This window comes from Cajanus cajan, chromosome 11 (genome assembly GCF_000230855.2).
Source record: "Cajanus cajan strain Asha chromosome 11, NIPB_CcT2T_4, whole genome shotgun sequence".
NCBI classification, from domain to species: Eukaryota; Viridiplantae; Streptophyta; class Magnoliopsida; order Fabales; family Fabaceae; genus Cajanus; species Cajanus cajan.
This window is the reverse complement of record NC_138527.1, coordinates 21,971,232-22,043,320: the sequence shown is the minus strand read 5'-3', so window position 1 is coordinate 22,043,320 and position 72,089 is coordinate 21,971,232. Positions and strand designations below refer to the sequence as shown.

General features: G+C 34.2%; 3 protein-coding genes and 1 non-coding gene across 5 annotated transcripts; all 4 read left to right on the top strand.

Moving 5' to 3' along the window:
* Positions 1–16,344: 16,344 nt before the first annotated feature.
* LOC109813849 (transcription factor bHLH30) lies at positions 16,345–20,904 on the top strand. The gene is made up of 3 exons (XM_020378114.3): positions 16,345–16,766; positions 17,030–17,658; positions 19,999–20,904. Exons 2-3 carry the CDS (start codon positions 17,041–17,043, stop codon positions 20,497–20,499), a joined length of 1,119 nt encoding a protein of 372 aa, XP_020233703.2. The 5' UTR covers positions 16,345–16,766; positions 17,030–17,040; the 3' UTR covers positions 20,500–20,904.
* Positions 20,905–21,435: 531 nt separating this feature from the next.
* LOC145953086 (uncharacterized) lies at positions 21,436–24,799 on the top strand. Of its 2 annotated transcripts, XM_083066705.1 has the most exons (4): positions 21,436–23,936; positions 24,016–24,290; positions 24,363–24,464; positions 24,543–24,799. In XM_083066705.1, the coding sequence occupies exons 2-4, from the start codon at positions 24,021–24,023 to the stop codon at positions 24,690–24,692; spliced, it is 522 nt and encodes a 173-aa protein (XP_082922831.1). In that variant the 5' UTR covers positions 21,436–23,936; positions 24,016–24,020; the 3' UTR covers positions 24,693–24,799. The 2 variants fall into 2 exon arrangements, with proteins under 2 accessions (XP_082922831.1, XP_082922830.1); XM_083066704.1 differs by having other exon boundaries at positions 21,436–24,290.
* A 22,927-nt stretch (positions 24,800–47,726) lies between these two features.
* On the top strand, positions 47,727–47,833 carry LOC145953621 (small nucleolar RNA R71). Its single transcript, XR_014430904.1, has one exon. It is a non-coding gene; the product is annotated as a small nucleolar RNA R71 (small nucleolar RNA).
* A 2,269-nt stretch (positions 47,834–50,102) lies between these two features.
* LOC145953438 (uncharacterized) lies at positions 50,103–51,002 on the top strand. Its single transcript, XM_083067392.1, has 2 exons — positions 50,103–50,567; positions 50,667–51,002. Exons 1-2 carry the CDS (start codon positions 50,103–50,105, stop codon positions 51,000–51,002), a joined length of 801 nt encoding a protein of 266 aa, XP_082923518.1.
* The last annotated feature ends 21,087 nt before the right edge of the window (positions 51,003–72,089 follow it).

Sequence of the window (72,089 nt, the reverse complement as noted above, 5' to 3'; positions counted from 1 at the left end):
CGGGTTATCCATACCCACTTATACCTCCGGTTAACAAAGCATTTTAAAAACTAAAATGCTTGATTTCCGACGTAGCAAAGCAAAGCAAGGCGGAGAAAAATAAAGCCTGAGCGAACCATTAATACCGGTTTAATGACATTAGTAACGGGTCACTTGCATATCATATCGAACCGGTTACATGAGTGGTTCTCGACCGATCTAAACCTTGTTTTGAAACACTGCTTTGAAGTTTTCTGGTATATATATTTAAGTTTGTGGTTTGCAGCTGTATACTAGAACAAGAAAGATGAACTCACTCAATTAATTGCAAGATCTTGGATATTCCTTTCTTCTATTAAATTCTAGTTAAGCATTCCATTCATACGTGGAAGCACCCTTATCAAAATTCAGTAGTGGGGTAATTTAATTGTGCTGGCTCCCAAATGATTTGTTGATACTACCATATTATATATTCATTTTCTTAAACTAATATTTCTTAAGATCTATTTAGAAAGGTTGAGTTTTGGTTGAACCTATTTGGAAGAGCACAAAGTGAAAACGACTTCCGGGACATTATTTTTATTCCTTATCAAATTGGTTAGGAATTAAAAGGAAATATAAATACTATTAGAAAAATTAAGTTTTACTTATCCTAAATCATTTAAAAATAATTATTTACTATTTATTCACGTATTAATCTCAATAACATTAATTGTGAGAGAATATATTTATAAAAAAAATCAAGTATCAAATTAACTAGAGATAAAACAAAATAAAGTATATAAGTAAACTGATTCACAAGACTGAATTAAATTAGACATAAACCCACTTTCTTAAATAAGAAAATCACCATCCACAAATTAACTAATTTTGTAAGACTAGATTATGTTAGACATAAATTCTCTTATATTGTATCAAGGCTTTTGTGAGAAAGGAAAGTTTAATGTAAAGAAGTTTATTCTTATAAATATTGGTTAAAGACTTACCTAAACCTTATAAAATCAGGTTGTGAGATGATAATTACTTTCTATTTATAAACTATTTGATGGGAACAAAAAAAATTTCTTTTCTTTTATGCACAATAATGATGATGAGAAACATATTAAAACAACACCATAAAAAAATAAGAAAAGATCACACAAATTTATTTAACGTGGTTCAACCCCTCATGCCTACGTCTACAAGGATGTTCATTATTTATTTCAAAATTTGTTACATATATCTTGAAAATCTTCCCTTCAAGTTTTGTGGATTAAACTTGAAAACCCCTTCCTCACAAATTTTATGGGTGAAACTTGGAAACCCTTTCCTCACAAGTTTTCTAGCAAAACTTGAAAACCATCATTTACAAGTTTTTTGGCGAAACTTAAAAACCCTCTTTCATATGACCTCCTCTCTCATTTAAGGTGGTGACCCCCCTCTACAGGTCAGGTGATTCTTTTCATCTCAAGAGTTTTTATTTATTGACCTTACATCACTATTTAAATAAAAAAAAAGAAACACATTTCTAAAATAAATACAATATATTCAATTCTAAACAATATCTTAAAAGAATCAATTCTTCTCATCTCAAGAGTTTTTATTTATTGACCTTACATCACTATTTAAAAAAAAAAAAAAGAAACACATTTCTAAAATAAATACAATATATTCAATTCTAAACAATATCTTAAAAGAATCAATATCTTTTAAAATCTAAATAATATCTTAGAGATTTGAATTTAAAAATTTGAATTGTTTTCACAACACTATTATGATCATATTATTAGTTGATATGTGATCTTTAATATACTCTCTTACATCAATAATTAGACTCGAGGGAGCATGATATTCATAGGATTGGATATTTGTGAGTGTTTGATAAAGGTTCAATGACAAATGACTTAATAATTTCAATAACAATCAATAGTCACTCAAATTGAGGACTAAAAATCTCAAACGTAAAATTTGTAAGACTAAATATTTTCAAGTGTTTCAATAACAGCTCAACGACGGATGATCTGATAAACCAAAAGTCAATCAATAATAATTAGAATATACATCGATATCATCTTAGAATTGTAAGTTAAACACTTAATTCAATCTTATAAAATCAGTTTATAAGATAAGAATTATTCCCTTACAACTACATCAGTAAGCGATATGAAATATGAAACACAATTAAAATATATACACAAAGTGACGAACTGCGATCTGTATTATGTTCTTTATATACTACATGTGAATATCCATTTCAAGGGACCACGTGCATCTTCAATGGAAGATCCTTGGTAGCTCTATATTGACGAAGACTAAGAATTGGTAATCTTGACATTTTAATTACTTTCTTGTACACGATGAGCAATGTAAATATGTAGATACAAAGAGAGGACCATGAAATGAAAGACCCCAAAATCAAGAAGTGAAATCGCATGCCTATGGTTGCTCGCTTGGTGCATATAGAAGAACTCAGGAATCTTCAAACGGTTAATTACGTTGTTATAATATGTAATTAAGTGATTCATTAATATATATAATGTAAATAAATTCCACGAAATATTTATTTATCGTGAAGAATTTTACGGTTTCGAAGGCTCCAAAGTAACATATAGGTAGCATATAATTTCTGTCTGATTTGAGCGAAAATTTCTAGCACGAAAAATATTTGTAGTTTCTATCTTTTTCTTATTCGTTATAATGGATTTCAACATCAAAGAATTTACAAAATTTATGGCACCTGCTCAACCCAACTAAGCTATACTCTCTTGATATTTGTATTTTTTATTTAACATAAAAAATATGTTGGTAAGAAAATAATAATAATAATAATAATAATAAATAAATAAATAAATAAAATAATAATCTAGAATAGATATAGTAGCTATCATCAATTGATGTCCTATAAGAACGTAGAAATATAATTGAAGGGTTCTAGGGACAAACTGCATTCGGCCTGCTCTAAGGTATGATTATAGAACACATGCGTATCTAGGTAAAACACGCATGTATTAGAAAAACTTTTATTATTATTACTAGCCTAAAATATATTTTGGTATGTTGTTTTTATTTTAAGTTTCATTTAGATCTCTTAAATTTTAAAAAAAAAAAACTTTAATTTTTAAAATATTTATATTAAAACAAATTGATTCTTCTATCAATTTATCTAATCAATTATTAATAATTAAAAAATCCAACAAAACAATGAATTTGACTAACAAAAATATTTTGAGGGACCAAAATGAAATTTATTAAATTTTAAGTATCTAAATTGAAATATAAAATGAAAATAAAGGACTAAAATTTCATTTTTGCTTTATTATTATTGTGGGTGTGAAATATTTACTGGTTTTTTAAAAATGAATTTCTGCTAAATTATCTTTAATTGAGTTCTATTATTTTAATTTCAATCATATTTTTGCAATACTCAAACCGAAACTTAAAACGTAAGAGATAGAGTCTTTTACTTTCATAGAACTACATAATTTTTATATCTATCATTACCATTTTACTTCATTATTTCTTATCCTTGAATGAATTATATATGAGATCATTCCACTATCTCTATCACCTCAAATAATTAAAAACGACTTAGAAACACATCAAATCTTAGGGGAATATTAAACTTATATAAATTAATGCCAAATATGGGACGAACCTATACCATTGGAGGCTTTCTTTCATTCTCTTACTCTTCCTTTCCATCCCATTTTAACATAATAATAAAAAATAAAAAGGTGGTATTTTTGTTTAAGCTTATTATTATGGCCACAAACATATTTTATATATTGTGTCACATTACGGCAAGTATCTAAAGTGGGTACCCTGGATTCCCCTTTCTCTTTCATATGTTTTGTGATAGTGGCAACTGATTTATAAACTAAAAAGATTAGTCCACAAGGCAATATTGGGTTATAGGGCTACATATCTATCCTTGATACTCATGCATCTGTGTCCATAATATAAAATACCAAACAAGACAGAAAATGCGATTTGATATATTCATCCTTTCACACCACCTAATTTCAGATCATTCATCCATGTTGTCGTACGGAGGAGCTAAAGCACTCTCACCAATGAGTAGCCTAGCAGAAAATTTCTGCACTATTCTTACATTATCAATAATTCAAAATAATATAAAAATCTTGTTTTGAGCAAAGGTAGTAATTACACAAGTTGAAAGAATGTTTAAACGTGTTATATATATATATATATATATATATATATATATATATATATATATATATATATCACATTTATTCCGTATAGAAGATAATTATGTTTAAATGAAATATATATAATCTTTATGGAAAAAAAAAACTTTATCTAAGTATTTAACACGGTTGTGTATTTAATTAAGAGACTATTATTAATCTAAAATAATCTCGTATTAATTGTTTCACGTGTCTATGTTCAAAAGTGTCATATTACTAGATGTAATAATTTTTAGCTAATAAATTGAATTATATTTGCATTTTTGAAAAAGTGGAAAAATAATAAATGTAAAGCAAGGTTAGATCAAGATTACTCAATTTGAGCTCATAACAGATATATAATTCATTCAGAATTTAAGAATAAATAAATAAATTATTTATCGAACAAGTGTGAATGCATTCTGGACCTGTTTGTTTATACGGTCCTTTTGGTTATTATTATAAAAAAAAATGTCCTAGTTGCTTTAAGAAATTTAAAATTACAATGGATAAGAGATCATCATGTATTCACATGTGTTACTAATTTTCATGATTTAGCTGAAGCTTATATATATATATATATATATATATATATATACCTTAACGATAATTGCAGGAAAAATAAAGGCAGAAAAAAATATAAAATAAATTGACATATTAAAAAAGCCGAATGCTAAAGTGAATCATTAAAAAAAATGTTACATATATAATGACATACAAAAAGTGTCACTATAAGTATAATATGTGTAAGTATTTATCTATTTGACATATAATTACATAAAGTTTTAGTATTGATTTTGAATAAGATTTAACAAAATATTTTATATGTCATTATAGCTTATATTTACATTTTTTAACAATATATCAACATATATTATATTTATTGTATGGGTAAAAACAGTTTTAGTGATACGTATTGTGTCATTATAGGTTATGTGTCTTTTTCTTTCATTGCAAAATAAAAAAAATGGAAATGAAAGAAAAGTGTGGGGATAAATATAAATGACAAAAAGATATTGGAACATAATTTTGGAATTATATGATAATTTTCTTGTAGTGTATATTTGATTATGTAACATAAAAATGTGTATTTCATTTATAATTTTATAGAATTGATTTTAATTAAAAAAAATTAATATTGAATTTGATTGAAATGTGTGCTTAAATTATTTGATCTGTATATTTATATTAAATCATGTGATAATTTTAAAAAACAATTAATTAAGCATTAGATTTATATTAAAATAACTTTAATTGTTGAAAAGCTTAAGAAACTAGTTGTTAGTTAAGATATAATTAGGGATATTCATGAACGGATTTGGAATAAATTAAAGTTGAACCAATCAATTTTGATTAGTTTGGTATGGATTGAATTTATTAAAAAAAATTACAATATGAACCAAACATAACCGATCAATAATGGATTGATTTGGTTCAAATTAATCAATTTTCTTAAAAATAATGGTTGATGTTTATATTTTTAAAAACATAGAAATACATTATTTTATTCTAAAATTTAAATAAAAACTTATTATTAAAATAATGTAAATAACATTCAGATGTAAATAAAAAATTAATGTATAAATTATGAAATTAAAGTAATCAAACACAGTCTAACATTTAAAATTAAAGTATTCCAACATTTAAAACTAAGGTAATCCCTCAAATATAACTAAATATTCTAAATTATAATCATTATTCAAATAGTCTACATACTTACTAATAAAATTATTATGTATTACTAATGAAATCAATATATTATATAAAATAATATTAAGATAATAATTATAGTAATAAAATAATAATAATAATAATAATAATTTTAATTTTAATTGATTCAATTCTCGAATAATTTGACAATGACAAAGAGTTAGGGATAATAACAAAAGTGTTAGTGATATTGACAATAATGACACTGACAATGGAGATGGTTGTGGAAACGATTGGTGGTTGTGATAATGATGATGAAATAATAATAGTTGTGATAACAATGACAATGGTGATGATAATGTCAATAATTTAAGATGGTGATGATAATGTAAATAACTTTGACAATAATTTGGTGGCAATGGTGAAAATGGTGATTGCAATGATTGTAATGAGAATAGTAACAATAGTAATTATTATAATGATGGTGACAATAAGTTAACCTATAATTATAAAAAAAATTGAAAATGAAAGTTAAATTACGACTTGGAAAACAATTTTTTCATTAATCAAGTATTATTTTTTAACCATTAGAAATATATAGATAAAGAATGACAAATAAATTTGTATCTGTGAGTAATATATAAACTTATCTCGACTTAATTTGATGGAAATATTTGATTTGACTAAGTACGATATAGTATGGATAATACTCAATTTATTAAATTGAGTACAAGGATGGGTATATACATATCCGTCTTGTACTCGTATCTATACTTACTTTAAATTTTTAGAACCTTAATTTTTTTTTTGTAAAATTTACTTAACATTTATGTAATTCTTACTTTAAATTTATGTTACATAAAACTTAATTAATATAATTTTACAATTGTTACTATATGTTAAAATTATTATTTTTTAATATTTACTTTTTAAAAATTTATTAATTAATCTTTGAACAAATATACGACGGGTATGAATATATCTGATAACCGACAATAAAGATGGAGATGGATATACAATTCCATACGAAAATAGAAATAAAATACAAGAACGAGAATAAAAATAAGATAATAAAATTCATACCCACTTTTGTGATCCCAATAATCCCCATGTGATAAACTTTTTTTCCTCTCTAACATTTAATTTGGATTGGACTGGATTAATAAATATAAGAATTAGCGTCTCCAAAATATTAACAATCAATGAATATTAAAAATATCAATGAAATAATATGGCAAGCATCATCACACGTAACGTGCATGTCTCAAATAAATACATATTCACGCTCTTCTATCAGTATAATTTTTTGTACGATATAATCACGTATGTTGGTAGCAAACCTTCCTTAATCATTATTTGGTAGGATAGAGATTTTCACTTTAACAAAAAAATTAATATACAGGCTATCTGTCCAATATTGCGTCTCAGAAAGATAAAGATTCACACCTGTTGAAACACTTAATTATAAATTAGGTGTTATTTTAGTTGGTACATAAAAGCTTTCAAATACACTCAACATATGCAGAATCAGATCCAGTTGCATCATGATAATACAGAACAATAGAATGATTTAAATCTTTTTATATAATAAAAAATCTAATTAACATTTCCTTAGTAAATTAAACACAAGAGACTATCTTTCTAACTATCATGACACAAATATCAAAAATAAAATACTAGTACTTCATAATATCAAAATAAAATACTTCATTCGGTACCTTTTATAAGGATCGACTATACTAGTTCAGTAGAATTAAGAAAATTACTTAATTTATTTCATTAATTTTTTTCTAAAATTACCCTTAATATATATTAATGATATTTTTTTGACAGCAATATTAATGATATTTTTTACTTTATCAATTAAGAGAAATGCATTAGTTGAGGACTTTTTTTTAATAAAAAATTAATAATACAATAAACACTTTTAATTGATTGTTATTAAAAAAAAAAGAAAAAAGTAAGCAACTGTTCATATTTGATTCTTATAACTTGTAATTTATGTTGTTATCTTTCCTCTGAATTGTTTTGAGACGAAAACAAGAATGCATGATTTTATTATGAGTTATGAAACTTATGCACATTTAACTCGACAACTCATGAAGGAAAAAGCCAATATTTTTCATAAGTTGGTGGCGAATGATATGGCAAAATAATTGCAGAGAAACCATAGGCACTAAAATTGAAGATAGAGAGCAACGTCATGACAAGGTGGGATTGATGTCATCATGAACTCCACCAAAAGGGTCTCTCCTCGTGGGTTAAGGTATTGCTAGTGGTGGTGCAGCTATCATCAAATGTTTGAATAGGGTTCTTTGAAAATTAAATTATAAACCTAAAAAGATAAAACACATTTGAAGAAATTATATACAATACAAAAAAGTGTCATTATAGATATAATATATGTTAGTATATATTTATTTGATATATATAATTACACACAATTCTAGTACTAATTTGAATGAAATTTAACAATATATTTTGTACGTCAATATTATAACTTATATTTATATTTTTTAATAATATATCAACATATATTGTATATATATTACGTGAACAAATAATTTTTAATAATAATTTTTGTGTCACTATAAAATATGTATCATTATATAACAAATTTTTTTTAGCAACAAAAAAAAAATATACCTATGGAAGGAATATTATACAAAAATAAAAAAACAATAAAAAGCTAGGAATGGGACCAAAGCAGACATGCGTGTGACCACAATGTGCCCTAAAAAACAACCCCCTTTCTTTCTAACCTTCCATACCTCACAAGAAAGGGTATTATATTATACTACCTATATATGAAAAACTTAAAAGGTATAGTTCCATGATGAAGTATATGTTAAAGGGGTACGTACGTATGAAAAAACTTATTTGGAGCTGTTTTATATCTTTTTGCAAATTCTTGTTGATTTGTTTTAATAATAAGTTTAATTTCAAAGTTAATCTTAATTATAATTAAACTTCTCTATTAGTAAATTTTTTAGATATATAAGTGTGTATATAATTTAAATAAATTGCTATTGCATAAAAGTTTATTAGATATATAAGTGTTTAATTAAATTGTCTATCAGAATGCAATGTAAGAACATCTCAAGCTTGAGAGTTTAATTTTAGAAAAGCAATGTTTTCAGCAGTTTTTTCAAAATGTTTAAGAAAATAATAATTTTTTTTCTATGGAAAATATGAACATGTTAAAACCAGTACGTACTCCTAGTTTGCTAAATATTCTATAATGTTTCCAAATTACACGACGTTTTCAAGAATTAAGAGTTTTTCCTTTCATTTTCAATGGAAATATTTTCTTCTAATAACTATAACTATATGCTATTTTTACTGTCGTGTTTAAATACATAAAAAATAGATCCTTAATTAACAAGTAGCTAGAAATATTTCAGAAGGAAAAAATATGTATAGTTCTTAGTAAGTAGTAAAGAAAAAGATTAAAAACAAAAAAAAAATTCCTTATAGGAAGAAACAGTGAAAATGCTCAGAGGATACATTGTAATGAGCATGTGGGTACATGTAATTAAATGTTGGATCTCATCCCCTTCACGTTACTTATACTATGTGGTAATGTTGTTCCCATTATGTTGACAAATCTTGAAAGCTAGTGCACAAACGTCTAGTAGGTATATAAAATAGAGATACCAATCATACACTCTTCTGAGGTAATATTTTTTATGCTGGTAACTAATCAGATCTTTTAAATTATTTTATTTTATTTGATTAAATAATTAAATGACATGATATTATTAAAAGATCTGATTGATTGTTAGTGTAAAAAAATTTTATATTAATCGTGTATGGTTGATTAATTTTATAAAATATTAGTGAAAATTTTGGAAAATACACCCTTCAGTTTTGCTTTTATTTATTTATTTATTTATTTTTATCCTAGTAGCTAGGGAATTAAATATATTAGTTGATAGTTGACAAGTTTATAATTAAAATAAAACCAGCAAAAATGTCGGTAATACATTTTTTATATATACTTTTAAATATATTTTTTATTAGTTAAAATTTATTAAAAAAATATAATATTTGATATATCTCAAGTCATATTTAATGACTTTTTTTCTTCTTATTTTTATTATTTTTAATAAATTATAATTAATAAAAGTAAGTGTGTTAAGAGAACGTATTTATAAAAAGAAAAATAATGAGTGAAGATTAGATGTTGAACACTATACACATTACTACTATCCGTGTAAATTTATTTGGATTATTGAAAAAGTTATAACTACCGAACTAAGGATGACTTGAATAATTGTTAGAGATTTAATTAGTGTAAATACTCTTTTTAATCTTTAAATTTTATCATATTAGTTTTTGAAACTAAAAAATCATTAAATAAGTACTTACTAACTCAATTTATCATTTAATCTGTTATTTTAGTGAGTGGAATAAAGTTAAAAAGTGTAGTCCAATCTAACTTTCTTTCAACGAGTTATATGGGTCAATCATGAGTTGAAATTCATTTTGATATTTGATGGTCTCATAATTTTATGAATGTACATTTGGATCCTTTTTTTTTAAAAAAAAAAAAAGCAATATTAATTCATTATTAACTTGACATCCAAAATTAAACCAAAAATATTAACGTATAACATGATATGTAATAAAAAATTTTAATTTTAAGTTGTAATGGATTATTTTAATTGTTCATATATTTATAAAATCACCAATATATGTATGATTATTTCAAGGATAATAGATTATTTACAAGCAATATTTTGATTAAAGATATTTGTATGCTTCGTTTGGTTTATGCGGAATGGACGAAGAAATAGGATAGAGATATAAAATAATAAAGAAAAGAATTTCATAATGTTTGGTATAAAAAAATTTGTCAATACATGTCTTTTTATTTTTTTTGGCAAATCAACGCAAAAATTAACATTATATACTTAAAATCCATTTATTCAAATAAAATGTCACTCACATTAACACGTGTAAATCCATTCGTATTTGAATAAAACATTACTCATATTCGAATATAACACACTTAAGATCTATTTATATTTCAATAAAACGTTACTCACATTCGAATAACACGTTATTGAAAGCGGAACAAAACTTTTATTTGCAAAAATTTTTCTTTCAAAACGTAAACTTCTATTCAATAGAATTGTATTTATTTGAATGAAAGTTTATAATTTTATTTATTTATTTTAAATGTTTATCTCATTTATTTATTTTAAATTTATTGCGTTAATTAATTTTAAAATAAAAAATATTATTTTAAAACTATTTACTTACTTTTAATTAGTTATTTATTTTATTTTAAAATATTGTTTATTTAGTTATATAATTTTTATTTAAATGAATAAAATAATAATTAATAAATAAAAATCAATTAATAAAAATCAGATTTACCAATTTCACTTCATATGTTCAAAATAACAAAACTCCTCGACATAAAGTTCCATATCAATCATTGACACCTCCATGAATTTTTAGATGAATCCATGGACCATGAAATTCATGCATCACAATATAATCGGTGCATGTTTACATTCCATTTGTAACGTGAAAATTCACGTTTACTTGAATCAAAAAAATCTTGCTTCTACGTAAATATAACATTGGACGTGGAAAGAGAATGCATAATCCGCGTTTCAAAATGAAATCCAAACATGCACTCAAACAAACTAACTCCCTTTACCTTTAAATCTCAAGAATCAAAGAAACAAAAGAAAGAAAAAGATGGTTCTCAGCCAACTATGAACTTTTACAACTCCCGCGGGGAAATAGAAAAGAGAAGAATATCATAATTTTAAATTTCTTTCTCTATTATCTCTCTAAATTTTTTTAAAAAAATAAACTTATAAAGCTCAATTTTTAAAAGAAATCTTATATATTCTTCTAAGGTCAAATTAGGCCTCTATCCAAAGAAACTCCTAAATACTTAAAACTCAAGAGAATTCCTTAATTCACAAAGTTTCTTAACAATTTACCCCAAAATCACCACAACAAATTATTGGTAAAACCAATAATAATTAACAACAATGTACATTGTTATAGTAGTAGTACTACCTTACTAAAATAACCTACCTTCTTAATACATGGATTAATTTTAATTGTGACAATTAAATAATTTATGCATATATAAATTAGAAACAAGTATAGTACATTACTTGAAATTAAATATTCAAATAATTATATAGGTAGAAAAAAATTGGACCCCTTTATTAAATTCATAGATTCGTCCCTGTTGATCAATTAGAACATATTCTATTTTTCTAATGAGTAAATAGTTTATATATCATTATATTATAATTATACTTTTTTAACCATAATATTAATTAAAAGTATTCACCGTTAAAAATATTAACTAATCTTTACTAAAAACTACGAACGTCCATAAGGTATGAATAGCTTATATAAATTTTAAGTTACAACTTCACTTTACAAAGAAAATAAAAGTTTATATATTGATAATATAAAGATTGTAACTACTAATATTTAATTATAAATTACTGTCTCTAGTCATATTATATATATATATATATATATATATATATATATATATATATATATATATATATATATATATATATATATGAAAAATATTTAATTCATTAAAATCAATGAAATTAATTAGTTGTATCAAATTAAATAATGATAGGTGGTAGTTATATTTAATGATACTACGTACTCAAAAGTCAATTGATAATATTTTCATTTAACATTACTCATCCAATTGGTTACTTAATAACTGCATTCACTTTCATGAAAAATGAGTAGAAGACTCGTTAATAAACTCATAATAAATTAATTAAGGATATAAAAAATAATTATCAATTAATACATTTAAAATTAGATTCATGTGTCTTATAATTATTACTATAAAAAAATTGTTATATAGTGACACATATTCTATAATGATACAATACATGACATTAAAAACTATTTTTACCCACATAATAAATACAATATATGTTGATTATTATTAAAAACGGTGAGAATAAGTCATAATGAAACACAAAATATATTGTTAAATTTCATTCAATCAACATTAAAACTATGTGTAATTATATATTAAATAGATATAAACTTATATATATTATATTTATAGTAACACTTTTTATATGTCACTGTATGTAATATTTCTTGTAATATATGATCTAAATATTTATTTCTTATATATAAGAACGAAAATAGTATTATATAAAGGAAAAATATTTATGTTTATAATAATTACTTAAATAACAACATATTTTATAATAAATTGATAATATAATTTTGTACTTTATTTTTATTCATTAAAATTGGAAACTAACATTTAAATTTAGGATATATATTATTCGAATCCCACTGCTAGACCTTACATTAACTATACACAAACAATAATCTCTGAATTAAATAAATTGTCTTTCCATCTGAATATCTAAAGCCATGCACCAACCCTATAACGTTGAATAGGGAAACGTAACGTGTCTAGTGTAGGGCATAATGATTTAGGTTTTTACTTTTACTTTTGATGACCAAGGTGCTTATGGGAACCGTGTAATTAGGTTGCAGAGTTTGCCGGTGAAGAGCTATAAGACTTGCCTTTAAAGCCAGGGCTAATAAATTACCCTGCTTCCTTTTTTTGCCATGTTCAACTCCTAAAAGATACCAACTCAAAACACAAATGTGAACCCCTTTTGGACCAACCAGGGAGCAGCAAACAACAGCTACTGCCACACCATAAGGCAAACAGTGAGTAGTGTACGTAGGACGAGATCAAGAGAAGGTGTCACAAACAATAACAATAGCAAAAATATAAAATAAAGCAATAACTCCATTACACTTTCTTTTTAATTATAAAATTTGGGTACATTTCTTTTTTTTAGTATAATTTACGTAGTTATTTAATTAAAATTAAAGTTTTATTTAGATAATATGTATTTATATACATTTATACATATTATTGAGATAAAACTTTAATTTTGATTAAAAAATAGTAGTAATTGCACCTAAAGAAATATACTTAAGTCTTGTCCTTTTTCAATCATAGTATTACAAAGTATTTATTGTTAAAAATAGTGACTAATCTCTGTCAAAAATCATAAACACACAAGATAAATATTCTCCTTATTTTTATATTTAAGATTAGAATTTAAATTCTAAACAACCTAATTATGAAATAGACTACCACCCTATAATGTTGTATATAACACTACTATTGTTAAAATGGCGGATGCACAAGTGAACAACCTAAAACACTAAACAGATAAATTAGTAAAATTTCTCCAGGCATGTGATGACATTGACCTTAAAAACTCATCTGCAGTATACAATAGGATCGTCTTAGTGAAGTTGAGGAACACAATTGACAAGAGTTTAAAGCAAGCAGAACAACCAAGAGAAAAGAAAAAAAAAAAGAGATTTCAAGTATGAAAAGTGTGTAAAATAGTGAGATAGAGTCTCTATATATATATATAAGCATGAGGAGTTTGAGAGAAACCTATAGCTGATGAAAAAAAAAGGATAAAATCTGAATATATTGATAAAAAATAACTATTAGAATATAAAATATTTTATTTTGAAAGATTTAATCAACAATGAATAAGAATAACGAAAACAGATAGAATTTGAAAACTGACATAACACTTAAAAATATAATAGTAAAACAATTATATTTGGGATAAACCTCATTTAAATAATATAAATAAAATAATTTAATGTAACTAAAAATATAAATATTTTCAAATCCTATAATCATTATTAGTACAAGAGTCAAATTGATGGATTTACACTATAATAAACTCATAAGACCCATCCTCATGTATGAACTTATCACCTCTTATTTATCTCTTTAAAAATGTAAGATACACTTTGACATATACACGCTAAAGGTTTAGTAGATCCAAACAAGGTGAAAGAACTTATATGGAGAACTCCCATATAGCTATATTGATAGATATTGAGGAGCTTTGAAAACTGTGCCACTTGGCAAAAGTAATTGGAAACATCTATTATTTCCTTGTGTTGTGCGGCCTTTTCAAGTTCTAACATTTTAGTGGACATATCTTACCAACCATCCCAAAGTGACATTTTTTTATAAATATTCTTTTCATCACAATTTTAGATTATCTTTTGGCTCTTTCTAATAAATAAAATTAAATCCACATTAATTGTACTAGCTCCTAACTTTGAGTCATCAACGTCATTGTGGTATAAACACGGATAAATTAAAATACCAAGACAGGAAGTTGCCAAGAAATTAAAGTCATGTATGGTTATGGACCTGCACATTTTTTAATGCTTATTCTAAGAGAATATGCATTTTGCATCAGATTTGATATATATCCCACATCTACCTTTTGCACATAAGAACAAATATAGAAAAGTATGCATCAATTTTCCATATATCTAAAATAACGATTTTCTTTGTTGGTTTTCTCGTGAAGGAAAAATTACTAGAAAAGGTACTGCATTGTGGTGAATGGTTCGCAAGTTGATGATTATCAAATTGAGAAAATTGAAGGGTCAAGAATGCGAGTCAAAACAACACGAATAATTTCATGTTAGTTCATGACTTCATGTGCAAAATGATGACTTGCTATAATTATAATGGCGAGCCAAAACACTGATCCTAAACTCAATTTAGATTAAACTTGAAGTTTGGGTTATCGATGGATGTTGAAGACAGACATTACTGCATGCCCACGTAAAATGAAGGTAATGCTGATCCACTACTCACTTTGTCTCTCCTATTGCAATTTTCCACATCAAAAGGTAAAAGAAAATTCAAGCATTATTAATTAGCTAGTCTTTATTTTATGTTCCTGTGTTGTCCTTTGCTCGTGGACCACCTCCACTACTAGAAAAATATAGATCATGTATATGCACAAGTTTCCTATATACCCCCGAAAAGGATAGGGTAATGAGAACCACGAATATAATAAATATACACATAAACTAACATACACACTACACACCTAGTTCAACTGAAACCAAGACACTTATTAGGAGGAGCAAGGAGAGAGAAGAAGGGTAGAGAGAGGGGTGGAGTGTGTTCCAAGACACAATGATTACATGGTCTTGGGGAAGCAGAAAAGGGTGGCGTGGACATAGTCACATACATAGCCAAGAGTATGGAAGAACGTGGGGGCTTGACCGAGGAAGAATGAAACGCCAAAAGGGAAAGTGCAAAGTCTAAAAATTACCCCCCAAAAAAGGAAAAATGAAATAATAAGAATATATAAATGTTTAGTGTATTAAAATGAGGTACTAACATGAAAATTAAAAAAATGGAAAAAGAAAGAAAAGGTTAAGCTAAGCTTTTATATCATGATGATAGTATTCAGCCTTTTTGGTTCTTGGTCGGTCGACAATCTGTGTTGTGTTCACTCTGTTCTTGCTTGTGTTTCCCATCCCCATCTTTCTCTCTCACACACACAGAGCTAGTGTAATTATACACTTTGAACCAATCAAAATTCACAAGCAACCAAAAAATAGTGTTACTTTATGAGATTATACCATAGATTTTATGCTTATAAAATTGACATTATTCTTATGTTGTGTTAAAAAGATGCCACTCCACCACAGACAGCCCTGAAAGCTACATGGAATGATATAGATAAAGTTAATGCCGTAAGAAGAAAGGAAAGGGGAGTAGCAGTACTCAAACAAGCTCTATATATTTTAGAGGTTGAAGGGTGCAGAGTGCAGAGAGTAGAAGGGCAAAAATAAGTCCAAAAAGACACCAACAAAGCATAAAGGAAAAGGAAGGGTCTATTGAAGGCAAAGGATAAAAGGGGTCATTACCATACACACCCTCGTGGCAGAAATATAAACCTACCAAGTGAAAGAGATTTTGAGAGAGAGAAGGAATTAGAGATTCAAAACCCTTTGGCCTTTTTCTTTCACCACCCACCCCAACAAGAGAAAGTAACTGATTGATCCTCAGCATGTGATACAATTACAAGACAGAACTAGAAGAGACCACCTTGCATCAAATGAATTAAGGTTTGTGTCTTTTTATATACTTTAGTTTTCTTCTTATTTCTCCTTGTCAAAGCCTGTTTCACTTTTCAAATGTTAACAAGGCATGAAATATTCTTCTCGATACCCTTTTCCCTTTCAGCTCTTGCTCCTTTTTCTTATATCAGACAAAACAGAAAATACCCTCACCTTTCTGACATTTGAACCCTCAAATTTCCCTTCTTCTCTTCTCACTCTATGATCATATACAAACATACATATAAAGCTTTGCAATTTGGATTACACAGAATAGAGGGAGATGAAAAAGGAATTAGAAGATCAAGGCCAGTGTTCCTCTCAACCAATCAATAACACCACCAACACCAACACCATCAACAACAACATTCAAAGCTTCCAAGAGCAACTTCTCATACAACAACAGATGCATCATCACCAGCAGCAACAAAACAGTGACATCTTTGGAGGCTCAAGAGGGTTAATGTTCCCTGATCAAGTTCCTCCAATCTTGCAACCATGGTCCATGCCTCCGGTTCACTCGTTCAACTCCAACCCGGTTCACTCATTCAACCCCAACCCGGTTCGGGACCATGACCAAACTTTCCTTGTCCCTCCCACACCTTCACCCTATGCAAGCTTCTTCAGCAGAAGGGTCCCTTCTCTTCAGTTTGCATACGAGGGTCCCTCTTCTGATCACCATCATCTGAGGATCATATCTGACACACTTGGACCCATGGTTCAAACCGGTTCAGCACCCTTTGGACTCCAAGCCGAGTTGGGAAAAATGACTGCACAAGAAATCATGGAGGCTAAGGCTCTTGCTGCATCAAAGAGTCACAGTGAAGCTGAAAGAAGACGTAGAGAGAGAATCAACAACCACCTTGCCAAGCTTCGCAGCTTGTTGCCTAACACAACCAAAGTAAGCATATATAATTTCTTATTTAAGTGCGTGTTTGCTCCAGCATATTTTAAATATAAACATGCACTTGAATCCATCCAGACCCAAAATTTCAAATATTATGATTTTGTGATTAATCATGTCATATCTAACTAAATAAAAAGACAACAAAATTTGTCAAAACCTCGTATGAGATCACGCCAAACATGCACATGTGTCTTGAGAGTGTATAATAGGAGCATGCTCAAAGGGTACACTTTTATTTTGTGTTTTCTTTGATTGAGATTTTTGAATTAACAGAAAACTTGCAAGTTGCAAGTCCTGCCCAAGATTCTGAACATTAGTTTGGTCTGGTACAACGTAAACTAACCAGAATCTTAATTAGAAAATGGGGTGCATGCAAACGGTCCTGTTTCTTTCTTTTTCTATCCTTCCTTTTGTCAGTTCTTGTTTCTTTTACTACATTACTACATATACCCATTTTTTCTAACCCATTTCTTTTGAAGTAACACTTTGTTACTATTGTCTAAATTTGATTGAAAATCATAAACTAAGATTTATTAAACAAAATGCAAGACTTACATAATTATGTACTAATTTTAGTAATTTACAATAAAAGGTGTATTAAAAAGAATGCAAGCTGCTAACATTTACACATTGCTTTTTTTTCTTAACCTTACATTTTGTTTGACTGTTTATATATGTGTGTGGTAGTTCCGAGGAGGTTATAAGTAGAAAAAAGTTATTAAAGATGAAAGAAAGGTATTAGCGTTAACGTCGCTTGTTGATACGATAAAGAGGAACCAAAGAGCAGCTGAAAAGCTTACACATGGAAATTTCTTGCCGGATAATATTGATCAGTCAAACTCAGCTCGATAATGAAAAAGAAATAAAGCTAGAGAGACAAACTAGCACCCTTTTCAGTCACACACATGCACCCACGCACTATTCTATAGTATAGTAGTGTACCTATCTCATCTCATCTCATTTTATCTATCTATCTACACATGCTGCATGCCACTTCCACCGTTCAAAATACCCCCACTACTACCAATCCATAATCATACCCCTACCTACCTCAAACTTTCACACAATGCACAATTTCCAAGTTTTGTTTTTAATCACAAGAGAAGTAGCAAGTGTCTTTTAAACATTGATTAAGAAATTTAAAATAAAAAAAATTATAAAAAAAATAATACCAATGACTTTATCATAATTTTTAATTTTTAATATAGTACATTTTAACTGTGTTTTTCAATAAAATCTTTTATTTTGAACTAAATTTAAATATACTTTCTCTGATTTCAATTATAAGGAAAACTAATTAATTTGTTTTAATTAAAAAATTACTGTAGTTAACTTCTTTCAATTTTTTAATCTTATTTAAAAGAAAATCTTTTTTATATTATTTTTTCGTTGAAACTTGACATCAAAATTAAAAATGAAGTCATAATTAAATGAAAGATATTTTGAAAATAAATAAGATAAAAACTAATTAAAATTTATTTATATTTTAGTCCATTGTTTATATTTTGCTTATATTATATTTGTGTTTGTAGTAAGTAATTTTTTTTAAATACTTTTAATATTCTTTTAAAGTTTCACCTTGATTTTTTTTTTGGTACATTAATATTGATGTGTCAATCTTTGAATGAAAATTTTGATTATATAAATTACTGAGATGAAGTTTTAACTCTAAATAAAAATAATAACAGTATTGGTCAGTAACAACTCCCTAGATTGACTTAATGATGGGGAGTTTAAGTAATATTATGTTATAGGTTCTAACCTCGTGTCATAAATAAAATAAAATAAAAAAGTTGGCAAGACTTTAATACAATTCTATATAGTAGCATCAAGAATGCATTATACTGAAGTAAATTAATGAGTGTTTGAAGCATTTTTCCTTGTCAACAACACACATTTTAACATTTTTTACAACGTGAAGTCTGAAGTGTTCAAATAAAGAAATGATATCCTTGAAAATTTAAAGATTTTGATAATGTCAGGATTAAGAAATTCCCTTTTTTTTTTTTATTTGATGTCTCCAAATTCGTTCAACTATATTGATAAAAACAAAAAAGAAAAAATACTAAAACCCTTAAAGTTCTCTTGATACTGTAACAAAGAATGAGACTCAATAGCCCGCAACAAAAATAAATAAACAAAACTCAAGTGCAACTTCTTAAATATGATTGGTGCTGTTCTCATGAAGTTTTACTTTCGTAATATGCATTTCCATTTAATACAGATTATAGTAATATCCATCCATTGAATGTAAATACATGCATATTGTGCCATGCATTATGTTGTTTGCATATATCACAATTCAGTTTGACAATTCTTAAGTCATTTCTGTAGACAGATAAAGCTTCACTATTAGCAGAAGTGATTCAGCACGTGAAGGAGCTGAAGCGCCAAACCTCACTGATAGCAGAAACGAGTCCAGTTCCTACAGAATCCGACGAGTTAACTGTGGATGCAGCAGACGAGGACGGAAAGTTTGTGATCAAAGCGTCACTGTGCTGTGAAGATAGGTCAGATCTCTTACCTGACCTCATCAAAACGTTGAAAGCCTTGAGACTGAGAACCCTCAAAGCCGAAATCACGTCGCTTGGAGGACGTGTGAAGAATGTGTTAGTCATAACTGGTGATGATGATAATAATAATAATAACTCAAACACCAATGGAGAGCAAAGCATGCAGCAGCAACAACAACAATATTGTATTAGCTCAATACAAGAAGCACTCAAGGCAGTGATGGAGAAGAGTGGTGGTGATGAATCAGCTTCTGGGAATGTTAAGCGCCAAAGGACTAATACTAATAATAATATCAATATCCTTGAACAAAGGTCTTTATGATCCAATTCATATATATACTTTCTCTAATTATTTAAAGACCTAGCTACTTTATATTATATATTATTAGTAGTATTGGTTTTTATGATATGTTAGCAACTCTTGTTCTAACACTCTTTCTAATATTTTTTTTACTATTATCGATTGAAGATCATAACTTTTGGTGGGTTTTATTATTAAATGAAAGGTAAGACCTACAAAATTTATGATTTTTAATAACTTTCAACTAATGTTAAAAAGAGTGTTAGTAAATGAGGCTTAGAGAGAGTGTTGGAGGCATTATTCTTAGTATTATTTGCTTTTGGGTTTGGTTTTTGGTGTGTGAAAAATGTCATTGGTTATAATGTTGTATTGGGTCATCATCATGAAGCAATGAGGTAATGGTATAACGTGGTGTTTGTACATGTACTTGTTTGCTTGTGCTGAATCCAAAGAGAGAGAAGGAATAGAGTTGGTTAGGGAAAGGAGCAGAGGAGGATCTTTTTCGTGGGAAGAAAAACCTTATATGATGCCACTAACATGGAAAATGAGGCATTGATTGCTCTGTGAGGAGAGAAATGCCATATCTGCATTAAATTCAAACATATGTGATGGCTGCAGCAACTGCTAATAGGGGTTGTTTTGTTTTGAAGTTTTCTTCTTCTTGTATAATATGTTTGTTTGTTTGTTTTCTTCTCTTCACTCTATTCAGATTTTGAGAAAGTAGAGTGTACATTCGTGCATGGCATCATGATTATCACTTGGAATGGGATGGTGACGATTCAGTTATCGTCATGTGCTGCGTCCCCACATAACCGACCACTGGTAACAAACCAGCATCATCAACTCCTCACTTTAATAACATATATATATACTAATTAACAATTTCTAGTATATATTTGTTTAATGAAAACATGCATGTATATTTTTTAATATTTAATTAAAAGGTTTTATTTCTGTTCAGTAATTATTTTTATAAAATTATGAAGAAACTATTAAGATGTTTTACTGAGAATATTGTTATTAATTGTAGTTCCTCTTCCTCGAGCGTCCTTAAAAAAAAAAATAAAGGGCTGGGGATGTTTGGAATAATGAGACTGCGTGTTCTTCAAAGTCAGAAGAGTGATGATAAAAAAGATACTCCTTATATGCATATATAGACAGAAATGATGATGATTATACTGTATGAAGTATACCATTCACTTTTTTTTTGTTATGAACATGTCAGTAACTAATCTGTATATGCTTTATATCTGTTACATTTTTTTAACGGTTCATTAAAAATTACATTGATAAAATTAAGAAGAAATCAACCATAGTGGAGAAGAAAGAAAGGAGCCTAAAGTTTAATAATAAGAATGATGTCTCAACAATATAAAATAAATGAGAGTAATACATTTTTCTATATAGAGGGTTATTTATGATTTACAAATGCAAAAAAATCATGGAATTAAATATTTCTATGAACAGTTATAATCTCTCCATTGTGATTATTAATTTTAAATTTAATTTAAACGACAGATATATTTTGGTCAAAGTTTTTCTAATCAAATTAAGGGTCCAACTCTCAAATGATTTAAAGGGTGAACCAGAATGATATCGAGTTGTTTATTAATTGAGGTGGCATGTTCTTTGACATTCACATTTTTTATTATTTATCTGATATCAAAGAGAAAAGACTATGCAGGGTCAGGCCTTTTGTAATAGTAGAATTTTTTTGGTCTATCATCGACACTTAAATGTGAGATCTAATATGTTCTTACCGGAAATCTGCTGTAGAGCTGATCTGCCAGGTAAGATCGGTGAACCTCCTTCGCTGGTATGCTTGATGCTCCAAGATGGGGGTGGTACCTGCAAAAGAGATTCCGATGCTAAAGTTAGGGTTTGTATGAGTATGAATCTCGTATATATAATGCATGTACCTTAATGTATGTTAGGGTTGCGTTGGGCCTTGGGCCTGAGATTAGTTGTGATTTGATTAGGTAGAGGATCTCGCCTAGACCGGGATTCCTTGAGATTAGTTACGATCTGTTTAAGTGCCGAGCTGATGTCGCGTGGCGCGTGTCCGGGGTCAACTCGTGCTGTGGTACCAAGCTCGGAGTTCGGCTTCGGAGTACGGATAGTACACTAGCCCCCCGAGCTTCGAAGACTGTAGGTCGAGGAGTTAAGACTGAGCTCGTCGGGATCTATTTAAGTGCCGAGATGACGCCACGTGGCGTGTTAATGGAAGTGACGATTATGTAATGATGGTTTTCCATTAATGTGTCGTCAGACGTGCCCCTTGGCAGACACGTGGCGTGGCCGTTTTGAATTTGGGAGAAAATGTTCTTTTTTCTCACTCGTGCCTCTTCACCTTTCACTTTACTCTTTTCGTTTTGTTTCTCCCTTGGCTTCTTGCACAATCTGCTTTGTGCACCTTCGCTTCCGTCCAGTCTCCGACGCTGTTTTCACAGTTTCTGCCGCCGTTTCCGGTAACCCCGTCATTATTAGGGTTGTTTTGTGAGGAAGAGTACCAAGTACTTCCTTTCTACAGTTTTCTTTTTTCTGTTCCCCAGATCTTCTTTTTCTTCTTCCCAAATCTTCTTTTTCTTTAATGGCTGGTGGAAGTGGTGCCGGTTCTTCTGCGCCTGCCAGGGGCAAGGCGCGCGGCAAGGCGGCGACTATCGGGAAAGCCGCTGTCGAGAAGAAGGACCCGCCTCCGCCCAAGGGCCTGGAGCCAGGCATCCCTGGTTACGACTAGGTCAGGCGTGAAATGGCGGGGGTCCAGAGCATTTTTTGCTCCTTTCTTGAGGTTAATGGGATCCCGAGATCATGTAGGGTTTGTGACCCCTCCATTTCCCGGATGATCCGGCTTGAACCCTGTTAGGCCGGTGAGGGCGTGTACATGGGGAAGTCTACCGACCCTCCTCATTTCTATATGTACCACTGTTTTTTTAGGGATTTAGGTGTCTGTCTTCCCTTCACTCAGTTCGAGTGGGATTTTTTGAACTTTGTCAACTCGGCTCCTTGCCAGTTGCACCCTAATAGTTGGGGTTTTTTGAGGGCTTTTCAAGTCTTGTGTACAGTTTTAGGGATAGAGGTGTCTCTTCCCGTCTTCCTTCATTTTTACCAGTTGAAGTTAGGCGTTCCGCCATACGACATACTATCTCTGAGTGGGAGTAGGGATGGAGGTTTGTTTACTCTCTACTCCTAGTCGTACAAAAATTTCAAACAAGAGTTTTTCCGAGTCGCTCTTGTGAATATCGACCCATTGGAAGATGGGGTGTTCTACTTCGGCGGGCTGCCGAAATGTCCCTTCTATTGGTGCTCCCGACCGTCTAGGTTTCATGGGGTGGGCCAAGTGAAGCTGACGGCTTCGGAGGCGGCCGCCATCGAGAACCTCGCCGCGCTTCCTCGTCCGCTGGATTGCAAGCTCGTTCTGTCGCTTGCGAACTCGGCGTACAGGGAGAGGGGCTTGGAGAGTGAGTATTTTGTTTTTTGGTGGTTTGTTGGAGTTTGTGTATATTCCCTTTACTGATGTGTTTTATTTCTTGTCTGTAGGTATCATGGGGAAGAACTTGTGGCGCGAGCTTAAGCATCGCTACCACGTCACCGAGCTCGAGGTCCCCGAGCCCCAAGAGGAGGATGCTTCCCCCCTGAGGGTTAACCGAAAAAGAAAGAGGGGAACGAAGGAGGTTGGGGGGACCTCCGCCCCTCCGGATGCCGAGGAGGTGACCTCCAAAGCTGCCGACGTTGGCGCGGTGGACCTTACTGAGAGTCCGCCGCCCATGGGGATAACTCAGGCTGCTGAGCAGTTTATTCAACCTGCCGAGGTGGTGAGTGCCTTGCCTCTGCAGCTTTTTGTTGTATTCTATTTTTTTTTTCTGACCTAGGGCTGTCTTTTGTAGGCAGGAGAGGTTGCCGAGGCGGCGACTCAGGCTGTTGAGCAGGTCGCCCGGGTTGCCGAGGTGGCGACCCCAACCGCCGAGCAGGCTGCCCACGCTGTTGAGGTGGGTAGTGTACCCTGCTTTTTGTGATTCCCCGTATGTTGTCCTTTTCCTTTTTTGACATGGTGCTGGTTTTTATAGGCGAGGTCGGATATTCCTATCGCCGGCCCTCTAGTTGCCGAGCAGGGGACGCTGGCTTCTGCCTCTACCGAGGCTCGTGGCAAGGAGCCAAGTTTTGAGGTCCCCGCGCCCACACCTGCAGCTTTGGTGCCGCTGTCTGGTTCGTCGTAGGGGGCTTCCCGGAGCCGGTATATAGCTCACCGCTTCCGGAAAGGCCTCTCCAAGGTGCGATTGGATCATGTGAGCGTTTCGGCTGACATGGGGTCGTTATGGGGCGCGGGGGCGACCGCTGAGAAGTTCTTCCCTCCAGGCTGGCTAAGTTCTGAAGACCATGGGCTGATAGATGAGGCCGGGCCTGTGGATGGCTTTGACGCTACCCATGTCCTTTTGCAGAGGGCTATGGCCATTATGGGCCATTGGAAGCCTCAGTGGTCCGAGCAGCAGGAGGACCTAGCCAGACTGAGGGGTCGAGTTCAACCTCTGAGGATGAGAACAAGGTCTTGAAGGGGGAGAATAAGGTCCTTAGGGAGGAGAGCAAGGTCTTAAGCTCTGAGCTGCGAGCCGCAAGGGTGGATCTTGCAAGGTTGTAGAAGTCCCTGGAGATTGCTCTGCGCTCAAATGAAAGCTATGCTTCTCAAGTGGGCGAGCTGCAGGGGCTGGCCTCCTCATCCAGAAGTCGGGTGCGCTTCCTCGAGGATGAGGTGACGTGTTCCCGTGGTCCGGTTCACTCTTTGGAAGATGAGGTAACCTCTCTGAAGAGCGAGCTGGCGACGGAAGCCGAGAAGCGCCTCTGTGACGAGGTCGTGATTGGGGGCAAAGAGGAGGAGGTCGCCACCTTGAAGGCGGAGCTGGCGAGGCAGGAGGCGGAGAGGAAGGTGCTGGAGAAGAAGCTGGAGGAAACTGAAAAAGCTATCGTTGTTGAGCATAAGCGCGGTTTCCTCAAGGCAGCTCGCCAGGCAAGGCTTCTCGCCCCGGGGTTCGACTTATCTACCATGCACGCGGAGAAGGTAGTCTTCTTTGGGAAGTTGGTGAAGGAGGACGACCTCGAGGGTAGCTCAAGTGAAAACGCCTCTGCGTAGGGCGGTTAATGTTTTTGTGTTTTATTTTTCTTTTGTTTTGTTGAATTCATGTAGTGAACTCTGTAAACATGGCTTTGTATATACGTATTTTCTTTGTTTGCTTACGTTTGCTCTTGATTTTTGTTGTTTGCGCATTTTGAGGCACACGTTTGATGTCTGTTGTATGTTTTTGTATGCGGTGATGCCTTCGCCTTGTGTTGACCAAGTCAAGGTTCGAACTCGCTCTTGGTTTTTCGTTAAGTGAGTGTTTCCGTGAAGGTTCGAGTTCGACCTTAATTTGTTAGCGCCGAGTGTTCAAAGTCGACCTAAAATTGATGTAGAGTGAATTGCGCTAAGGGTCGTACTTGACCTCATAATTTTAACGAGGTTCGGACTCGACTTCGGATGAGCGTAATAGAGTTAAGTGAACTTTCATCAGGTTCGAATTCGACCTCGGATGAAAGTGTTAAGGTTCGTACTCGACCTCATAGTTTTGGTGAGGTTTGGACTCGACCTCGGATGAGCGTAATAGAGTTAAGTGAATTTTCATGAGGTTCGAATTCGACCTCGGATGAAAGTGTTAAGGTTCGTACTCGACCTCATAGTTTTGGCGAGGTTCAGACTCGACCTCGGATGAACGTAATAGAGTTAAGTGAACTTTCATGAGGTTCGAATTCGACCTCGGATGAAAGTGTTAAGGTTCGTACTCGACCTCATAGTTTTGGCGAGGTTCGGAGTCGACCTCGGATGAGCGTAATAGAGTTAAGTTAATTTTCATGAAGTTCGAATTCGACCTCGGATGAAAGTTTTAAGGTTCGTACTCGACCTCCTAGTTTTGGCGAGGTTCGAACTCGACCTCGGATGAACGTAATAGAGTTAAGTGAACTTTCATGAGGTTCGAATTCGACCTCGGATGAAAGTGTTAAGGTTCGTACTTGACCTCATAGTTTTGGCGAGGTTCGGACTTGACCTCGGATGAACGTAATAGAGTTAAATGAATTTTCATGAGGTTCGAATTCGACCTCGGATGAAAGTGTTAAGGTTCGTACTCGACCTCGTAGTTTTGGCGAGGTTCGGACTCGACCTTGGATGAACGTAATAGAGTTAAATGAATTTTCATGAGGTTCGAATTCGACCTTGGATGAAAGTGTTAAGGTTCGTACTCGACCTCATAGTTTTGGCGAGGTTCGGACTCGACCTCGGATGAACGTAATAGAGTTAAATGAATTTTCATGAGGTTCGAATTCGACCTTGGATGAAAGTGTTAAGGTTCGTACTCGACCTCATAGTTTTGGCGAGGTTCGGACTCGACCTCGGATGAACGTAATAGAGTTAAATGAATTTTCATGAGGTTCGAATTTGACCTCGGATGAAAGTGTTAAGGTTCGTACTCGACCTCATAGTTTTGGCGAGGTTCGGACTCGACCTCAGATGAACGTAATAGAGTTAAATGAATTTTCATGAGGTTCGAATTCGACCTCGGATGAAAGTGTTAAGGTTCGTACTCGACCTCATAGTTTTGGCGAGGTTCGGACTCGACCTCGGATGAACGTAATAGAGTTAAATGAATTTTCATGAGGTTGGAATTCGACCTTGGATGAAAGTGTTAAGGTTCGTACTCGACCTCATAGTTTTGGCGAGGTTCGGACTCGACCTCGGATGAACGTAATAGAGTTAAATGAATTTTCATGAGGTTCGAATTCGACCTCGGATGAAAGTGTTAAGGTTCGTACTCGACCTCATAGTATTGGCGAGGTTCGGACTCGACCTCGGATGAACGTAATAGAGTTAAATGAATTTTCATGAGGTTCGAATTCGACCTTGGATGAAAGTGTTAAGGTTCGTACTCGACCTCATAGTTTTGGCGAGGTTCAGATTCGACCTCGGATGAGCGTAATAGAGTTAAGTGAATTTTCATGAAGTTCGAATTCGACCTCGGATGAAAGTTTTAAGGTTCGTACTCGACCTCCTAGTTTTGGCGAGGTTCGAACTCGACCTCGGATGAACGTAATAGAGTTAAGTGAACTTTCATGAGGTTCGAATTCGACCTCGGATGAAAGTGTTAAGGTTCGTACTTGACCTCATAGTTTTGGCGAGGTTCGGACTTGACCTCGGATGAACGTAATAGAGTTAAATGAATTTTCATGAGGTTCGAATTCGACCTCGGATGAAAGTGTTAAGGTTCGTACTCGACCTCGTAGTTTTGGCGAGGTTCGGACTCGACCTTGGATGAACGTAATAGAGTTAAATGAATTTTCATGAGGTTCGAATTCGACCTTGGATGAAAGTGTTAAGGTTCGTACTCGACCTCATAGTTTTGGCGAGGTTCGGACTCGACCTCGGATGAACGTAATAGAGTTAAATGAATTTTCATGAGGTTCGAATTCGACATTGGATGAAAGTGTTAAGGTTCGTACTCGACCTCATAGTTTTGGCGAGGTTCGGACTCGACCTCGGATGAACGTAATAGAGTTAAATGAATTTTCATGAGGTTCGAATTCGACCTCGGATGAAAGTGTTAAGGTTCGTACTCGACCTCATAGTTTTGGCGAGGTTCGGACTCGACCTCGGATGAACGTAATAGAGTTAAATGAATTTTCATGAGGTTCGAATTCGACCTTGGATGAAAGTGTTAAGGTTCGTACTCGACCTCATAGTTTTGGCGAGGTTCGGACTCGACCTCGGATGAACGTAATAGAGTTAAATGAATTTTCATGAGGTTGGAATTCGACCTTGGATGAAAGTGTTAAGGTTCGTACTCGACCTCATAGTTTTGGTGAGGTTCGGACTCGACCTCGGATGGGCGTAATAGAGGTTGGTTCGATTTCGTCCTTTATAAAACCAATAAATAATAATGTGGATTGAGCAAAATGAGTGATTTTATTGATCATTTTTGTGTGCCTCGTTAAAAACCCTCTCAGTCAAGGACTGAGGCGGGAAAAGAGTGCACAACTTCGTTCATACAGAAAAGAAAAATGGAACTTAAGGAGCTACGGTGGGGGGAGCCCCCTTGCTTTGCTTGCCGGACGAGGAGATCTTCAAACTCTCGGTGTAACACTACCGAGCTATCTTCTGATTTTCTTTGACGGAGATGATCTTACCGTCATTCCCTGGGGACTTCATGGTGAGGTGTGGAGTGGATACCACCGCTCCGAGCTGATTCAAGGTTGGCCTCCCGATAATGATGTTATAGAAGGTGTTGGCCTCCACGAGGAGGTATCGAACCATGATTCTCCTTGTATCCGGAGGTACCCCGAAAGTTGTTAGTAGGTCTACGTACCCGCGAGTGTGAACGCGCTCTCCTGCGAAGCCGACTAGGGGATCCGTGTGAGGTTGGATGAGAGAATGGGGGACGTCTAGCCTGAGGAACGTCGGCCAGTACAGGACGTCAGCCGAACTCCCTTGGTCAATGAGTGTCTTCTGTACCTCCCAGTTGGCGACTTCCACCACGATAACCATGGGATCATCTTGGTTGGGGCTGACACCCGCGTAGTCCTCGTCAGAGAAGGAGATCGGCGGTGAGCTTTGGTGCGAGGTCGAGGTGGTAGAGTGGATGCAGTTGACATTCCGTAAGTGCCTCTTTCGGGTCGAGTTGCTGGCGCCTCCCCCAGCGAAACCACCTGCGATTGTGTTAATCACTCCCTGTAAGGGGGTTGTCCCTGTCTCCTGGCTTATCTCGGCCTCCACTGTGCCGCTGGCATTTTGTTGGGAGCCAGAGGGTTGGTCAGTGCGAGCTCCCGAACCTCAGCCTCTGCCACGCCCCCGACCGCCATAGCCTCCTCGGTGACCTTGCTGTCGCTGGATGTATTGGCCGAGGTGGCCTGCCTGGACGAGCTCTTCGATACGGTTCCGGAGCGTGCGACACTCCTCCGTGGTGTGACCGTGGTTCCTGTGGTACCGACAGTGCTTGGACTTGTCGGCGCTGTTGGGAGTGTGACCTGGTGGTGGAAGGGCGAGTAGGTTGTTGTTGTTGGCTTCTTCCAGAATGTGGACTCTGGGTGCGTTCAGGGGAGTGTAGAAGTCATACCTCCCCCCTCTGTTTGCCCTAGCCAACTTCTTGAACTGGCTGTCATTGTTGACTTTGACCTTATCGTTGTGCCCCTACTCTGGCTTCGCTAGTCCTTTTCCGCGAACCTGGTCACGAGAGGCGGAGTGCTCCTCCATCTGGATGTAACCTGCAGCTCGGGCACGGAGCTTGTCCATGTCGCGGGGAGACTCACGACATAAGCTGTCGACGAATGGCCCGGGCTTGAGTGCCATGAGCATGGCATGTAGGGCGACCTCGGGATTCAGGTTCCTGATCTTGATCGAGGTGGCAGCGAACCGTTCCATGAATGCCCGGAGCGGTTCGTCGTCATTTTGCCTGAGTCTGGCCAGGGCGGCTGAAGTGACATGGTGAGGTTTGGGAGCTCGCATATTGCGCGGTGAACCTCCGGACTAGGGTACCGAAGCTGTCGATGGACTCGACAGGCAGTTGCTCGTCCGGGTCCGTTGTGCCATCGTAGCGATCGAGGTGGAGAGGCTTCCACCCATGAGGGAGTGGTGTCTCCATAATGCCATCCACAAAAGGGTGGCGGCGAAAGGTTGCCTGATCCCCCGCGGCATGAGTAGGAGCCTTGCTGACTTCATGGGTCAGCTTGTGCGTCGGTGCATGGGACCAATGTGAAGCAGGTCTGGGGGTTGGAACCCTAGTTGCAGTCCGGGATTGGGAGACTGAGTGCTCCTCCTCCTCATTATGGTTGCTCGTATGAGGAGGGTGATCGGAGTGGTGTCGAGGTAGTTGAGCGCGGATTCGCTCGTTCTCGGCGCATAGCGCCGCCAGGTCGGCTTCATTAGCGGTACGCATTGCCATTAGGTCAGTGTCGTGCTTGGCACGCATGTTTTGTAGGTCGGCGGCGTGTTGCTGCCGCATCTGTTCGACCTGGTCGATTAGTCTCCTCAACGCTGCTTCGTTATCCATGGTAGTTGACTGGTTTGCGTCGTTTGTTGTGCGTCTACTATGGCTTCTGGTGAAATCCATAAGCGTAGCCGATAAGAGCTGTCTTGATCGGCGCCACGGTGGGTTCCAAATGTTCTTACCGGAAATCTGCTGTAGAGCTGATCCGCCAGGTAAGATCGGTGAGCCTCCTTCGCTGGTATGCTTGATGCTCCAAGATGGGGGTGGTACCTGCAAAAGAGACTCCGATGCTAAAGTTAGGGTTTGTATGAGTATGAATCTCGTATATATAATGCACGTACCTTAATGTATGTTAGGGTTGCGTTGGGCCTTGGGCCTGAGATTAGTTGTGATTTGATTAGGTAGAGGATCTCGCCTGGACCGGGATTCCTCGAGATCAGTTACGATCTGTTTAAGTGCCGAGCTGACGCCGCGTGGCGCGTGTCCGAGGTCAACTCGTGCTGTAGTACCGATCTCGGAACTCGGCTACGGAGTACGGATAGTACATAATCTTTATTAGTATTGTTAAATATTTCTAGAAACTCTCTAATTTTGGTTAAAATAAATAAATTAATTTAGATGCACACTAGAACTTTGAAACATGTCTATTTGAAGAATGAAGTGTTACATACTTTGAAATATATCATTCCAGTTTTAACATTTTTAGAAGATGATCTCATTGTTTAATATAATATTAATTTTTTTTATATTTTGTCTCTTAATAAATTATTGAATCACTAGAATTTACAATAATGTATTTATTATGAGCAAATTATTTTAGTAAAATTGTATGAAAAAAATTCTATATTTGTTGTTGTTCTTAATATGTATGTAAACATTAAATTGTCATCATTGTGAAATGAAAGGAGTAATAAATAATTATTTTTAATACATTTAGTGTAATATTATGAATTTTCATATCATACTATAATAATGATTGTGTTCAACATCTTCAATTGTCCATTTCTGTTTTAGAGACTAATTTAATTGTTTCAACCTTTACAAATAAATATGTGATTACTAGGAAAGTTTGTTGAAATTATCCTTTTTTCATTAATGATAGAAAATTTCTTGTAAATTTAATCTATTTACCTTTATCACAATTAGATGTGATTCTAGGTATGAACTAGTTATTTTCCAATCATGTCCTTCTCAACTATGCAGAAAAAGTCTGTAATATTTTTAAATTCTAAGGACTTATCGATTTCATTATCCAATCCAATAAACAAGTTTTTAGAGAGTAAAGTTCAAGGATATTTAATATTATCTTCTATGGAAGCAAAAGAGAAAGTTGATTTGAAAAATATAGTTATTGTTCAAAATTGTCCTGAAGTTTTTCCCATGATATTTCTGGTTTTCCACCTGACTGAGACATTGAATTTTCAATTGATTTGATCCTTAGAATTGGACCAATTTCAATAGCACCTTATAGGATGTCACCTTCTGAATTAGTTGAGCTAAAGAAACAATTAGAAGAGTTGTTTGAAAAATAATTGATACGCTCTAGTGTATCACCTTGGGGGCTCTTATCTTGTTAATTAAAAACAAAGACGGAAGTTTTAGGTTGTGTGTGGACTATCGTCAATTAAATAAGTTCACTATAAAGAATAAATACCCTATTCTTAGGATAAATGATTTGATGGATCAATTGAGAGGAGCAACTGTATTTTCTAAGATAGATTTAAGATCGGGATATCATCAAATCAAAGTGAAAGTAGAGGACATACAAAAAATTGTATTTAGAACAAGGTATAGTCATTATGAATATCAAGTGATGCCTTTTGGTGTGACCAATGCTCCTACAGTGTTCATGGATTATATGAATAGAATTTTTTTGTCCACTTTTAGATCATTTTGTGGTAGTCTTTATAGATGATATATTCTTATATATTCTCAAACTCATAAGGAGCATGAAGAACACCTTTAAATTGTTTTTCAAATTTTGAAGGACAAATAACTGTATGTCAAACTTTCTAAGTGTGAATTTTGTTTAGAGGAAGTTAAGTTTTTGGGACATGTGATTTCCAAAGATGGAGTATCTATGGATCCGTCCAAAGTGGAAGTATTCAACAATGGGAACCACCAAGGACAGTGAAAAAATTTGTAGTTTTTTGGGTTTGGCAGGATATTATAGACGATTCATTGAAGGATTTTCTAAAATAGCCATGTCTTTACATCAACTCACCAAAAAAGGCCAATCCTTTGAGTGGATAGAAAAATGTGAGAATAGTTTCCAAGAACTCAAGAAAAGGTTAATCATTGCACCAGTCTTATCTTTATCCAATTCTAATGGACAATTTGTCATATTTTGTGATGCCTAAAAAGTGGAATTAGGGTGTGTTCTAATGCAAGATAGAAGGGTAGTAATATATGCTTCTAGATAATTGAGAGCCCATGAAAAGAATTATCTAACTCATGATCTAGAAATAACTACCATTGTTTTTGCACTTAAAATATGGAAACATTATGTGTATGGTGGTAATAATGATGTTTTTAGTGATCATAAAAGTTTAAAATATTTGTTTGATCAAAAGGAATTAAATATGAAACAAAGAAGGTGGATGAAATTTTTCAAAGATTATGATTTTGAATTACATTATCGTCCACAAAAAGCCAATGTTGTGGCTGATACATTAAGTATAAAATCCATACATATCTTTTCATTAATGATTCATGAGATGAATTTGATAGAAAAATTTAGAGATATAAATTTGTCAACTGTGGTAAGTCATGATAGAATATTATTGCATGCAGTTCAGATTACTAGTGATTTGCATAGACAAATTTGTGAGGCTCAAGTAGTTGATGAATTCATTCAGAAGAAAAAGAGATTGTTGGGACAAAAGAAGGATGAAAAGTTTAACATAGATCAAAAGGGAGTTTTGAGATTTAATAATAGGGTATGTGTGCCTAATGATTTAAAAATTAAGAAAATAATATTAGGAGAGGCACATAAGAGCAAGTTGAGCATACACCCTATTGCAAAAAAAATGTATCAAGGTCTTAAGAAAATATTTTGGTGGCCTATAATGAAAAAAGAAATAGCATAATATCTAGCTACATGTTTGATTTGTTGGAAGGCCAAGATAGAACACCAAAAGCCAACAAGAATGCTCCAATCCTTATATATACTTAAATGGAAATGGGACAATATAGCAATGAATTTTGTAGTTGGTTTACCACAAACAATGCATAAATTTGATTCCATGTGGGTTATCATGAATAGACTTACAAAATCTGCTCACTTCTTACACATCAACATCAGGTGCTCACTAGAAAAATTAACTAAATTATATATAAGGGAGATTGTAAGACTTGACAGTGTTCCATCTAGCATAATATCTTATAGGGATCCTAGGTTTACTTCTAGGTTTTGGGGAAGTTTATATCAAGCATTGGGAACTAAGTTCTGCCTTAGCTCAACATATCATCCTCAAACAGATGGACAATTAGAAAGGACCATACAATCCCTAGAAGATTTATTGAGAGTTTGTGTGCTAGAGGATTTTGGTAGTTAGGATCAATATTTGCCTCTGATTGAATTCACTTATAATAATAGTTTCCATTCTAGCATAAGTATGACACCCTATAATGCTCTATGTGGAAGAAAATGTAGAACTCTTTCGTGTTGGTTTGAAACTGGAGAAACTTTAATCTTGAGTCCTGAAATGGTGCAACAAACCACGGAGAAAGTCAAAATGATTTAGGAAAAATTGAGAATGACTCAAAGCAAACAAAAAAGTTATGCCGATAAGAAAAGACGACCTCTTGGATTTTAAAAAGGTGATCACGTATTTTTGAAAGTTACCCCAACAACTGACATTGGTAGGGTAAGGAAATCTAAGAAACTCATTCCTCGATTTATTAGTCCTTACCAAATTCTCAGAAAAATAGGTCCTGTTGCTTATCAAATTTTTTTACCTCTTTTTTTTTTTTTAAATCTTCACAATGTCTTTCATGTGTCTCAATTAAAAAAATATATTTATGATCATTCTCATGTAATAATGCCTGATACAGTACAATTAAAGGATAACATTACATTTGAAACAACGCCAGTACAAATTATAGACAAGAGGACCAAACAATTGAGGAACAAACAAATTTCACTGGTAAAGGTCATTTGGAATAATGACACAGGAGATGCTACGTGAGAATTGGAAGAAAGGATTAGGGAAGGTTATTCTCATTTATTTTATGTAATAAAAATTTCAAGGACGAAATTTCTATAAGTGGGGAGAATTGTAATATTCTTAATTTTCATATCATACTATAATATTCTTAATTTTAATTATTTTCTTAAAATAATATTTTAAAATTTTAGTTATCACATTTTAAAAAAATTATAATAATAATACAAATTAAGTACAAGGTTTTTATTTTAATAACTAAAATAAAAATATATAATATTCAATTACATTATAAATATTTTAAGAAAAAATATATTTATAATATTTTTCAAAATAATACTTAAATTATTATAATTGCATGTGAAACAACCAAGATATATTATAATTTATATAACAACATATACACAAAATACAGACTGGTTTAGTGGTTTATTTAGTTACATGAGAATCTCGGGTCTTAGGTCGCGAGTTCAAGAGACGTGTAGTAGTAAGAGTAAGATTTGAATCAACATGTGATTATTCTCCTTCATTCAATTACTACAACTTATTGCATATCAATCACGTTCATTCAATTACTACAACTTATTGCCTATAAATAGCAACATGGGGGACCATGTGTATACAAGAGAAAGTGCAGAGGAAGAAATAGAGAGAAAAGAAGAGAGTGAGAGAGCATGGGGGAACCATGTGTATACAAGAGAAAGTGCAAAGGAAGAAAAAGAGAGAAAGGGAGAGAGTGAGAGAGAGCACATAAGAAAGATTTAATAAGAAAAAAGTGTGACAAAATTTTACGTAAAACTCTCGATAATTTTGTGTTTCATTAAGGTAAGGGGAGGAGACATTTATTCTCTTAAATTTTTATATTATTATATTTGTTTGTTTTATGTTATATTTATGTGTTTTTATTTAGTGGGGTGACCTTAACCTCATTTACTTGTTTAAATTAAGATACTTTTTACTCTAAATAATTAATGAAGTGTTTCTAGTTTATGTTGTTTAATTATTTTATGATGTTTATCATTGTCATTCACTAAATTTAATATTCTTTAATACATTCTTTTTTTTTCTCCCTTTTTTGTAAGCTATATCATAATAAATTTTAAATAATTAAAAATGTAATATTCTGAAATTTTTGATACAATATTATATATTTTCTTATTATTATCTTATTCTTAAAATAATAGTATAAATTTTTAGTTACAATTTAAAAAAAAAAAAAAAGAAAGAAAATTGAGTACAATATTCTTTTTATAATACATTAGAACTTTTATTACAATATTTTTAGTAAAATTAAAATAGAAATATATAAGATTTAATTATATTATAAAATTCTAAAATCTTATTTATAATATTTTTCAGAATAATATTTTAATTATAAACTATGTATAAATTATTACATTTTATATGTTTAATATAAAGAATTATATTAAATTTTTATTTTATATATATATATATATACATATATATATATATATACATATATATATATATATATATATATATATATATATATATATATATATATATATATATATATATATATATATATATATATATATATATATATATATATATATATATATATATATATATATATTGGACGGTTAAAAGAAACAAACTAAAAAAATCCGTTGCATTGAATGCACGGATAAAATGGTGCAAAATTCTTATCTAAAATGGTGTATAATTCTTATCAAGTAACCAAAATATTATCCAAACTTGTGATTAAGAACCAAATGAATAGTAAAAATAATAAGGTTGATTACAAATAATGCAATGATTACAAATGGGAGTATAAATAGATAAAAGAGGTGTAGAATGAGGGCAAGAAAAAAAATTTAAGAACCGAAGTGGAAGAGAATTGTGAGAAGAAGAATACAATCGTGAGAGTTCAATTTGTTCTTTAAAGTCTACTTTTAAATATTAACGTATGGGGGAGAAGACCTTTATTCTTTTAAATTTTATACACTATTATGTTTGTTTATTTTATGTTATATCTGTTTATATTTACTTAATAAAGTGTCTCTAACCTCATTTACTTATTTAATCTATGATACTTTTTACTCTAAATAATTAATAAGGTGTTCCTAGTTTACGTTGTTTAATTATTTTATGATAATTATCACTGCCATTTACTAGATTAATATTCTTTAATACATTCCATTTTTGTGAACTATATTATGTTAAATTTTAAGTAATTAAAAATATTCAAACTTATTTAGCTTAATTATTTTTTTATATTAATTCTAACTATAATATAGTTTTTTAAAAATATCCTAAGCTTATTTTTTTTATATTATAAAGATAAACGTTATTCTATAGTCATAAGAATGAAAATTTGAATTCATTTATAGTTTGAGGTTTGACCTTGGAGATTTAAATGAGTAAAAAAAAAAAAAACTTAAGGTGAAATAACCTTTAGTTATTTGTTATTATAATGCTCATTTATCCTGACTAGTCACTACAAACATAATTCAAATTTTTATTATATTAAGAAGAATTAATATATATTCATTTAGTATTGATTAAAAATATTTCTATGCATATTGTTTAATTATTGATATTTATTGGATAATTATTCTCACTCCTTATTGTTCTTTGTTTAAAATATTTAATTAATTATAATGTAAAAGAGATGGATCTACCAACCATACCATGCCCTTTCACTTCCGTTATCACTATCGTCTTTTTGGGTACCAGTTGGGGCATGGACGCAACTGCAAATGCCGTTACAGTTTAAGGCATATGAGTATCGAATTTTGTATTTTCACCAATATAGATGGTCAAATAGTAGTCACTTTCTATCTTCCCCCATCCAATCATGCTAACCCCATCATAAATCTGTATCAGCCTAATATGTAAATATTGTAATAAAAGTGTGTGAAATAAGTAGCTTATAATTACGTACGTTATTGTGAATATTTTTAGAATAATATGTAATGTAATTATAAGCTAACTATATGTAAACAAGTTCACAAAATCTTCTTTGTTTTTATGTACAATATTATTTGTACGGGTAAGAGCATTCGGCCACCACGCAGCCGAAGCCCTATCGACCACAGAATGGCCGAACCTAGTGGCCGATACCCGATCGGCAACCAGGTACACATACACTCAAGGATTACCCTTAATCAGGAATTAAGGGTTAATCACACCAATAAGCCGATTAGAGACATATTACCTAATACGGTAATCTTGTTGCAGGGCCCATGGAGGTCAGGGCCCATAAATGTCAGTATAAATAGCTCATGTCACGAGGTAACGTCACTGTTCATTAATTACTATCGATATTTGTGTTTGTCCTGACTTGACCGTTGGAGTGCCTTTTGCAGGTACCATCCCTTTCACCAGAATATTCGATCGGAGATCTCATTCGGCCCTCAGAGTACGAGAAGATTACTATTGTGCCCTTCAGACAGGTACATTTTGGCGCCCACCATGGGCCGAATTGAGAGATTGAGAAAGTAAGTCGACAAGATCAAAGCAATGGCTAAGACGAGGAAAAACAACACAGAAGATCACCGATCTGAAGAAGAGGGACCCCGTCGAGGTTGTAGACGAAACAGATCTTTTCGAAACCGTTCGGTAGTTAAAGAAAGAAATGGCCGCCTTGAAACAACAAAGAGAAAAAGATGCGAGAGAGCTTTCGGCCTTAAAAGCAGAGAATGCTGAACTGAAGAATCAAGATCCGTCGTGGAAGCCTACTCAAGCAACCTAACAACAGCTTTGAAATCGGGACCTTTCGCTAATAGTATTTGCAAAAAAAACCCCAATGACATGGATGATCTACGTCGCCGTGCAGACAAGTACATGCAGATGAAAGAGCTAGCCGACTTCCGTAACCAAGTTCGAGCTGAAACCATGAGCAAGGTTGAAAAGACGACAAAGCAACCCTTTCAGACCCGAAAAAAAGAATTAACGCTTTGTGAACGGCCAGCCCGTTGTCCAAAATAGTCCTAGTACACACCTCTGAATGTAAGTCAGGCAACAGTACTTGAACAAGCCCTTGCGTCTGAGGTATTGGTCGTCCCAAAAAGAGCCTCAACACCCCCACGCGCCGACACAAGCAAGTCTTGTCGGTATCACCGCAATCGAGGCCATTCGACGGAGGAGTGTGCGGTACTAAAGGATAAGATTGAAAACTTAATAAAATAGGGGCAACTCCAGAGGTTCGTGGATAGACCCACCTCGTCCCGGGCAACTTATCAGTCTCGGCACCTGATGTAAGGAAAACCGCAAGTGTACGGTTGTCGTCAAGTAATAAATATCGAATCACAGGGACTACGTGTTTGACCTAGAATTACTAGTATTTTAATTTGAATTTTAAAACAGATGGAATTTTTGTTTTGAGATGATAAGATCAGATTCGATGGTAAAAGAGATAGTAATGCAATTAATGAATAAGATAAAACTTTAAGATAAGATAAGGAGATTTCCGGGAATCTAGGGTTCGCACAAAGAGTTCCAACATTATTGAATTATTATTTTCATTAATTAATTCTATTCCATCTTGAAGGTAGTCTTAACCTAATTTAATCCTTGCACCTTCTCAGGCTACGAGGACGTGTTTAATTAAAATTAATCTCTACTCTCGTGGTAATTACGTTCAATTAAACCCATTAAGATCTTTGTTAATCTATTGCTCCTCGAAAGCTTAAATCAACTCTCGTGATTTAACACTCAAGTCTGTTCCTTTAGGTTCCGATAATTAGGTTCTCCTCTCAGTTCATCCCTAATTATCTATGATTATGAAAATTAAGATTAATTGTTTATCATAATTATAATCAAGTTCTCCTCTCAGTTCATCCTTAATTAATGTTATTATGAAAACAATAATATTAAAGTTCATATATACAATATAAAAGAACAGATCAAGAATTGGAATAAAATTAAGAAACTGAATAATGCATTAATAAAGAGGTTCTCAGAGGCTAAGCCCTGATCCCAGAAAAAGGGAAACTACTCACAGGAGTTCATAGTAGTTCTCCAAGAAAAAAAAAGAATAAAAGAAAAGCAAACCTTAGAGTCGATGGCACAGGCACCCAACCTTCTCCAAGTGTCAAAAACTAAAAAACTGTCTCCGAAACAAAAATCCCCGTTCTAGGCTAACCTCATCTAATTTATAACCTAAAAGGGTAAAAAGGTAAAACTACCAAGATAAAAATTACAAAGATAAAATAAAAATAAAACATAAAACTTAAAAAGCTGGGACGCGAAGTGAATCACGGCCGTGACTGAGAATCACGACCGTGATCTTCTCTGGAGCACATCTATGAAGGGTCAGTGGCGTTCACGGGAGTGATTGGGAATCACGGCCGTGATTTTCTCTGGTGAATCACGGGCGTGATTTAGAATCACGGCCGTGATTTTCCCTGTAGCTCAGCATTTCTTCTTTAATTCTTAAATCTTGATCCTGCTCAGAGAAAACACAACACATACCAAGAAAAGCATAAAATAGGAAAATGATATAAAAATTTATTAAAAACATGAAAGATATGCATGATTATGCTATGAATTCTTGTGAATTAAAGTGCTAAAATACGAGTAAAATACACAACATCAAATAACCCCAAACTTGAACTTTTGTTTGTCCTCAAACAATAATTAGCACTTTGAAAAAAAGAAAAAAAAAATCATCAAGAATTAACTGAGCATTTAAAATCTTCACTCTTAGTCTCACAAGGTCCAATTAGAATCTTAATCTTTCATTACTAGCGCCAACTCTTAGTTTCTAAGAGTTTCATGATGTCAAATCTTGTAAAGCTCATTAGTCAAATGAAGATAATTTAACAGAAATAATTTTTCAATGCTTGTGACACAAATAGGGGTAATATTTTTATTTTTGTTTTTGTCTCACCTAAAACATTTCCCCAGCAGCCAATCAGTGTAGAGAGGATGATAATTTCAAGAACACGTAGCCTCAAAGGGGGGCTAGCTATTTTACTAAACAATTCCCCAGTAGCTAATTAGTTCCCTTAGTTTTCTAAGGTTAAGAATATTCTCCCTCTAACCTATGACCTCAAAGGGGTGCTAGGTGATTTTTTTATTTTATTTTATTTTATTTTATTTATTTATTTTTTTTTTTTACCCCCCAAAAGCTTTTAAGCACGAATTAAAAAGAATTTATCTTCAAGAGACTATTTTTATAATTCTCGATCATTTCAAGTCTCAATACTAAGAACCAAGTGCTAGCCACAAAACCAGCTAATTTTTCAACCTTTTGTTCTGAGACTTCAAGATTCAATTCATCACATTCAGTGTTTTCAAAGACGAACAATTTCATTAAAAATATTTACTTTTCAAACACAAATTCAAGCTGGGATTAACTGAATATGTATATATGCATGATTTTTTATTTTATTTTATTTTTATTTTATTTTATCTTTTTTTTTTTTTTTTTTTTTTTTTTTTGCATGAATGAATGAAATGCGTACATCCTCCTAACCCCAAACTTAAAGATTTGCTTGTCCCGAAGCAAAGAGCTAATGAATGCATGACAGATTATTTTGACAAAATTATAAAATGCATGAATATGCAACCAACCCACAACAGAAAGGAATGCTTGTCCCTAAGCATCAGAGTAAAATAAGGAATAAGAAAGATCTCACTGTGGTGGAAAATCATCTGGATACCGTTGAATGTGCCATTGATACATTTGATCAACCATGTAATTATAATGCTGCTGGCGTTCATCCATTTGTTTCAGCCGGTTATCCATTGATTGAATAGCTGCTAGGATAGCAGCATTGTCCACCTCAGGTCCAGGATGTAGAGGGGGTTGTTCAGGAGCTGCTTCCTCATCTGCAGGAGCCGCTTCCTCAGCTGCTGGAGGTAGGTCCTCTAATGGCTCCAGTGGAAACTGCCGTGTAGCCCGGTTCTTCACGGTGTATGTTGGATTTGGTAACTGGTAGTGCACTCCCGACTGGGTTACTACAAAGTAGTATTTATCATCTTCATCTTTCGCAATGCAGTTCATAGAAGAGCAGGTAGAAAAATTAATAGTACGGCTTCCAGGGAGTGGTTCTAACTGGTCCAGCCAAGCGTGATAGCCAAGGTGTTTGGCTATAGTGGTAATGAGGCCGCCATTCACAATCGCACCGTGGCTGGTATTGGAAATACTCTGGAACTGTCGTGCCAAATGACTGCCAGAATCAATAGGCTCCTCTCTGTTTTCCATCATAGCCCATAAAAGTAAAAGGTCGCTCAAACGAACCTTTCCTTCAGAATCACCTCGGGCCAAAACAGTAGAGGCAATAAAGCGGTGCATAATACGGATGGCGGGATGGCGGAAAGCAGAGGAATTACATTTTCCAGCGACCCAATTACTTGTACCTGTCAAACTATACCAAAAAGAACCAGGGTTGAAAGAACTTGGGGTTCTCGTGCTCCCTCCAGTGGGAAATCCAAAAATATTATTGAACTGAGCCAGGGTTAATTCGTGTTCTTGGTTAAACATACGGAAAGAAATCAAACCTTCAGAACAATTTGGCCCAGATAATATTTCCGTGTGGAGAGAGCTCAAGAACTCAAGAACTAGTCGAGGATAAACAACATCATTATGCATGGTAGCAAAGGTTGTCCACCCAATGTTAGTTAACATGAAATTGATATCAGCACGTAAACCCAACTTACGAATAAATGGGAAGTCGAGATACCTAGTAGGATGGATAGTGCGGAAGCGTAATACCTCGTTCCGCTCACGCTGTTCATCGTTCCGATAGAACCTCGGAGGAAGGTGCGGAATTTCACTTGCTTCTTCCTCGTAAGTGTGGGTATCGGAAGCGGTGGAGGACGAACCAACGGTACGGGTGCGCTTGGGAGCCATGGATGAACGGAAAGAGTGAATGTGGGAGGAAGAGGGAAGAAGAGGAAGAAGAAGTGAGAAGCTAGGGTTTGGGAGAGAAGAAAAGAGAGAATGGGCAGAGTTCGTAAGTTTGAGAGAAGTGAGAATGTAAAAGGAGGGGGAAAAATATATAAGGGAAAGGGGAATTTCAAAAATCACGGGTTGTATCTGTTGAGCGTCAGCAGGGAATCACGGGCGTGATTGGAAATCACGGCCGTGATTCTCTTTGTGAGTTTTCAAAAATTCAAACAGAGGAGATCACGCCCGTGATTTATAATCACGGTCGTGATTCTCTCTGGGGTTTTCCAAAAATTTTCCAGAGAAGATCACGCCCGTGATTTAGAATCACGGTCGTGATTCTCTCTGGAACTCTGAAATTTTATTTTATTATTTTATTATTATTATTATTATTATTTATTATTATTATTATTATTATTTTTTATTTTTTATTTTATTTTTTTTTTTTTTCATGATGCTTGAGTAGGTTCCTGAAGAACCATAGAGTATAATTTTTCTAAGTGTTCCCCATGGAAATATAACTTCAATCTCTGTGCATTGACCTTGAATATGTCGCCTTTATCGTTTCTGATTTCTACAGCTCCATAGGGATATACTTTTTGAACTGTAAAAGGCCCTGACCATCTTGACTTCAATTTTCCAGGAAACAATCTGAGTCTGGAATTAAATAATAGCACCGAGTCCCCTTGCTTGAATTCTCTTCTATGTATATGCTTGTCATGCCACCTCTTTGTTCTTTCTTTGTAAATCTTAGCATTTTCATATGAGTCTAATCTGATTTCATCAAGCTCATTGAGTTCCAATTTCCTTTTTTCTCCAGCATCCTTTAGGTCATAGTTGAAGTATTTTATTGCCCACAAAGCCTTGTGTTCTAGCTCTACAGGAAGATGGCAAGATTTGCCATAAATCAGCCTAAATGGAGACATGCCAATAGGTGTTTTGTAAGCAGTCCTGTAGGCCCAAAGAGCTTCATCTAATCTTAAAGACCAGTCCTTTCTTGTTGTAGATACAGTCTTCTCAAGAATCTTTTTGATTTCTCTGTTGGATATTTCTACCTGTCCACTTGTTTGAGGGTGATAAGGTGTACCAACCTTGTGAGTGACTCCATACTTTTTTAAGAGAGATTCAAACTTTCTTTCAATAAAATGTGAGCCTCCATCACTGATCACAGCTCTTGGGACCCCAAATCTTGGAAATATAATTCTTTTGAAGAGTTTAATGACAGTATTTGAATCACTCGTTTGAGCGGGAATCGCTTCTACCCACTTGGACACATAATCAACTGCAACTAATATGAACTTGTAACCTTTAGAACTTGGGAATGGTCCCATGTAATCTATTCCCCATACATAAAAAATTTCTACTTCTAAAATCCCATTTAATGGCATTTCATGTTTCCTGGATATATTCCCTGATCTTTGGCATTGGTCACAAGAATTTACCATCTTCCAAGTATCCTTAAATAAGTTTGGCCAGTAAAAACCAGATTGTAGAATTTTAGCTGCAGTTTTTGACGTACTAGCATGCCCTCCATATGCGGAAGAATGACATGAGTGAATGATGTGAGGAGCTGCTTCTTCTGAGATACACCTTCTGTAGATACCATCTCTACACCTCTTATATAGGTAAGGTTCATCCCAAATAAAGCTGTTAAGGTCACTAAAGAATTTCTTCTTTTGTTGATAATTAAAGTCGTCAGGAAGGACTCCACATGCTAAGTAATTCACATAATCTGCATACCAGGGACTGTTTTTCACAACAACTGCTAAAAGCTTTTCGTCTGGGAAGCTGTCATTAATAGGGAGTTCCTCCTTTGTTGCTTGGTCTTGTGGAAGTCGAGAGAGATGATCAACTACTACATTTTCTACTCACTTTCTGTCCACAATCTCTAAATCAAATTCTTGTAAAAGGAGAATCCATCTGAGGAGCCTAGGTTTAGCATCCTTTTTATTAAAAAGATACTTTAGGGCAGAGTGATCTGTGTAAATAATAACCTTAGACCCCACAAGATAAGATCTGAACTTTTCAAAAGCATAGACGACTGCTAACAATTCTTTTTCTGTTGTTGCATAATTGGCTTGGGCTTCATCAAGAGTCTTGCTGGCATAGTATATAGCATGAACCTTCTTGTCCTTTCTTTGTCCCAATACAGCTCCTATAGCATAGTCACTTGCATCACACATGATTTCAAAAGGAAGGCTCCAGTCAGGAGTTTACAGAATAGGAGCTGTAGTGAGAGCTTCTTTCAACCTGTAGAATGCATTCTTACAAAAAACATCAAAGTTAAAAGGTACCTCTTTCACAAGTAGATTAGATAATGGTTTAGAGATTTTTGAAAAATCTTTAATAAACCTTCGGTAGAAACCGGCATGCCCTAAGAAACTTCTAACACCTTTAACATCAATTGGAAGAGGCAATTTATCAATTACTTCTATTTTTGCTCTATCTACCTCAATTCCTCTCCCAGATATTAGGTGTCCTAAGACAATTCCTTCTTGTACCATAAAATGACATTTTTCCCAATTTAAGACTAAATTCACTTCAGAGCAACGCTGCAATACTTTAGTTAGATTTAATAGACAGTCATCAAAGGAAATACCATAAACTGAAAAGTCATCCATGAAAACTTCCATCTCTTTTTCTAATAAATCACTAAAGATTGCAGTCATACATCTTTGAAAGGTAGCAGGTGCATTACATAGGCCAAAAGGCATTCTCCTATAAGCAAAAGTACCATAGGGACATGTAAAAGTAGTTTTCTCTTGGTCTAATGGATGAATAGGGATTTGATGAAAACCGGAGTATCCGTCCAAATAACAAAAGTATGAATGCATTGCTAACCTTTCAAGCATTTGATCAATAAAAGGTAAGGGAAAGTGATCCTTTCTAGTGGCATTATTTAATTTTCTATAATCAACACACATACGCCACCCAGTCACAGTTCTTGTGGGAATTAATTCATTATTATCATTTTTAACTACTGTCATCCCACCTTTCTTAGGAACCACATGAACTGGACTTACCCAAGGACTATCAGATATAGCATAAATTACCTTAGCATCCAATAATTTCAAAATTTCTTTCTTTACCTCTTCTTTCATCTTGGGATTTAGTCTTCTTTGAGCTTCAACAGAAGGTTTGGATCCTTCCTCCAAGAAGATGCGATGCATACAAAATGAAGAACTAATTCCCTTTATATCAGCCATAGTATATCCAATAACTTTTCTAAATTTTCTCAACTCATTGAGAAGTTTTTCAGTTTCTTTTTCATTTAAAGCTGAATTTACTATGACTGGATAAGTGGAATTAGCCCCCAAAAACTCATACCTTAAAGATGAAGGAAGTGGTTTAAGTTCTAACTTTGGAGAGTTTTCTTCTTGCCAATCTGTTGAAGACTCAAGAAGACTTTCTACTAGAGGATCTTTTTCTTTACACGGGGGACTTGAATCGATCAAGCAAGCATAATTAGGTTGAATCCCCTCAAGATCTATGTGCTTTCCTCCAACTAGAAAATTCTCCAAGGGATCCCTCAAAATAGATCTCATGACTTCTTCCTCCATGTCTTTAGGCAATATATCAACCCTGCAGCAAATATTTTCAAGAGAAGGTTGTCTAACAGATTTAGCAATATTAAATTCCATTGTTTCATCATTAATGGATAAGGACAATTTTCCATGTTTGACGTCTACTATCACGCCTGCTGTAGCCAAAAATGGTCTACCTAGTATGATTGGTATTTGTTTGTCCTCTTCCATTTCTAAAACAACAAAATCTCCCGGAATTAAAAATTTACCTATCTTAACTGGAACATCTTCTAAAATTCCTATGGGATATTTTATAGATCTATCTGCTAACTGGATTGACATTGCTGTAGGCTTTAATTCTCCCATATCTAATTTCTTGCAAATTGATAAAGGCATTAAACTGATACTTGCCCCAAGGTCACATAAGGCTTTTTCAAACCTTAGATTTCCAATGAGACAAGGTATAGAGAAACTACCAGGATCCTTAAGTTTTTTGGGCAAATTATGATGGATCAATGTAACAGTCTCTCTATCATCCAATTTCCTTCGGTTAGCTAAAAGATCCTTAAGAAATTTAGCATATGTAGGCATCTGTTGTAGAGCTTCTACAAATGGAATGTTTACATACACTTGTTTGATCATATTTAAAAATTTTTCAAATTGTCTATCAAGTTTAGTCCTTGCTAACCTTTGAGGAAAAGGAATTGGAGGGTGATAAACAGTTTGAGGCTTTGATGAAGATACTTTTTCTTTTTCTAATCTCTCTTTTTCAGGTTTTTCAACCATAGGAGAAGCGTCTTCATCAATCTCAATATTATCATTTTGATTAGACACAGGTCTGTCTAATTTCTTCCCACTCCTTAAAGTAACAGCATTAACATTTTCAGCTGGGTTTGCAACTGTTTTACCTGGGAACTTACCTGGAGAATTGTTTGAACTAGGCATCAACTGTGCAATTTGATTTTCCAGCATCTTGTTGTGGAGAGTAATATTCTCAACCTTGACAGCAAGGTTTTGAATAGAATTTGCCATTGAATCATTGGTCTGTTTTTGATTAGTGACAAAATTCTCCATAAGGTTTTCTAATCTTGAAACACTTTGTTGAATTGAGGGTGTCTGTACTGGATTTGCTTGCCCATTAATGAAGTGATTGGACGAACGGAAATTAGGTTGCTGATTGCTACTTCCTTGAACTGGGTCATTCTTCCAAGAAAAGTTAGGATGATTCTTCCAACCAGGGTTGTATGTGTTGGAATATGGATTACTCTTCTCTCTTCGAGGAGTGTCATAGAAATTATGAGAAGCTGCCACTTGTTCAGTAGTATCTTCTTTTTCTCCAGTAAAAATTGAGGTACAATCTACTGCAGTGTGCCCTTGTTCCCTACAAAGGTCACATACTTGATTTGTAGCCACTGAATTAACCTTAGCTTTTTCCATCTTGTCTAATCTTTGATTAAGAGTATCAAATTTTGCTAAGAGTAACTCAATATTGTTCACTTCACATCGCCCCGGAGTTCCTTTCCTTGCTGTGACTTCTCTTTCACTGTATTGGCTGTGATTTGAGGCTACATTTTCCAAAATAATCATGCAGTCATTAATAGGTTTCCCCATGAAAGATCCTCCAGCTGCTGAGTCTAATATCATGGTGCTTTGTTGGTCCAATCCTTCAAAGAAAAATTGGATGGTAAGCCAACGGTTGAAGCCATGTTGTGGGCATGCTTGAAGATATCCTTTGAACCGCTCCCATGCTTCATAAATAGTCTCTCCAGTGCCTTGTTGGAAATTAGTGATTTTCTTCCTCAATTCTTTAGTTTTAGAAGGAGGAAAGAATTTCTCTAGAAAAGCTCTTTCACATAATTCCCAAGTTGCTATCTTTTCTCTAGGCACTGTTCTTAGCCACACCTTTGCCTTATCTCTCAAGGTGAGTGAGAATAAGCGGAGTCGCATTCCATCAGAAACTTCATCATCAAATTGCTGGGTCTCACAGATTTCCAAGAACCCCTCTAAGTGGTCATTAGGATCTTCTGATGGTAGTCCTCCAAAGGTGTTCTGTTTGAGCATATTCACCAGAGAAGCTGGTACAGTAGCTCCAGTTTGCATCTCCCCTCCAGGTATCCCACGAGCTACGGGTGCAGAGTAATCCCGAAGCGGTAAATTATCTCGTTGTGCAGCCATGTCAAATTCTCTAGAAAGGTTTCTTTTCCTTCTCAGGAGAGTTCTTTCAATCTCAGGATCAAGTGGTGTTGGTTTCCCAAGACGTAGAGATCTCTTTTGCATTAACCCTAAGGCACTGCAAAAAAAAAAAAAAAGAAAGTGACCCGTGAAATCTGAATTGGAGAAGTAAACACTAAAAAAATAAATTATTTATTTATTTAATTTTTTTTTTTTAAATTCGAATTAAAATAATTGTAATTTAAATCAAGAGACGTAGTCCCCGGCAACGGCGCCAAAAACTTGATGTAAGGAAAACCGCAAGTGTACGGTTGTCGTCAAGTAATAAATATCGAATCACAGGGACTACGTGTTTGACCTAGAATTACTAGTATTTTAATTTGAATTTTAAAACAGATGGAATTTTTGTTTTGAGATGATAAGATCAGATTCGATGGTAAAAGAGATAGTAATGCAATTAATGAATAAGATAAAACTTTAAGATAAGATAAGGAGATTTCCGGGAATCTAGGGTTCGCACAAAGAGTTCCAACATTATTGAATTATTATTTTCATTAATTAATTCTATTCCATCTTGAAGGTAGTCTTAACCTAATTTAATCCTTGCACCTTCTCAGGCTACGAGGACGTGTTTAATTAAAATTAATCTCTACTCTCGTGGTAATTACGTTCAATTAAACCCATTAAGATCTTTGTTAATCTATTGCTCCTCGAAAGCTTAAATCAACTCTCGTGATTTAACACTCAAGTCTGTTCCTTTAGGTTCCGATAATTAGGTTCTCCTCTCAGTTCATCCCTAATTATCTATGATTATGAAAATTAAGATTAATTGTTTATCATAATTATAATCAAGTTCTCCTCTCAGTTCATCCTTAATTAATGTTATTATGAAAACAATAATATTAAAGTTCATATATACAATATAAAAGAACAGATCAAGAATTGGAATAAAATTAAGAAACTGAATAATGCATTAATAAAGAGGTTCTCAGAGGCTAAGCCCTGATCCCAGAAAAAGGGAAACTACTCACAGGAGTTCATAGTAGTTCTCCAAGAAAAAAAAAGAATAAAAGAAAAGCAAACCTTAGAGTCGATGGCACAGGCACCCAACCTTCTCCAAGTGTCAAAAACTAAAAAACTGTCTCCGAAACAAAAATCCCCGTTCTAGGCTAACCTCATCTAATTTATAACCTAAAAGGGTAAAAAGGTAAAACTACCAAGATAAAAATTACAAAGATAAAATAAAAATAAAACATAAAACTTAAAAAGCTGGGACGCGAAGTGAATCACGGCCGTGACTGAGAATCACGACCGTGATCTTCTCTGGAGCACATCTATGAAGGGTCAGTGGCGTTCACGGGAGTGATTGGGAATCACGGCCGTGATTTTCTCTGGTGAATCACGGGCGTGATTTAGAATCACGGCCGTGATTTTCCCTGTAGCTCAGCATTTCCTCTTTAATTCTTAAATCTTGATCCTGCTCAGAGAAAACACAACACATACCAAGAAAAGCATAAAATAGGAAAATGATATAAAAATTTATTAAAAACATGAAAGATATGCATGATTATGCTATGAATTCTTGTGAATTAAAGTGCTAAAATACGAGTAAAATACACAACATCAGCACCACGATCAACATAGGCGTGAGTGTCCTCGTGACTGTCGTGAACGCAGTCGGTCTAGGGAACGAAAAGAAAAGCCACAAGCACCCCCTAGGCGATTAATCAACACAATAGCAGGAGGCTTCGCCGGCGGAGGTGCAACCTCCTCAGCATGAAAAAGGTATTTGAGGGTGATCTGGTCAGTTAACATTGTCGAAAAACAATCAGCTCGAAAGCTCCTAACAATAACGTTCACGGCTAAAGATTTCCAAGGCATCGACCTGGTGCAGGATGACCCTATGGTAATTAGTGTTGAGATACACAATTGCATAGTTAGAGAGAGTTTGGTTGATCAAGGAAATTCGACCGACATTTTGTATTGGAACACATTCAAAAAGTTGGGCATACCCGAAAGCGAACTAATCCCATATGACGACCCGTTGGTCGGTTTTTCAGGCGAAAGGGTCAATACTCGGGGCTACATCAAGTTACTCACTCGGTTTTGTTTTGATGAAAAAGAGTATCGGGACATCCAAGTTAAATACATTGTGGTGAATGCCAACACTTCATACAACATCCTCCTGGGTCGTCCATCATTGAACAGGTTAGGAGCCATTGTGTCTACTCCTCACCTGGCTGTGAAGTTTCCTTCGAATACCGGAAAAATACTTACGGTCCACGCTGATCAAAAGGCAGCTAGAGAGTGTTACTTTTCGAGCTTAAGGATACTACCTCTCGAAGAACCCCGTTCAGGTGTCCATGCGGTCACTCCCTCCTCAGCTGAACATTCAACTTAGGACCTTGATCCTAGGTTGAACCAAGACGAATGAGTAGAACCAACAGAAGAAAAAGTCCTGTTACAGCTGGGCGCACAACCGTCCCAAGTCACATACATTGGAATCGGCCTTCCAGAAGTTGATCGGCTAGCTTTAAGTAAGGTGATCATCGAGAACAGGGATCTCTTTGCATGGGCACCGTCAGACATGCCATGTATAAATCCTAGCTTTATGTGTCATAAACTGTCAGTTTGCCCAGAGGCACGACCAATAGCCCAACGAAAGAGAAAAATGGGGGTTGAAAGAGGTGCTGCCGTTGAAGCGGAAGTTGCTAAATTAATCGAAGCAAAATTCATTCGGGAGGTGCAGTACACAACGTGGTTGGCCAATGTTGTCATGGTCAAAAAACCAAATGGGAAATGAAGAATGTGCACAGACTACACTAACCTCAACAAGGCTTGTCCTAAAGATGCCTATCCACTCCCAAACATTGATCGACTTGTTGATGGTGCAGCCGGTCACAAAATCTTTACCTTTCTCGACGCATATTCTGGCTATAATCAGATCTGAATGCACCCGCAGGACGAAGAAAAAATGGCCTTCATCATCGACTCGACCAACTTCTGTTATCAGGTGATGCCCTTCAATTTGAAGAATGCTGGGGCAACCTATCAGAGGTTGATGGATAATATTTTTAAGCAACAGATCGGCAAAAACATGGAGGTTTACGTTGATGATATGGTAGTCATGTTCGGCAACTTGGCCGAACATACGTCTGACCTCACAGAGGTATTTCACCAACTTCACAAGCACGACATGAGACTCCATCCGGAAAAGTTTATCTTCGGGATTGCAGGAGGAAAATTCCTCGGCTTTATGCTCTCGGCAAGAGGCATAGAAGCCAATCCAGACAAATGTCAGGCGGTAATTGGTATGCGAAGCCCAAACAACATCAAAGAAGTACAACGGTTGGCCGGAAGACTCACCTCGTTGTCACGATTCTTGCCATGCTTGGCTGAGATAGCTAAACCTATCATCAACCTACTAAAAAAAGCATCCAAGTTTAGCTGGTCAGAGCAGTGTGAAGAGGCCTTTCGAATACTTAAACAGTAGCTCGGCTCGCCACCAATTCTAGCCAAACCAGATCGTCATTCAGATATGATTGTGTATTTGTGTGTTTCACATGAAGCCATTAGTGCTGTGCTGGTACAAGACCAAAATGGGCAGAAGCTGATATATTTTATCAGCCGTTTACTTCAAGAGTCAGAGGCGAGGTATCAGATGCTTGAAAAAGTAGCGCTCAGACTCATCCACACCGCTCGGCGTTTGCGCCAACACTTTCAGAGTCATCGAGTTATTGTTCGAACGGATTGCCCAATCGCCAAAGTCTTGCGAAAACCTGAACTGGTTGGACGCATGATGGCTTGGTCAGTTGAATTGTCCGAATTCGACATCATCTTTCAACCTAGAGGCCCGATCCAATCACAATGTTTGGCCGATTTTGTCAATGAGTTGCAACCAAAAGGGGACTTCGAGTGTGATCCATGGGTACTCCGTGTTGACGATTCGTCCAACAGCCAGGGTAGCAGAGCTGGTGTAATTCTTGAAGGGCCTTCAGGTTTAGCTCTAGAGTAATCTCTGCATTTTGCATTCAAAGCCTCAAACAACCAGGCTGAATATGAAGCCCTATTAGCAGGGCTAAGGCTAGCACACGAAGTGGGGGTGAAAAAGCTAATCTGTTGGACCGACTCGAAGGTGGTATCAGAACAAGTAAATGAGACGTTCTAGGTCAAGGATGCCAATTTGTTGAAGTATTACCACACATTCCAAAAAATGCGCGACAATTTTGACGAAATTCAAGTGAAACACATGCCAAGAGAAAATAATGAAAGGGCCGATCAATTGGCTCGACTGGCCAGCAGCAACTGAAAACCAGGGCAACTCAGGACCACCCTTCACTTAGAGCTTCCAACTCCGAGTGTTAGCCCAACCTAATGCCTCGAGGTATCCGAAGCACGAGCAACATGGAATGATGAAATTATGAGCTTCATCACGACAAGCAAAGAACCCGCAGAACTCTTAGCTGCAAAGAAAATTCGAAGCCAAGCTGCTAGATACTCAGTTATTGGCAACACGTTGTATAGAGGGGGGTTTTCCATTCCATTACTTAAGTGCGTCGACTCGGAGCAAGCCGAGTACGTCCTGCGAGAAATTCATGAAGGGATTTGTGGCGCTCACTCGGGGGGAAGGACTTTAGCAGCCATGGTTTTGAGAGCTGGTTATTACTGGCCGACTTTAAAGGCAGATTGCGCAAGCTTCGTTAAACGTTGCATCCAATGTCAGAAACACGATAATATCATCCATGCTTCGGCCGAGGAATTGCATAGCATCAGCACCCCTTGGCCTTTTGCCTTATGGGGAATGGATATCCTCGGACCTTTCCCCCTCGCAAAAGGGAAACATCACCGCTAGCTACGATCACCGCTAACATGGTTCAGAAGTTCATATGGAGAAACATCATCACACGATTCGGCATCCCTCACGCCATCATAACTGATAATGGCCTTCAATTTACAGACCAAAAATTGAACAAGTTCATGCAGGATTTAGGCATTCGACACCGGTGCACTTCAGTAGAACATCCCCAAGCAAATGGAAAGGCCGAAGCTGCCAACAAGGTGATCCTCACCGAGCTTAAGAAGCGCTTGGGCGATGCCAAGGGAGCTTGGGCCGAAGAGCTGCTCGAAGTTTTGTGGGCTTATCGGTGTACACCTCAGTCCACAACAAGAGAAACTTCGTTTCGACTGACATATGGCGCTGATGCAATGGTACTAATCAAAGTCGGAGAACCTTCCTTTCGGAGGATAAACTTCAACGAGACCTGTAATGACGAGTCCCTACGAGAAGAGATGGACATGGTTGACGAAGTACGCAACAAGGCGTGCATCGTTGCCGAAGCTTGCAAACAAAGAATGACTCGACGTTTAAACTCCAATCTCAACAAAATGAGCTTCAAAGAATGAGACTTAGTCTGGCGTGTACAGGGATCGGCCAGGCGGAACCCGCGTGAAGGCAAGTTGGCAGCAAATTGGGATGGCCCTTTCAGAGTCCGACACAACCTTAATAATGGAGCATACAAGTTGGAAGAGCTCTCTGGCAAAGTCATCCCGCGAACATGGAATTCAACACATCTAAAGACATATTACAGTTAAGATTTTGTATGTAAGGCAAATATTGTATACACACCAAGGTGCACTCTTTTCCTTGATCGGTCTTTTCTCCCCTTATAAAAAAGTGAAAAGGGGTTTTGGTTGACAAGGTTTTTAGCGAGGCACCAGTCAATGAAATATCAATCAATATTTCCCCACTATTTTGCTCTTCATCATTTACCATTCGCATTAGGCTAAGCAGTACAAAAAGGCTTCCCTCCCGAGTTGACCAATTCGGCTAAGGATGTACCTTCAGAAATTGTACAAAAAGGTTTCCCTCCCGAGTTGATCAACTCGGCCAAGGATGTGCCTTCAGAAATCATACAAGGCTTCCCTCCCGAGTGATTCCACTCGGCCAAGGATGTGCCTTTGGAAATTGTACAACAAGGCTTCCCTCCCGAGTTGATCAACTCGGCCAAGGATGTGCCTTCGAAAATTGTACAACAAGGCTTCCCTCCCGAGTTGATCAACTCGGCCAAGGACGTGCCTTCAGAAATCGTACAACAAGGCTTCCCTCCTGAGTGACCCCACTCGGCCAAGGGCGTGCCTTCGAAAATCGTACAAGGCTTCCCTCCCGAGTGACCCCACTCGGCCAAGGACGTGCCTTAGGAAATCGTACAACAAGGCTTCACTCCCGAGTGGTCCCACTCGGCCAAGGACATGCCCTCGAAAATCGTACAACAAGGCTTCCCTCCCGAGTGACCCCACTCGGCCAAGGACGTGCCTTCGGAAATTGTACAACAAGGCTTCCCTCCCGAGTGACCCCACGCGGCCAAGGACGTGCCTTCAGAAATCGTACAACAAGACTTCCCTCCCGAGTGACCCCACTCGGCCAAGGATGTACCTTCAGAATTCTCTAAATGAAGTTCCTTTACCGAACGACTCTACTCGAATTTTTCTTCCAAAACGTGCATTACCGACACACTCGTTCTATTTTCACTCATAAGGTTTACTGGCCGAATGACCCATCTCGGCAAGCTTACCTTCGGAATTCATCAAAGCTCCTTCACCGAATGATTTCACTCGATTTTTTATCCAAAGTCGTGCATGGTCGAAGAACCCTTTTCTGTCTTCACTTGTAAGGTTCCTCGGCCGACCGACTTCGCTCAATTTTTTATCTGAAGTCGTGCATGGCCGAGGAACCCTTTTCGGTCTTCACTCGTAAGGTTCCTCAGCCGAATGGTTTCACTCGGTTTTTTATCCAAAGTCACGCATCACCGATGAACCCTTTTCGATTTTCACTCGTAAGGTTCCTCGGCTGAATGATTTCGATCGGTTTTTTATCCAAAGTCGTGCGTGGCCAAAGAACCCTTTTTGATTTTCACTATAAGGTTCCTCAGCCGAATGGTTTCACTCAGTTTTTTATCCAAAGTCGCGCATCACCAATGAACCCTTTTCGGTTTTCACTCATAAGGTGCCTCGGCCGAATGATTTCGCTTGGTTTTTTATTCGAGGTCATGCATGGACGAAGAGTCCCACTTGGTTTACACTCGTAAGGACTCCTGACCGAAGGACCTATTTCGGCAAAGGTTGTTTCTTCGTGATGCATTCATTTTAATTACTTAGACAAATAAAAGTTTAATATTAGATCAGAAACAAGACTCATTCACGAAAATAGAACATGGTTCAAAAAAATAGACAACATTCCATTGCAAAATTGGAGGCTCTATCGGCCCCCTTTACTACATCAAAAGCAAATTGAAAGAAGCAAAAGCAAACTACTTAAGCTATTCTAAAGTCTTCCAAGCCAACCTAATCCTGAGGGTTGTCAACCGGGTCTTCACGTGTATCGGCGTTGACATTAACCTCCTGGTCAAGAGTTTGCTCATCCTGCTCATCCTCGGCCTCGTCATTGGAAGCACCTTGAGTATCTTCATCCAATGTAGGAGGGGGGTTCGGCGCATCGTCGTTGGGGTTTGCTCCCTCGGGCATATCCCTGAATGACATAAAGGACCCCTGGTAAAAATCCTGCCCCATGTCAAATTCAAAATCTTCTTCAAATCGGCCGAAGTGCTTGGTCTGTCGAATGGCGTGTCGAAAGTCGGCTTCATGTTGAGCGACTATGCGCTCTTTAGCTTGCTCGTTAAGCCGAAACGTCCTCCCTAGTTGACATGGCCGCGACAGCTGCTTTATCGGCCTCCTCAGCCCTTTGCTTCAAACGCATCAGCTAGTCGACCGATTCCATAGCAAGATGATGCGCAAGTGCCAACAAGCATGCTTGCACCTCGCAAAAGTATTTCCATTTAGTCACAATATCTAATCGATCCAAGAACTCCCAGTCGTGGTCAGACACTGCATCAGGCCAAATCAGGGTGTCGGCAGACACGTCATCACCCAGAAAGGCACAGGACATCAGCGTGGGGGGCACCACAATCACTGTCCGATTAGGCGAGGTCTCGGCCACTTGCTTCATTTTTTTTGCCTTCCCCGACCGATCCTCATTGCCTTTCCTTTTTTGGGCCTCTTGATCGGCCCCTTTTCCCTTCTTCCCCCTTCGGTGCTTTTGTTCGGAGGATGGGGGTCTTCAGTCATCAAGGACTGGTCTGAGAGTACGAGCAACAGACGAACTGCCCACCACCCCGGATTGCTTAGCCTGCTTCACTCGATCGGCCAGCAAATTTTGAATGTTAAACTCGTCAGCTCCACCCGACACCGTGATTCTTGCAAAAATGTTTAAGTGAACATCAATATGAATTTAGCGTACGACTAAAATGGGACAGATAACATACCTATCAGGTCATTCTCCCATTGAGGAGACTCAACCAAGTTAATCAAAGATCTAGTCGGCAAACGCCGAGGAAGCCGGAGTAATAACTTTAAATCCTTCCGCTCTTCGGTCGAAAGCATCTTCTTCGGCACCACATCGTAAGGCCGAGGGGAACGTGTCCAATACAAAGGAAATAAGCTCCTATTTTCCTTGCCAAAGAAAAAGCGTTGTCCGTTCGGGCGGATGGTCACTCGGAAAAATCCAGCCTTGAAATTTTTATATGACGAGGTAAAGCTATCCAATAGTTGTCGATCCCCTACTCGGCTTAGAGACAACCACTTAGCCAATGTGGATGGCCTGGATGAGTATAAGTAAAGAAAAAGAAGTGGTGATGGCTTAATACAAAGGCACAAGCATAAGTGCTTGAAGCCTTGTACTTGGGCCCAGCTATTCGGATGTAGTTGAGTCAGGGCGACATTCAAAACCCTCAACACACCCATTGTGAACTCGTCAAAAGGCAACTTTACCTTAAGATCCCGAACGAGGCAGTCATATATGTAAAACGACTCCATTTTCGCAACATGTTGGTCAAGGCACACTATGTCGGGGTTCGGAAAGGCGTTGTTTCGGCACGACCGAACGTCGATGGGGTACGGCTCCTCCTTAGCATCGAAAGTTAGGCAATTCGTATACTCCAGATGGTTGGTGATCATGGTCGTGTCTTGGTAGCGCGAGTAATATGATTTCACCTCCCCATTCACCCACTCGTAGCCAGGCACCTCGGACGGCCCATATTGTTGCCGATTCGAGACACGCCTTGCTTTGGGTTGAACCTCAAGACTCCTGCTAGTAGACATTTCCCCTGAGGATGTCGCACTCCCATCCGGCCTTTTGGCATGCACTGGGGATTGAACTAAGCTTGGACGACTGGAATCACTGGATGACGACCCCTCGGATGATGATGGCCGAGAACCACTAGTCGAAGAGCTTTCGGAAGTGTTAGTCATGATTGTGCACTTACCAAAATTTTCAAAATGCAAGCAAAGTCACTCGACACACTTGATTCGGTCTCACGGTCGTTCGGCTGATACACCTCGGATGAAAGCGATACGTGTGAGGTCCTACCACCCATGGCTATATATAGCCAGGGAAAAGGGTGAGAAAATTCAAAAATTTGAAAACCGTAACTGCTCGAATTTAAAGATCTAGCGGCTCAAATCCCACAAACCTTTCGACTTCCCTTTAGACTACAACCTCAATCCTACCCTTGTAGAGGGCACGCCCTTCTCCAAGGCTGGGGGGCAAGTGTACGGGTAAGAGCATTCGGCCACCACGCAGTCGAAGCCCTATCGGCCACCGAATGGCCAAACCTGGTGGCCGATACCCGATCGGCAACCAGGTACACATACACTCAAGGATTACCCTTAATCAGGAATTAAGGGTTAATCACACCAATAAGCCGATTAGAGACATATTACCTAATACGGTAATCCTGTTGCAGGGCCCATCGAGGTCAGGGCCCATAAATGTCAGTATAAATAGCTCATGTTATGAGGTAACGTCATTGTTCATTAATTACTATTGATATCTGTGTTTGTCCTGACTTGAGCGTTGGAGTGCCTTTTGCAGGTACCATCCCTCTCACCGGAATATTCGATCGGAGCTCTCATTCGACCGTCAGAGTACGAGAAGATTACTATTGTGCCCTTCAGACAGGTACATTATTAATGATATACTTGTGTTAATAACATATAAGAAATATATATTTAATATTATGCTTAATATTATATAAATTGGGCATTACATTTTAATGGTATCAGAGCAACGTTTCATATGTAACTTGGGAAAATGTGTTAACCATGTTTTTAGTATGATAAACTAACCTATAAAAATTTCATATGACAGGAAAAAGAAATATAGAACTAACAAAGGCTGTGCAAGCTATTAAGGACATGGTTGTAGCCTTGTTAAGAAATCAAAGACCAGAAGGAATGGAGGAGTCACATGGATTGGTTGAGTTTAGGAGAAATAAACCTTTCCATCTTGATGGAGGATATAATCCTGAAAAAGCTGAATTATGGATTAAGGAAATAGAAAAGATATTTCAAGCTATGAAATGTCCCAATAACCAAAAAGTGAACTATGCAATGTTTATATTAGTAGGAGAAGCAGAATATTGGTGAGTTAGTACTAGAAGGTTATTAGAAGGAGGAGGAATAATTATTACATGGGAAGTATTTAGAGCTAAATTTTTTGATGAATATTTTCCTAATGATGTTAAGAGGGCTAAAAAAATAGAATTTATGTAATTAAAACAAAGGAACATGACAGTAGGAGAATATGCTTCTAAGTTTGAGGAATTGGAAAAATATTCTGCTTTCTTTTATCATCCTGATGAGAGAATGAAGTGTATTAAATTTGAAGATGGACTTATTAGACCAGAACTAAGCAAGGCACTAGGGATATTAGAAATTTCTGATTTTCCTACACTAATCCACATGTCTTTCTGAAAGGTTTTTGTAACACCTATTTTTATATCATATTAAACATAATATTATATTATATTATATTATATATATATATATATAGGTTGTTAACACAAGTATATATATATCATTAATATTATTATACATAAAACAAAGGAAGATTTTGTAAACTTGCTTACATATAGCTTATAATTACATTACAAGTTATTTAAAATTATCTACAGTAACGTACTTATTTACAAACTAATTTTTTTTCACACTCCTACTACAATATTTACAAATTAAGTTGATACAAGTTTACTATTGGATTAACGTGATTTGTCGGGTAGATAAAAAGTGACTACTATTTGATCATCTATGATAATAGGATTTTGTTGGGTTGGTGAAAATACAAAAGTCGATACTCCTATGCCCTGAAATGTAGCGACATTTGCAATTGCGTCCATGCCCCAACTAATACTCGAAAAAAATGCAGTAAGAATGGAAGTGAAAGGGCTTGGTACGATTGGTAGATCCATCTATTTCCCATTATAATTAATTAAAAATTTTAAACAAGAAAAATAAGGAATGAGAATAATTATCCAATAAATATTAATAACTAAATAATATACATAGAAATATTTTTAACCAATACTAAATGAATATATTAATTCTTCTTGATATAATAAAAATTTGAATTATGTTTGTAGTGACTAGTCAGGATAGATGAACATTATGATAACAAATAACTAAAGGTTATTTCACCTTAAATTTTACTCATTTAAATTCCCAAGGTAAACCTCCAACTACAAATTAATTCAAACTTTCATTCTTATGGCCATAAAATAATATTTATTTTTATAAATGCATGAAAAAATAATAACAAGCTGAGCTTATAATATTTTAACAAAGTTATAATTAATATAAAAATAAGTAAGCTAAATAAGTTTAAATATTTTTAATTATTTAAAATTTAATATAATATAGTTTACAAAAATGGGATGTATTAAAGAATATTAATTTATTAAATGACAATGATAAACATCGTAAAATAATTAAATAACACAAATTAGTCACACCTCATTAATTATTTAGATAAAAAAATATCATAGATTAAGCAAGTAAGTGAGGTTAGGGATTGTTATTTTTTTTTCTTTCTCTCACAATGCCTCCCATAGTTCGAAATTGAACGGAATGCCTCCCTCTCTCTCTTTTTTTTCTTTCTCTCACAATGCCTCCCGGGCTCCTTATCTATTGCATATTTTATTAATTGACCTTATCTACTGCAATTACAAGTTATTTACTGACCTTAGTAGATTTTATTTGAAATTTACTATGCATTTTCAAGATTTGTGCAGGATTTGATAAGATTATAAAATTTATTTAATTACTATTAGTTATATAAAAATATATATAAAGCCATGACATGACTTCAACCTGTAACCTGTAACTTATGGTTCCTATGCATCATAGAACAAGCCTCTGAGTCATTACATTTTATATGTATATGTTATTATATAAATTATAATATATCTAATTTGTTTCATATGTAATTATAATAATAAAATATTATAAATATTTATAATATAATTGTATTTTATACACACACACATATATATAACACATTTATATAAAATTATAAGGTATCAAAATAACACATTTATATTTATTTATTTTAAACATGATAACTAAAAATTTAAATTATTATTTTAAGAATAAGATAATGATAAGAAAATTCATAATATTGTATCAAAGTTTCAGAATATTATAGTTTTGACCATAACAAGGATTACAAACCAAAAAATTTTGTCCCTCAGTTTAATAAAAAAAATAATGGAGGGAAACCTTATGACCAACCTCAATGGAAATCCCAATCTTCTCAATTTGCAGGAAATTCTAGTAGGCCTATGAATAATCAGGTTAAGTGTCTCAAGTGTAGATAGGGACATTATGCTAAGGATTGTCATATCAAAGGACCTGTCTGTTTCAAATGTGGGAAGCCTGGCCATGTGTTCTCTGAGTGTGGACAACCAAAGACACATGCAAATACTTCTGGACCAAAACCAAGGCCTACTACAACTGGGAGAGTTTATACAATGACTGGAACTGAAGCTGCTCAAAACCATGATCTAATACAAGGTACATGTTTCATAAAAGGTAAAACTTTGAATGTACTGTATGATTCAGGCGCAACTCATTCATTTATCTCTAATGATTACGTTCAACACCTTCAATTGTCAGTTTCTTCTTTAGAGAATAATCTAATTATTTCGACCCTACAAACAAATTTGTAATTGCCAATAAAGTTTGTTTAGATTGTCCTCTTTTTATTGGTGATAAAAAATTTCTTGTAAATTTAATTTATCTACCTTTATCACAATTAAACGTGATTTTAGGTATGGACTGGTTATCTTCCAATCATGTTTTTCTCAACTGTGCAGAAAATTTTGCAATATTCTCTGATTCTAAGGACCTATCGATTTCATTATCCAATCCAATAGACAAGTTTTCATGGTGTAAGGTTCAAGGATATTTAATATTATCTTTTATGGAAGCCAAAGAGGAAGTTGATATGAAAAAATACTTGTTCAAAATTTTCATGAAGTTTTTCCCAATGATATCCCTGGTTTGCCACCTAACCAAGAAATTGAATTTTCAATTGATTATTTGATGCCTGAAACTGGACCAATTTCAATGGCACCTTATAGGATGTCACCTTCTGAATTAGCTGAGTTAAAGGAACAATTAGAAAGGTTGCTTGAAAAATAATTCATACACCCTAGTGTATCACCTTGGGGGGCTTCTATTTTGTTAATTAAAAAGAAGGATGGAAGTTTTAGGCTATGTGTAGACTATCGTCAATTAAATAAGTTTATCATAAAGAATAAATACCCTCTTCCTAGGATAGATGATTTGATGGATCAATTGAGGGGAGCCACTATATTCTCTAAGATAGATTTAAAATTAGGATACCATCAAATCAAAGTGAAAGTAGAAGATATACAGAAAACTACAATTAGAACAAGGTATGGTCATTATGAATATCAAGTGATGCCTTTTGGTGTGACCAATGCTCTTCCAGTGTTCATGGATTATATGAATATGATTTTTTGTCCACTTTTAGATCATTTTGTGGTGGTCTTTATAGATGATATCCTCATATATTCTCGAACTCACGAGGAGCATGAAGAACACCTTCGAATTGTTCTTCAAATACTAAAAGACAAACAATTGTATGTCAAACTTTCTAAGTGTATGAATTTTGGTTAGAGGAGGTTAAGTTTTTAGGACATGTGATTTTCAAAGATGGAGTATCTGTGGATCCGTCCAAAGTAGAAGCAGTTCTGCTATGGGAACCTCCAAAGACAGTAATAGAAATCTGTAATTTTTTGGGCTTGGCAGGATATTATAGAAGATTCATCGAAGGATTTTCTAAAATAGCTATGCCTGTAACTCAACTCACTAAGAAAGGACAACCCTTTGAGTGGACAGAAAAATGTGAGAATAGTTTTCAAGAAATTAAGAAATGATTAACCAATGCACCAGTCTTAGCCTTACCCAATCCTAATGGACAATTTGACATATTTTGTTATGCCTCAAAAATGGGATTACGGTGTGTTTTTATGCAAGATAGAAGGGTAGTAGCATATACTTCTAGACAATTGAGAGCTCATGAAAAGAAACTCATTCCTCGATTTATTGGTCCTTACCAAATTCTCAGAAAAATAGGTCCTATTGCTTACCAAATTTCTCTACCTTTTTTTCTTTCTAATCTTCACAATGTTTTTCATGTGTCTCAGTTAAGAAAATATATTTATGATCCTTCTCATGTGATAATGCCTGATATAATATAATTAAAGGATAACCTTTCATATGAAATAATGTCTGTACAGATCGCAGATAGGAGACTTAAGTAGTTGAGAGACAAACAAATTTCATTGGTAAAGGTCATTTAGAATGAAGACACTCGAGACTGTACATGGGAATTAGAAGAGAGTATTAGGGAAAATTATCCTTATTTATTTTAAGCAATCAAAATTTCGAGAACGAAATTTCTATAAGTAGGGGAGAATTGAAATATTCTCAAACTTTTGATACAATATTATATATTTTCTTAATATTATCTTATTCTTAAAATAATAGTATAAATTTCTAGTTACCATTTTAAAAAAAAAATTGAGTACAATGTTTTTTTTATAATACATTACAACTTTTATTACAATATTTTTAGTAAAATTAAAATGGAAATATATAAGATTTAATTATATTATAAAATTCTAAAATCCTATTTATAATATTTTTCATAATAATATTTTAATTATAAACTATATATAAATTGTTACATTTTATATGTTTAATATAAGTAATTATATTAAATTTTTATTTTATATATATATATATATATATATAATACATATATAAATTGGATGGTTAAAAGAAAGAAATTAAAAAAAAATCCGTTGCATTGAATGCACAAATAAAGTGGTGCATAATTCTTATCTACAAGTAACCAAAATGTTATCCATAAGAAACTTGTGACAAAGAACCAAATGAATAGTAAAAAAAAAAAGTTCATTGCAAATAATGCAATGATTACAAATGAGGGTATAAATAGATAAAATGGGTGTAGAACGAGGGCAGAAAAAAAATTTAACAACCAAAGTGGAAGAGAATTGTGAGAAGAAGAATATAATCGTGAGGGTTCAATTTGTCTTTTAAAGTCTACTTTTAAATATTAAGGTAAGGGGGAGGAGACCTTTATTCTTTTTAAATTTTATATACTATTATGTTTGTTTATTTTATGTTATATCTATGTAACACCCCAGTTTTCAATAAAGTTATTATTATTATTATTATTATAATAATTATTATATGGTATTTGGTCATAATTATTTTAATAATTATAGAAGAATATTATTTTGTACGTTTTAAATAATTATTGTTTTGGACAATTATTTTGTACGTATTAAATAAGTATTTTTTATTAGCATATTTAAATAAATATTTATATGTTTTAAGAGAAGGTTGATTTTATATGATATTTTGTTATTGAAATTATATTATTATATTTTGGGTCAGAAATATATTATTATTATAGAGGAAAAATATTTTATAATATACATGTATTTATTTTATTTAATTATTTTGAGGAAAAAGAGAAGTGGGTTAGAAGAGAAGGAAAATGGGTTGGGTTGACCCAGTCCAATGGATTAATTTTAAGGAGTCAGCTAGCGTTAACCCTATCTACCTCATTTGCGTTCTGAAGGGTTAGGAAAAAAAAAGGAGAAACAAAGAGCTCTAAGGAAGAATACTCAGGAACGACCTTAGATCACACCTTTTTCTTCTGCTCATCCAGGTAAGGGGGGAGTGAGAAACCTCGCTCTGGGTGTGGGATTGTATGCTGGGTAGTGGGATTGGCCCCCAATCCTGTGTTTGCTGTATTTTTATGTATGCTCATGTATGAGGGGTTTCTCCCAATTGTATCTGTTTTGCTTATTATTTTTCTTATATGCAATTAATTGTATGACTTGAGATCTCTATGGGTTCCTATGGGAAACCCTATGAGAAAATGGGCAAAATATGAATGTGTTCTATTTTGCCTTGTGATTACTTTGTTGTGTTCTTTGTTGGATGTGATGCATGAGTATGTGGTTAATTTTGAAAATAAATATGTTTTAATATGATCTAGAGTGCTCTATGGGTTCCTGCGGGAAACTCTATGAGAAATAGGCAAAATATGAAATATTTTCTGTTTTGATTTCTGATTTTTCTGTTATATTCCTTGTTTGATGAGATGTAAAAATATGTATTTAATTTTATAAATAAAAGAATTTTGATATAAATTAAAGTGCTCTGTGGAGGCTTTGTGAATATGATGATGTAAAGTGAAATGTGATTGAGACATGGGATATGAAATGTGATAATGAAATATGATGACGAAATGCGATGATGTGATATGACCATGGGAAATGATAATGTGATATGAGAATGCATAGAGTCTTGATTGACATGCATCATTTGCATAAGTGTTTTAAGGGTACGATATGGAATACACCGCCAAAGAAGGCCCCCTAGTGTAAAAGCTTTGGGGATTAGTCCTTGGGGATAGCTCGGTTTGGAAGTCCCAGTCTCGCCCATTGTGTGCATGGGATGTATCTTGCGCAACTTAGCTATCCTGACGAGACTCTGGTAGTATATCCTTCTAGTGAGAGTGCGCAGAGGGTGTGACCCGACATGTACTCCTAGACTACTCTTCGTGTATTGCTAGCGGCAATATGCCATGTGATGTTTTACTGGCGCCACATGCATGATAATGTGAAGTTCGTGTCCATGCATGTGCATCCTTATTATTAAATGATGATAAATTACTATTTGTATGACTTGGATGATTGAATAAACTATTGTTGTTGATTGATCTATGAGGTAACTGTATGTTTGTGTTTGGCTATCCGGTGTGCGTTCCTACACCGTGAGCCAGAGTGAGATGTTTCTCACTCCCTTCTTTTGTGTTGTTTCTCTTGTTTGATATACAGGTGATCATCAGCGTGAGGCTAAGGATGTTGGTGATGAAGCTTAGGCTTCTATGTTGGGTTTTGCTCTGATAGGACATGTGACATCGGGACATAGATAGGATTAGTTTAAAATGTTCTTATTAAATTATTTTGGAAAATTCAGTTTTATTTCTTTGTAATTTTACTGGCATGTTATTTGGATTAAGTTTATGAATGTGAACTTTTTACCCTTACGTGGTTGGAAATTTGATTTTTATTGATGAAAATTCTATTTTTTTTATAATTACTGTATATGTATGTTGGGGTAGAGGGTGTCACAATCTACGTGTATTTACTTAGTGAGGTGTCCCTAACCTCAATTACCTGCTTAATCTATGATACTTTTTACTTTAAATAATTAATGAGGTATTCCTAGTTTATGTTATTTAATTATTTTATAATAATTATCACAGTCATTTACTATATTAATATTCTTTAATACATTCCATTTTTGGGAACTATATTATGTTAAATTTTAAATAATTAAAAATATTCAAACTTATTTAGCTTAATTAATTTTTTTATATTAATTCTAACTATAAGATAGTTTTTTAAAAATATCCTAAGCTTATTTTTTTTTATATTATAAAGATAAATGTTATTCTATGGTCATAAGAATGAAAGTTTGAATTAATTTGTAATTGGAGGTTTGACTTTGGGGATTTAAATGAGTAAAAAAAAAAACTTAAGGTGAAATAACCTTTAGTTTTTTGTTATTCTAATGTTCATTTATCCCAACTAGTTACTACAAATATAATTCAAATTTTTATTATATTAAGAATAATTAATATATATTCATTTAGTATTGATTAAAAATATTTTTATGCATATTGTTTAATTATTGATATTTATTAAATAATTATTTTCACTCCTTATTTTTCTTTGTTTAAAATATTTAATTAATTATAATGGAAAAGAGATGGATCTACCAACCATACCAGACCCTTTCACTTTCATTATCACTACTGTCTTTCCAGGTACCAGTTGGGGCATGGACTCAACTGTAAATGTTGTTACATTTCAGGCTAAACGACCATTTTGGAACAGTTTTACATATTTACCAAAATGGGATTGTTTTGAAACATATTACACCTTTGGGGTTGTTTTCTACAGTGTCGCTATGGGCCATAGCGACACCAGTGACACGTGGCATTTTTGTAACTCCAGCGAAGCCATGAAAGCCATATTGATAATGTCGCTACAGCCTATAGCGACACAAAACAGCTCCACTAAAGTCGCGATAGCCTACAACGTCAAATATTTAATATAAAAAAAATAATTTTACTATAAGTAAATAATTTTAAAAAAAATAATTTGTGAAAGTGGCGCTATGGGTTATAGTGACACAGTTATAGCCCATAGTGCCACCCAGTTAAAAATTAAAAATGATAAAAAGAGAAAAAAAAATATAACATAAAGAAAAAAATAGAAAAAATAATTATATAAATATAGATTTATATAAAAATCAGAAAATAAATTAAAATCTGGAAAAAATTAATTAAGTTAATAATTTAAAAAAAAACAAAAAAACAAAAAAAAAAAGAAGTGGCGGTGTCCATAGCGACACTGCTTTTAAATTTTTTTTTCACATTCAGGATATTCAACTTTCTCTATTCAAAAGTAAGAAATTATATAATTTCATTTTTTTAATCCCTTTTCACATTGTAGTTAGAGGGTTATCTTACTCAAATATAATCATATAAAAAAAGAAGTGGCAGTGTCCATAGCAACACTGCTTTTAAATTTTTTTTATTTTTTTTAATTACGCATTTTTGGTTTAGTATTTTTTAATTAACATATAAAAAAAATTATTAATACACTTAAACAATAAAAAGAAATAAAATTACCTGAACCATAAATATATAAAATAAAATTTATATTAAATAAATATATAAAAAAAAAGTCAAAACAAGTGGCGTTATGGCCTATAACGACACTGTGTTGCTATAGCCCATAGTGCCACCCAGTTAAAAATTAAAAATGATAAAAAGAGAGAAAAAAAATATATAACATAAAGAAAAAAATAGAAAAGATAATTATATAAATATAGATTTATATGAAAATCAGAAAATAAATTAAAATCTGGAAAAAATTAATTAAGTTAATAATTTAAAAAAAAATAAAACAAAAAAAAGAAGTGGCACTGTCCATAGCGACACTGCTTTTAAATTTTTTTTTCCACATTCAGGATATTCAACTTTCTCTATTCAAAAGTAAAAAATTATATAATTTCATTTTTTTAATCCCTTTTCACATTGTAGTTAGCCGGTTATCTTACTCAAATATAATCATATAAATCATCCATTCACTTCACCTTGCACACTAGCCAGCTTGTTCTTCCACAGTGTCGCTATAAAATAAAAAACGCTAGTGGCGCTATGGCCTATAGCGACACTGTGTCGCTATAGGCCATAGCGCCACTTAAAAAATAAATATAATTTAATTTAAAATTAAATTTTTACATACAGAACTTAATTTTAATTTTATAAATATATAATAAATAACTCAATTTATTTTTTTTATTTTACATTTCTATTATTTTCGTTTTTTTTTTCTTATATGGTGTCGCTATGGGCTACGTCATTTTTATTAGCCCATCAACTGTGGTGGCCCAGCCTATAGCAACACTCGTGTGGCTCATTCCAGCCCAACCAAGACAAAAAAAAAAATTGCCATGTGTCACTGCTGTCGCTATGGCTCATAACGACACCGTAAAAAACAGCTCCAAAGATGTAATATGTTTCAAAATAACCTCATTTTGATAAATTATTTTTAAAACTGCACCAAATTAGTCGTTTAGCCTACATTTCAGGACATAGGAGTATTGACTTTTGTATTTTCACCAACCCAGCAAAATCCTATTATTATAGATGGCCAAATAGTAGCCACTTTCTATCTTCTCCCAGCCAATCGCGTTAACCCCATAGTAAATGTGTATCAACCTAATATGTAAATATTGTAATAGAAGTGTGACAAATAAATAGTCTATAATTACGTACGTTATTGTGTATATTTTTAAAATAGTGTGTTACGTAATTATAAGTTAACTATATGTAAACAAGTTTACAAAATATTCTCTGTTTATATGTACAATAGCTGGTTTAGTAATATGCATGTGCTGTTGTAAAGTCTTGAGTTCACTTATAGATTAAAATAGATAATTTTCTACTTAATATAAATCTTCATGGGCTTGGGCCTTTTATATACTTTGAGAGCTTATGGGCTTGTCAACTTTTAGTGAGCTTTAGTAATTCTCATGTGCCAAATCAACAAATTGTACTAACATAGAATTTATTGTAACCATGCAATCTCTAAAAGGTACTAGGAGAAATTACCTTAATTAAGTTTTTGAGAAATATTAGTTTTTATAAAGTCTGAGAATATTTCCATCAATATCACAAAAGAAATTAATTGATTTTTTTAGTGAGATTTCTTCTTCTAATAATGATTTTTTATTGGGTTTGTCAAATTTTGGTGGACTAGATTTTTTTTTTGTTTCTAATGGTTTTGGCCTTCATTTTTTTTTAATTTCTAAAACAGTTGTTGATTTAAAATTTTAATATCAAATTAACCTTTTTTTTTCTCTCAATTATATTTCTATTTAATAAACATTCACTTCACCAACTACTTACTTATTTTTAATAGAATGGACTGTACAACCAATGAGCACATAAATATTAATTCAACTAAATGAGATATTAAATAAGAAATTTTTAGTACAATTTTATATCTATTAAATGTTTCTGGATCTATCTGCATTAACCTTAAACTATTGAAAAATGAGAATGAGAGGGTATGATCAAGTTTCTATTTGAGTTGTTTGAACAAAATATTAGAATTGTTTCAAGACAAAACTTAAATAAATAATATATGTTATTGGTATTATTTTTCAATAAAAATAGAATTTTATTTGTTAGTCACTTAGCCCCGTATAATTTAAGAGGGTGTGAATTAAGTTTTCTAAATTTTCCTCTTGTAAAAACTTTTCCAATTACTTTCTTATCAATTTATTTCCTTAGACAAATTTGTATGTAAAGATTGATGATGTAGAACAACTCAAACACAATTAAATAACAAATAAATAAAAGTGTAGGGAAGAAGAATTACAAACTTGATTTTATACTGGTTCGGCCAATCCTGCCAACATCCAGTCCTCAAGTCTCCCACTTGAGATTTCCACTACTCTTGTAAATCTTACAAGACTTGAATCCTCCAACACCTCGGAACTCCCTTTCCTTGTGTTGAGATTCAAAACCCAACAAGGAAAAAAACCCTTTCTCCTTTACAGATCCAATGATCAATAGAGTTTTACAGAATGACTCTCTTTGAAGAGTAGATATTACACTTTGATAATCTTAAAGAACTCTTAAAAGATTTTGCAAATGACTTTGGCCAAATAGTTTTTGTAAATGATTTTCACAATAGAGTTCGTCACCTTTCTCTGAAAAATTATAGGTATTTATAGACAATTGTTTCTTAGGTTATGTCTTTTCATGAAGAGTTGTAACTTTCTATAATTTTTCAGAAAATAGGCTCTGGTAATCGATTACAAGACTTGGTAATCGATTACAACGATTTAAGTTCAAAATGTTTGAAACATTGTATAATTTAAATTCAAATTTTAAAATTTTATCTTCTGGGTATCAATCACAATGACTGGTAACCGATTACCAGAGAACATTTTAACATTTGAACCTTGCACAAAGAAGTTTTCTTTCTCTGGTAACCGATTACATCAAGTGGTAATCGATTACCAGACACATATCACCTGATTTGGCTTATGAAAACTTAAGATATAGAAAGCTTCTATTTTCCAGTTAAAAATATTTTTGTTTAATCTTTTGAATACTCTTTTTGCTTTCTTTTCAAACAACTTATTCTTATATTCAAAAAGATTAAGTTTAGGTTTTCTTGAAATCCATATTTTAATGGCCAAGTGAAATTTGCAAATTCTAAAAGTTCATTTTACATACTAAGCTAGGCAGTCAAGACTTATCTATTTATTACTTAAGATCTTGCTTCTTGATCAGCTTGCTTTAACTTGACCTTTATTTTCTTCAATGCTTTTGCATCATCAAAACTTTGTGCATATTTTCTTCCACATTCTCCCCCTTTTTGATGATGACAATTCACTATAAAGGGAAAGAAAATAAAACAATATATTTCGATCACTCCCCCTTAAACTCTCCCTTAGTAAAGCATTGATTGAAGTTACTTTTATTTTATAAAAGGAGTTGTACTTATGTTTTGAAAAAGATTGTAGAGATCAATGTTTATATTTTAAAACATAAGTGTCAAGTTGAGCATCAAGAATATTTTTGTCAAAGTATTTTAGTCAAACTTAGCCCAAAGTAATGTTAGAAAGAAAATAAACATTTTCTTTTCCTTTGCGGTCTTATCTCTCCCCCTTTGGCAACATAAAAAAGTCAAGTAGAGAATTAAGATAAATGTTGTCTTTTTCCTTTTGTGATCCTTATCCTTTCTCTCCCCCTTTGGCAACATCAAAAAGAATATAATAACATCCAAAGGTAAAGAGCAAGCAAAAAATTTTCCATTCCAAATCTTTTGTGTAAATTCATACTATTTTTGCTTTTATTTAAAAAAATTCAATTTTCCATTCCATCATGGACATTTCAAAATCACTTTGCATATCATTAGAAAACTCTTTGCACAAGTGATCATCAGTAGCTCCAAAAATAAATCATCAACATAAATTTGCACTATAAGAATATTATTCATTTTTCTTTAGATAAATTAATGTTGTATCAACCTTTCCTCTTGTAAATTCTTTTTCCAAAATAAATTTACTAAGTCTTTCATACCATGCCCTAGGAGCATGTTTTAATTCAAATACAACTTTTTTCAACTTAAAGACATGGTTTGGAAATTATTAAGTTTTCAAATCTAGAAGGTTGTTCAACATATACTTCTTCTTGAATAAACTCATTTAGAAATGCACTTTTGACATCCATTTAATATAGTTTGAAATTCATTATTGATGCATAGGCTATTAACATTCTAATGGTTTCTAGTCTTGCTACAAGTGCATATGTTTCTTCATAATCTATGCCTTCTTCTTGATTATATCCTTTAGCAACTAGTCTAGCTTTGTTTCTTATAATTATACCATGTTCATTTAATTTATTTCTAAATATCCATTTGGTTCCAATAATTGGATGATTATATGGTCTAGGGACTAGTTTCCATACTTGATTTCTCTCAAATTGATTTAACTCTTCTTGCATAGCATTTATCCAATGTTCATCATTTAAGGCTTCATCAATGATTTTTAACTTCTATTTTAGAAACAAAAACCAAATTATTGCATGCTTCTTTGAGAGAGTATCTAGTAGTTACCTCTTTTGATATGTCTCCAATGATATTTTCAAGAGGATGATTTCTTGAGATTCTCTACTCTCTTTGAGGAATCATGTTTGTTTAATTCTCTTGAATTATAGAATCCTCCATTTCTTCATCTTCTTTGTCCTTTTTGCTCATAAATATGAGTATCTTCAAAGCTTTCTACAATATCATCAATAATATATTTTCTTGGACAAACAAGGTTAGTTTCATCAAAT

Bases quoted from the DNA above. Each gene is read 5' to 3' on its own strand.
- LOC109813849 (XM_020378114.3), top strand. From the start codon at position 17,041: ATGAAAAAGGAATTAGAAGATCAAGGCCAGTGTTCCTCTCAACCAATC. The intron at 17,659-19,998 runs GTAAGCATATAT...TCATTTCTGTAG, and splicing joins TGTTGCCTAACACAACCAAA to ACAGATAAAGCTTCACTATT.
- LOC145953086 (XM_083066705.1), top strand. From the start codon at position 24,021: ATGGGGAAGAACTTGTGGCGCGAGCTTAAGCATCGCTACCACGTCACC. The intron at 24,291-24,362 runs GTGAGTGCCTTG...TGTCTTTTGTAG, and splicing joins TTATTCAACCTGCCGAGGTG to GCAGGAGAGGTTGCCGAGGC. The intron at 24,465-24,542 runs GTGGGTAGTGTA...TGGTTTTTATAG, and splicing joins AGGCTGCCCACGCTGTTGAG to GCGAGGTCGGATATTCCTAT.
- LOC145953438 (XM_083067392.1), top strand. From the start codon at position 50,103: ATGGTAATTAGTGTTGAGATACACAATTGCATAGTTAGAGAGAGTTTG. The intron at 50,568-50,666 runs GTCACTCCCTCC...GTCCTGTTACAG, and splicing joins CCCGTTCAGGTGTCCATGCG to CTGGGCGCACAACCGTCCCA.